Below are 72,089 nucleotides of genomic sequence, written 5' to 3' on the forward strand. Positions count from 1 at the left end.
AAATTGGGGCAATGAAATTATATGAATAAGTGAAAGAGCAAAATAAGTTAAGCGATATTGACCTAAACTATATTATTAATTAGTGGTATAAGAATATGATATAAAATATGCAATAAAAATCTATGTGTTAAATGATAAATATGAACTTATTAGAACAAAAGATAAGATATGTGACTATGAGTATTGAATACATATCTATGTGATATGACCAACGAGATCATATGAAATATTATATGACTATTATATGAAAAAGAATACAATTATATATGATAAGCTCTGTCATATGTGAATCATATGAAAATGTTCTACGCGTAAGTGAACCATGTGTCTATATGTATATGTGATTTATATGACAATGAGCTATGTGAAGGAACTATGAGACTATGTGTATATGTGAATGTATGATAACATAAATATTAATGCCCAGTTATGTGACATGAGAGCTAGAGGTATAGTTGGCATGCCAAGAGTCGAGGGTCTACGCGGACCTTCGGGGCATATATGTATTCTTTGGAACATGTGTGAGGTCTTTTGAGACACATACTTGATCCTTGGCATATGTATATGATTCTTAAGGAATTTTCTACGTGGTCCTTAGGGACAATCTTATATGGCACTACGGTGCAATTCTACGTGGCACTTTGGTGTATTTATACGAGCTGTGGTGACAGCATTAGTGCACAACCTCTTTAGACTTACATATCTATAGTTCTCACATGTGTACATGGGCTAATAAAGGGATAACTTTGAATACAACGTATGTCATATATATATATATATATATATATATATATGATGTGTAATATGAATTGTATGATATGATATATGTGTGTTATGGGTGATTGCATCTGTTACATGATATACATGAATGTATGTTAATGTATATGTGAATGAATATAAATGACTTATAGGACGATATAAGAATCTGTTATGAGATATATAATATGAATGTAAGAGACTATATGAGTAAAGAGATAAGAGATATAAAAGATAATAATATAAGAGTATGATAAATACGTAAATGATGACATGTGTATATAAGTAAATGTTTTATAAAAGAATGTATGAGATGATATGAAGTGTATATATATATATGTGTGTGTGTGTGTGTGTGTGCGTGTATTATGCTTGTATATAATATTTTAGTAGAAATTGTTCATGCATGATCACGCATTAGAGTTATATTATATGTTTTATGCCTCACTAAGTCATCGACTTAGCGTGTGAGTTTTCACACGCAGATTACAGAAAGTGAATATAGAAGCTGAGAGGAGCAAGACAGGTCATCATCTTCCTTACAAAGTTCAGATCAGAAAAGAAATGTTTGATATGCATTTTATTCTTTTAGATGTAGTTGGCATGTAATATAAACGATTTGAATTGTATTTGCTCTGATAAGTGTGAAAACTTTTATTTTGAAATAATATTAAGTTTTCTTTAACGAGGATTTTTCATTATTTTGAACAAGTAAATGTTTAAAAGTTGATGTGACACCTCAGACTCAGATCCAAGTCGGATACAGGTTGGGGGTGTTACATGACAAATCTTATATCATCATATCTTGCTTGATTTCTAGGTGAGAATTGAGTTAATTTTTTCGTTTTCACTTGCATTAAATAGTAAGGATTATACGAACTCAAAACACCTCAACCTAAATACTCAAATAATTTAACCAAAATTTGTCCAAAAATCTCCATGGGTATCGATACTGGACCAGCAGTAATTTGCTTCGATGTTTTGAAAAATACTTGGGCATCGATACCCCGATAGGGAGTATCGATACTCTACCCTGGGTATCGATACCAAAATCAGCTTCGATATTTTCAAAAATCTCTCAGTATCGATATTGACCACCTGAGTATCGATGTTGACCACCTGAGTATCGATAATAGACCCCGAGTATCGATACTCCTTGAAGGGGCATTGATATTGCCCTTATAAATCACTTGGTTTTTTCCTTTCACGAAGAACAAATATCGGTATTGTTCTTCCAGTACCAATACTGATAGACCTGGGTGCTCTGTTTTTAGCACAAAAAATACCCAATCACTCCCGAATTAATTCCACTTGTTGGGCTCACCACAAGCCTAAATTAATTCCACTTGGGTCCAAGGTTCATACAGTAAGGTAAATTCACTCATAAGCCCAAATGAATAAACCCGAAACTCCTAACCCATATTTTGGGGCGTTACATTATCTTTTGCATATTTGTTAATTATTAGTTTGATTCACTTGTTACTGTTATTAGCCCAGGTATTAATTTTACTATAATGCTATAGACATTTTGTATCTCTGATCCTTACTCGCCACATTGTAGTTGTATCTTAGTTTGCTTAATGTTTAGCATACCTTTAATGAATGAACTGTCACCAGCTAGTTTACAATTTGTGTGATATGCAGTTTATTTGGTGTATTATTTTTACATTAAAATTAATTGAATATATGACTTTAAATACTCATGTATTTGTCTTTAATATAAAACTTCCATTTGTCTATGTAGTGTGGTTTTCGTTTTGTAAGTAAGGTGGTTCGAATATAGTTGTGGTGGTTGGGGGTTAAAAAACTAGTATAAATTAGAAAGTTGTTGGGATAAATTAGATATAAAATATTGTTTAAGGACTTATTTGATGTTTTAGCAATAGTTTAGAGGTAAAACTAAATATTAACCTTTTTTCTTAACGTTACCACATCATTAATTTAACAAAGGTAACGATAGAGTGACTATTTTGTTATAAATTGATAACATTAGTGATCATTTTTATATAAATTGATAACGTTAGTGACCATTTTGTTACAATCGATAACGTTAGTAACAAATTTTTTACTTTTAAAACTTTAGTGGGGAAAACAAAAACTTACTCAAATATTAGTGACCATTGGATGTAGTTTACTCCATTTTAAAGTATTACTCCTTCTGTCCTATTAAATATGTCAACTGTTGACTTCTCTTTGGCCATTTTTTAACTTTGACTCATCATTATTTAAAATTTATTATTGATAAAAAAATATGAAAAAATATATTTTTAAAACCTTAAATCAAGTAGTTTTTAAATATATATTTTATAAAATTTATTTTTTAAAAAATATTTAAAATAATCATGGTCAAAGTTTAAAATTTTTAACTTTTTAAGAGTTAATAATGGACATATTTAGTGGGACAGAGTGAGTATATATAACACCCTAGACCAGTACGACACACAATCGACTAATTAGGGTGCTACACGAAACCACTAGAGTGTTTGACCAACTTTTTCTTTCTTTATTTTACTTTAAAATAACTATTTTAAGAACCATTTTATTAAAAAAATCCATAAAAATAATATATAATAAACTTTACAATGGGGAGCTCCCAAAATAAACATTTACATTCCAAAAATATAGAGACCAACTCCTGATTTACTTTACAACTCAACTTTACAACAAAGTTTACAAATATGCATGTTCAATAAAAACGCTAAGACATACTCTGGTTTGCTCTGGGTCTGGACCTCAGTCTCTCTAAGTCTCATCAACTACTCCACCGAATATATGTATGGAAACAAATTCCAAACACTGAGCTAACTAGCTCAGTGTCACACTAACAACTAAATCATACTAACTCTATATCACTGAAAGGCTTAAGCTATCAAGTTTACCGCTTTACTTTAGTGAGTATACTTGTATACTAACTCTTTACTCTATGTAAACATCATGGTGAGGTTGAGGGTTCTGCATCTTGGAGCTCACACACTCCTCTAGTCTACTGAGGATGATCCCCTGAAATCTCTGTTTCGGACACTACACCCTCGACTAACCTACCTCTTGCAAGTGTCAGACATAGGCCTTAGTTAGTCAGCTTAAAATTCCTTACGCATTCTTTAAGGATATATCCGGACTGAATCTATACTTTTGACTTTGTTAGCATTTCTAAAGGAACTTGGGTGTCCTGGTCGTTTCCCGAGCATTCAAGCAAGGTTAGTCTCATTTCATCCTAATTATTATCTTTGCTACTTTGAGTTAAACATTATTATTGTTTTAACTTGTAATCTTATTTGTGAGTATTTAAACATTATTTAAAGCCCTTTAAAAATTCTTGCCCAAACATAACCCTTGGTATCGATACTGCCCTTTGAGTATCGATATTCTCACTAGTGTATCGATACTCTATTGCTAACTTGAAATAAAGGGAAAAATGGAAGTAATATCTATACTCTTATGGAGATTATCAATACTCTACCCTGTGTATCGATATTCTCTTGAGTATTGATACAAAAATGGTATATTAAAATCTAAAATGTGATATCGGTATCAATACCAACCCTTGAGTATCGATACCAACCCTGTAGTATCAATACTCTTTGTATGAGTATCGATAATGCCTTTTACTTAAGCATGTTCTTGTTCTTCTAAATAACAATATCAGTATTGACTCATATAGTATCGATACCCCATCTCAAAAAATACCCTATTTGGGCCTGAAAATCCCTCTCAAACTCTCTATTTTGACTTCTTTGATGTTTCCAATTGTGATTAATGTCTTATGTGATATGAATGGGCATAAATAAGGCTTTTAAAACATGCTAAAATACTTTATTAAAGAATCTATCATGAAATTCTACTCAACATGCTTAAATCTTAACTTTCCATCTAAAACTCATTTCTAATGATCTACAACTGGTATAATGAAGTTGTGAGTGTGTTACCTAACTTTATTGGCTACTAGTAATCCTCTCGAATCAACTAGGATTCACTTTCTCTTTACCTCTAGCCTTGAACTTTCTGCCACCTCTTAGTTAATCAAAGATAAGAAAAGGGTTTACTAACTTTTCTTAAGCTTAAAACAAGTGTAAGAACACTCCAAACAATTTAAATTTACTAGAATAAACTTGAATCCTTTGAATTCCTTAATTTTCCTAAAAACCCATTTTTTAAAACCATGTTCAAACTAAAGAGGTAGGCCTTAGATTAAAGCTTAAGGAGTGATGATTAGGATTATTACCTTGGTTGCTTCAAACTAGACTTGGAATTCTTAAAGCTTCTATCTTTGCTTACTAAAGAAGAGAGAAGCGAATAAGAAAATAGAAGTGATATTTTGGGTTTAACGTGAAATCCCTTTAAATAAGAGATTTATATCCCTTTAAAACCAACTATGGTTAAACTACTCTTTTGGTCATTCTGATTTAAAACCCTTTCTAAAATCACCACTAAACTTTAGCTCTTGAGCTAAACTTAGGCCAAATACCCTCTTGCATAGATCCAAATTGACTTGAGAGATCTAAAAGGCTCAACTTACGGGTCTCGAGTAGACCCGAACTACTGACTCGAAATTCAAGGAATTACAGTATAAATTATAAAATAATAATTATAAATATGGAAAATTAAAATTTAAATATAGAAAAAGTGGACAAAGGTTGAAGCCTTATATCATTAAACACTTAAAATTTTGAGTTAATATATAAATATTATGAATGAATTTTAGTTTTAATTTAATTTAATTCTAATATATGTAATTTTTTTAACATAATATATGTGATTTTCAATTAAAATTATTTTAATTTAGATCTAAATATATTTTAATTATCAATTTATTTGATTGTATAATATAACAATCAGGGATAGACACAAGATCTTAAACTATGAGGGTGAACTTGAACTTATAAATTTTAGAAGAGATAAATATAAATTTATAATAGAAAATGCATAAAAAATTTAAAATATATGATAATTTTAGATCCATCCCTGATAACAAACTAATTTGTTATAAGTATAATAACGGTAATACCATTTTTTCATATCCACTTATTACTTATGAATATAGTGAGATGTATAATTTAGAATTGCAATTATAAATTTATTTTTTTATTTGAATAAAAAAGCCAAACCACGCGTTTCCCACGTGATTCTGATTTAGTCTGCTATTGCACATTATAAGTGGCTCCCTCGTAATTCTAAGTACAGTTCATGCCCAAATTACCCTCCTGCCTTATATTTAATTTTAGTTCGCACTTGTTTTTCCTCCATTTAATATCTCACTCCCATCTCTTCGTTTTTTGTTTTCTCGAGAAAACACAGTCCCACAATTTCGTGATCATCAACGTTGTTTCGAGGAAGGAAATATCGAAAAAAAGCATGACATCAGGGACGAGAATGCCGACGTGGAAGGAACGGGAGAACAACAAGCGGAGAGAAAGGAGGCGGCGAGCGATCGCCGCCAAGATCTTCGCCGGTCTAAGAATGTACGGCAACTACAGGCTCCCCAAGCACTGCGACAACAACGAGGTCTTGAAAGCTCTATGCAACGAAGCTGGTTGGACCGTCGAAGAAGACGGAACAACTTACAGAAAGGTAAAGCTCTATCCAGTTTTCTTAGGGACCAAAAATGAAAACTTATTATTTAATCATGGGTGGTTTCCCTGCCGGTACCGGCGAAGTCCCCCTGAATATGCGCATGTTAGTAGAAAGGTAGAGAATAGTGATAAATTACGCCCCGCGTAAGCAAGTGGTGTTTTTGAACAGTGATGGTGTCGTTTAAGAAAAAGGGAAAGCAAAGCACAAAGCACGAGGTTGTCAAAGATTCGATTTTTCTGTTTTATGTTTTTACTGCGTTTGGCTTCGGTGAGAGTGGCAAAAGGACGAACAAGATTTGTCCGGGCAGCTTTTTAACCAGAACTTGTTTGTTATTAAGACGATAATGCCCTTCCTCGGTCACCCAAAAAAAGCATTGGTTTGCTCTTTGCTGTATGCTGTAGCTTTTCAGGCAGGGGCAATCCCGTTATTTACATGACACTGTTCATCTCCTAGATTGAAGCTTAGCAGTGCAGTTTTGCTTTAACGTAAAGCTAATAATATGAGGAAAAAAGAAGCCTATTTTCAGGTTTCCCTCGCCTTTTTCTTCTCAAAGATAAGGTCACTTTGGTCATTTCAGTTTAAGCTTCTTATCATTATTTTGAACATTCCCCGGAATTATTGGCTTTCTAAATTGCTTTTTTAATCAGTTTTAATGGCGGAAAATGGAGAAAAAGGAGATATCTTTGGATTCCTCTTTTATGATGAGATTGAAAAAAAAGCTCTAAAGGAAGAAAAAGCTTGTAGGTTTTGATTAATCAAAGCTTAGAAGAGAACATGTTAGTAGAGTTAGCGTGTTTACATGGTGTATCATGCTTATGGTTATGCTTATGTAACACCAATGTCTTTGTCTCTTTGATATTAGTTTCCTCTTTAAATCAAAGCTTTTTGTCTGGTTGTAGTGACTATGGTGCCCTGTCATGTTTGCTTTTTGTTTTGGTCTAGAGGGTAGAGACATAGATGTTTCATGCAATGTTTTTGATAGGAGGTATAGGTTGCCCAAGTTTTGAATCCCGAACTAGATGTCCATAGACGATTCGATAAGGACACAAGTTCTTTCCATGATCATTAGGGATGAGAAAGTACGGAGAAATGGGTTTTTTGTCATTGTTGCTTCAGCATGTTGATCTGTTTCAGTCATTTTGTGTTTCTGCAGGGATGTAAACCGGTGGATCGAATGGACATAATGGGAGGTTCAGCATCCGCTAGTCCATGCTCGTCATATCACCCGAGCCCTGGTTCATCTTCGTTCCCAAGTCCGGCCTCGTCCCAATACACGGCCAATGCCAATGGCAACGCTGATGCCAATTCCCTAATCCCCTGGCTCAAGAACCTTTCTTCTGGCTCATCTTCAGCTTCGGCCAAGCTTGCTCACCATCTCTTTTTTGCGGGTGGTTCCATAAGTGCTCCCGTCACTCCACCATTGAGCTCTCCGACTTCTCGAACCCCTCGAACTAGAAATGACTGGGACGAAAGGAACGCTGGCTCGGGTTGGGCGGGGCAGCGCTTTTCTTACCTCCCTGCTTCCACTCCACCAAGTCCCAGCCGTCAGGTTTTTCCTGATTCAGGATGGCTTTCTGGACTTGAAAGTGGGCCGACATCGCCTACGTTTAGCCTTGTATCCCGAAATCCGTTTGGATTTAAAGAAGAGGCCCTATCAGGCAGAGGTTCACGAATGTGGACTCCCGGGCAGAGTGGCACGTGCTCACCAGCGATCCCTGCAGGTGTTGATCAATCATCAGATATTCCAATGTCTGATGCCATTGCTGCTGAGTTTGCCTTTGGCAGTAATATAACAGGGTTAGTGAAGCCTTGGGAAGGAGAAAAGATCCACGAGGAATGTGTAGCCGATGATCTCGAACTTACACTTGGAAATTCGAAAACCAGGTAACACACAAAACCATTTTGCATAATTCTTCAAATTCCGCTCTTGTTATCTAGTAAAATGTTTCCCTGATGCAGATAGAGCTTCATGGAAGAGAATGAGCATCAAGCAGCAACCGCGGAAAGAGAGCAAAAACATTCTCCTCCGTCATCCGGAGTTGAATTCCAGTTGACAATCGAGTTAGTACAGTGACCAGAAGCCTCTACATCCAATCTCTACCCCATTATTAATTTATAAATAGCTCATTCCTATGAATTTGCCTTTTTAAGTTGAAGTTCATTAGTCTATTTTTTATTTCTTTTCTTTCTAAGCTGAAACTTTAGCAGCGGCATTCGACAATGGCTCTGGCTGTTTTGTATGATTGTGGTTTTCTGATTGAAGAAATGGCTTTGAATGTCTGATTTATTTGTAGTTGCTTTTCATGTTCTTAAAATGATACAAATTAATGCTTATGAATTGGCCTTTTCTTGTTACGAAAGGTGCTTGAACAGATCCATATCAACGATGATGATAGCAAGGCAAAGCAATAATTTTTCTTTATCCCTTTGACAGGTAAAGAGCCAGATATTTCAGAAGAAAAAGAGTGAAAAGAACAGTAAAAATATTGGCGTTTTGATTTGAATGATTACAAACTCAGATACTTGCATGTTTACACACTAAGCATGATGATTTAATCCCATGGGGTCAATCAAACCGATCATATGATGATGTTCCAGAAAACAACAAAAGAAATGGTGCGTTGACATGGTCCACGGACGGAAAGCCCTCGTTTGATGTCGGGTGTAATGGTGAGAGACAGAGGGAGAAAAGGTTTGGTTGTGGTAATGAAATTATGGTGCTTCCTTGTGAATTATTGCTCGGCAGCCGCACAGAATAATCAACCTTTCCTTTTTTTTTTCTTCCTAAGGCCAAGGACAGATGAGAAACACTTGGATCCCTTACTGGCTGTTCTGCGGTGCGGCGTCTCAGTATACGGCTAAAATAAGATACTACCGGTTTTGTTATTATTTTAAATAAAAAAATGTAAAAAATAATCGAAAACATCATTATTTTGACTGTTTCCAATTACCTATATAGGTAAACGCAGTAAAAAAATCCGGTCAAAAATTAATGTTTTCGGTAAAACTATTTTTTCTACCGCGTTTACCTATATAAGTAATTATAATCGGTCAAAATAATGATGTTTTCGGTCATTTTTATACCGATTTTGTTATTTAAAATAATAACAAAACCGGTAACGCCTTATTTTAAGCGTATACTAAGGCGCCGCTCGTGAGCTTTCCCATCCCTTACGGTTAAGCTACTTTTGCTCTTTAGGTTGGAATTCCCACTTCATGACCGACGGTTTTGGAACAAAAGCAGTGGCCGTCAGGTCTCCGTGGGTTCAGCATTGAAAAGAATGATGGTATAAAAGATTATAAATCATCCACGTACATATGATTCATGTTCAGTTGGATTTGGACGTTCAGGCAGCGGCAGGTGGACGAGGCGTTGACCCTGGTTGTACACGATAAGAATGCAAAGAGGACATAAACATATGATCCCGATTGTAATCGGGAGCAGCAGCTGCCGCTTGCTGGGAATAACAACGGATACCTTTGCTGCAGCTATATGTATAACCACCATCAATGGCTCGTAAATCAACTTCTGCAGTCCGTCCTACAATGGCAACCACCACTCCCAGACCATCATAGAAAGAAAGATGTGCATTTCTAGTAAAATTCTTGACAGCATCATTCCTGGCAGACACAACCCTTACTAGTGAAGAAAAAATGTGGAAAACAACTTAATTTAGCAATCACATCAGTTTCATGTTACATGGACTCTTCCAGGGAAAATCAATCCAAAATCTCAAAGTACTCAAGTCTGTCATGTCATGAGCCGGCAGCTAAGCAGCATCGGTAGCTTGGTCCATCATGTATGGCTGGACAGACTCGAGTCGCACATGGCACACATCGCAGAGATCAGCAAAAAGTATCTTTCCCGGCATTAAACTCTGCCCTTTAGAACAGCCAGCACAAAACATGCAATGGTGTCTAGAACATATGATCGGGTGAAACCTCAAACCGCCGGTTCTGCTTCAAGGATTTCTTTCACATTACCCAAATTTGATTGGGCTAGTGTCTGAGCCATCTCTTGCTAACCTTGCTCCACCAACTTTATACACGTTACATATAATTTGCGGTATATACACTGAGAACCATTATAACATGAGCTTTATGTTAAGTTGCCGCTACCATTTAATACTATACAGTACTACCTATTTATATCTTATTTTCCGAAATTCGTTTAACTTGAAGCCAAAGTCTTTTGCTTTAACTCCAAAGATTTGTGCTTTGAAAGATTGAAACTGGTTATGGATCATTACTTCATAACTAAATTATCTGGAAACAAAAATCTTGAAGAACATAGCATTGAAGAAGTGGGATTTGATCTTAAAATACACTGTAAACTTTGGTTCTTTCATAATGAACAAAATCTAATGTTCAATCGGAAAGAAAATTACAACTCTTGCAAGAAAAGAGCGACGCGTCATAGTTCTAACTGCACAAACTCGCAATCATCAGCATCGCCACCGCCGACGGTGCCTCCACCGTTGTAGTACTGCATGACCGCTACTCTCATGTCCTCAAACCGTTCACTCCACTCAAAGAACCGCAACAATTTCTCTAGCTCCCTATCTTCACTATCATCTACAAACGGCCGTATAGGGACAGCATTCTCCGGTTGCAGAGAATAAGCATTCGGGTTGTCGTCAACGATGACGACTCTCCCCAAATTTCTCCCCATTTCCGACAAATCCTTGACGAATTTCCCGTTTACTTCCTTGCACGAATCCCGATAAATCCGGTGCGATATAAACCGGCCTTTGGGGTCGAGCTTATCAAGAACCTGGGAAGCGTACTGCTTCAGCCCCGCCGTGAAAATCACCACCTCGTGTTTCTTGCTAATTTCTTCCAAGAAAAAATCGACCCTGGGCCGTTTCAATACGTAAAAGTTCATGATTTGGCCGTCCATGCTCGGCTTCACTGTAAAATCGTACGTTTTAGGTGGTGGGTCGGTGCTGGAATGCACTAAGGTCTCATCCAGATCAAGAAAGACAGTCTTTTTTGTCGTGGAAATCAACGGCGGAAGCAAGCATCTGTCGAATACGAGAGCCTTGGGAACGATGAAATTGCTTTTGGATTCATCCAACTCTTCTTCTTGGTGAAAGATCTTGAAGCCTTTCCGGGAGCGCTTTCCGGCGGCTGAAGGTGTTGTCGCTATGTGGGATAACTTGGAGAAAAGCCTGAACATCCGGCGGCGGCAAGTCTTGATGGACTTGTTGAGGGAGGCGATGACGGAGAAAGAACAAACATTCTTCTTCTTCGGAGAAGTCTTTCTTCTATGATGGCGCTTGATGGAACGCGGCGGAGATCGCTTCTTGATGATCTTGGAAACCATTTCGGGGCTGTGAATTATGAAAGGGCGATGGAGATTTAACATTTCTTCGTTGAGATTTAAAAAATGGAAGCAAAAGTGGAGGTTTTCTCTTCGGTTCGGATCATAACGGGAATCAGTAAGGGTCCCATTATGCTTTAAAAATTTTGGTTCGGTGTAACGGTCATGGAATTGAGAGGTTCGGGGTGGGAGAGCTTGGTTAGAAACTAGTGTACACTGGAAGCCGTTACTTTTTATGTATCTTATTTTATTAATGACGGGTTGATAATTTAAAAAGGAGTTTGTTTGTGAACAGATTATATTATTTTTCGTGAAAAAAGTGTGAAAATCTAAAAATATGACTTATAAATAATGAAACAAAAATTAGAATAATTTATAAAATAATAATTCAAGTTTTAGGGATTGAGTTGGGCCTTCACAAACCTATACAAAAGGTTTTTTTAGCCCAATACCAGACGGGTAAAAAATTTAGGGTATTGGGCCTACCCGAATTTTATTTACCAAACTATGACATTTGCTACAGTCTGCCGAGGTGATGCGTAATGGGCCCAATGTGGGCCATTGTACAACAGGCAACAACGGGTAGTAACAGTTAAAGGAACTTGTCACCTTGAGGTGACGAGTTCAGCCGGAGATAATTTTAAAAAATAATTAAAAGAAAATTTAATTTATTTAAATTTTAAAAATACAAAGTAAATAAATAAATGTCAAAAATAATTTTTTACATGAAAATTACAAAGTAAAAATCAATTTATTATGTCTTCTAAGTTCTTGACAATGTCGCGAGTGGTTGAATGATAATGCCGCGGGGCTCGTCGAGTACGCCGGTCGTAGGCCTTGATCATCGTCATCGCCGTTGTCTTTCCAAGGATGTGTACCCAACACACTCTGCGATCCACCTTCAAAATATGGTGATGGGTTTATGACATTTGACGTTATCATTGTTGTAACTGCTTCGACTTGCCTTTTGTGACCATATAGGATATGGTCCCACTCACCCGCAACCACGTCTTCTGTCGAATATGCTTGAGTGTACTGCAGTGCATCCTATGAACCTTCAACCCAATTCGGTCAAGTCTCGACTGAAGTATGAAATGGAAGATTGAAACCGAAACTAACATGGGATGCATAATAATACTATTCCGCCGCATATGCTAAAGCGGAAAACGATGACGACGATGCTTTCTTCTTTGACTTGGACTTGGCACGTGTGGCCTAATGATGTTGTCATTCTGCCCTCTCTTCCGGTGTCGAGTGATATAATTTACCATTTTGTTCGTAAATCTGGAGATAGTGGGAATGGTCAAAATCTAAGTCTAGAGGTGTAATGTCATGATGATGGGGGAGCGATAGTTCACGCTAATTCCATAGGTCGATGTAGTAAGCGTGTCGCACTGACCAATTTTCATCATGTTTCCTACGTATATCGATTGTATGGAGCGCGTCCATATCAACCGTAATTTTCATAGGAATTGATTGGTGTAATAGTACTCTTTCGCTACAGATGCTGAAGCGGAAAACGATGACAACGATGATGGCGATGCTTTCTTCTTCGACTTGGACTTGGCACGTGTGGACTAATGATGTTTCCATTCTGCCCTCTCTTCTGGTGTCGAGTGATATGATTTACCATTTTGTTCGTAAATCTGGAGATAGTGGGAATGGTCGAAATCTAAGTCTAGCGGTGTAATGTCATGACGATGGGGGAGTGATAGTTCACGCTAATTCCATAGGTCAATGTAGTAAGCGTGTCGCACTGGCCAATTTTCATCATGTTTCCTACGCATATCGATTGTATGGAGCGCGTCCATATCAACCGCGAATTCCATAGGAATTAACTGGTGCGCTGCAAACTGACGCATCACTCTATCAGTCTTGTGCCACTCAACAATCGCTTGGTCTAATAACGGCGTCACGACACAACATAAGTGGGAACCCTCTAAAAATTACGCAGGCAATACGATGTTGATATCCTCGTCAACATACGGAAGCCACGAGAACTGTAAATATTAAATATCAAAGTTAGTATTTATAAAGTTAAAAAGATTAAAAAATAGCGTATGTCATACTGTGAATCAATCGACAATATCGATCCTCATCCTTATGTTTCGTGCATCGACACCCGCCAACTTCGTCTCTGATATTTTATGACGCCATATAAAATATTTAAAAAAATGTTATAAACAAATAAGAATAAATAAATAAAATTTTGAGATTAAAATAAGGTTAAATAAATGAAGCTAAACAATTACCTTGCAGCCAGCGGAAACTCAACAGGAGCGTCTGTAATCGGTGTCAAAACTGGCAAGTGATACCATGCCTAGGACTATAGCAGTAACATACTGCCTGTCACATCAACTTTTCAACCACGTTGGACAGTTGCAGCCTTGCAAAGCTACCGGTAAAGAAAGGCCAAAATCACAGAGCCCCAACTGGTATTCCGACACACAACGAAGTTGTCCAAATATCGTAGATAATGGGTGTGTGCCAAATTATCGGATTTTTCACGTAATAATGTCCTTCTGATCACTTGGAGAAGAAATGCTCGGGACGTAGAAAAAATCTCCGCCTTGGTGGACTCTTCTGTGACTTGGAATTTGGACTCCAACCACATTTTTATTACCCGATAGCCCCTCATGAAGTCGGATGGTGGCCATTTTCCCAAGACTTGATAAACAAACGTCGCGGGGGTCGTAAATGTTTTGCCTCACCATGAGGGCTTTATTCATTGGAACAACGAGTTGGTAAGCCAACACTTGATGAGAGACTCGATCAACGTCGGGTACACATTGAAGCCACGTAAAAATATGGTTGAAAATAGACTGAATTGATGTAGATATACCATCATCCGCTGATGCATTTCTCTGGTTGTCATCCCCCGACTACGAATACTCCATTCGTCGTCTGGTCCACGTTGGATCGACGAAACATGGACGTTATCCAGGCACAACATATATACTTGGGTTGCCATTTTTCGAGATTTTTGCACAACATATGTTTTTTTTCAAAAAAAAAATTGATTTAAGGTTTGGTGAAATACCAAAACCCCAAACCCATATTATACTTAAACCCCAACGACTATAAACGGCTAGTGTTTCAAAATGTCCGGCCGAAATTGATCATTAGTGCCCGTCTGCCTATTGAACAACGACTACTTTTTTAGTTCAAAGGAACTCGTTACCTCGACGTAACGAGTTCTATCGAATTTTTTATTTTATAAATTTTATTTTTAAATTTTTTTAATATATATATATATTTAATGGACTCATCACATCGGCGTGATGAGTCCTTATCATTAAAAAATAATATCCAAAAGAACTCATCACTTCGAGGTGACGAGTTTCAGACAAACTGTAACAAATGTCGTAATTTGTTAAATAAAAATTGAATAGACCCAATACCTTAAATTTTTTATCCGCATAAGATATTGGGCCAAAAAAACCTATAAAAATAAACAAAGCCCAAAGTCTTATAAAGTTAAAAGCATGGTATGTAATAGATATGAAATTGGAAAAAATATTATTATTTTCCATTAAAGAAAATATATATTGAATGTATTGGGTAGTTTATGACGATCTAGTCTTTCACTGATTTAAACAATATAATTTATAAGAACCTAATGTGAAACGGATAATCGAAGGACAACACGTGTTAATGGTAGGGCCTAGGGGTTGGGATTTTTGCATGCGCATTGAACAAAGTTTCGTTAATATTGCATTCACATGGTTTTTTTTATGAGGGTTACGGATCGACTTTAAAAAGGTATTTCTATTAAATAAAGAGATATTAGTAAATTCATTTTTTTTAATTAATTACTAATATCCTATCTATTAACCGATTAATCTAGATCGGATATTACAGAAGTGAGGTCGACCTCCCAATCCAGTTTGCTCAATTCGCAAACGTCAAGATTCGAACTCCTGACCTTACTTAAGGGACCTAGTACCTCATCCCATAAAATTAACTGGTTGTTGGTTTAAATTCGTGCTTTTGAAAATATGATTTTATATTATATTGGTTTGATATCGTTAATACTTACCAATTAACATAATTTGATTCTGAACTATCAACATTTGAAATACATAGTGGGATTGGATTAATTCAATGAAAAAGAAAATTTTTACGACAAACAAACTTCGCATATCGAAACATATTGTTAATGTGACACACTAAACCATATTATTAACTAAAATTGTTCTTATTAGTAAATATTAAAAGTGTAAATTACATATTTAGTATATAAATTATAATTTTTATTTCATTTTAATACCTAAATTTTATTTTTTAAAATCATATATAGCATTTAGTTTAAGTTTCAATTTGGTAACATTCATGTTAAAAACTTAATATGATGTGGCATGACATGTCAAATATTTTTATTATTATTTTTAATTTTTGCATCACTTTTTTCTTTCTTCGTTACTATTTTTAATTAATTTTATTAAATTAATTAGGTGATGACACGTGTCTCACTTATGAGGACAAAATAAAAGAAATAACTGAATCAGACCTATTGCATGAAATGCAAGGTAGGGGTGTACAAAAAAATTGATTTGACTGATCCGATCCGTTGATCCATTGATCCGATCTGAAAATTCGGATATCCGATCCGTTTTTCAATTTTTGGATAGTTCGAATCGGGTATCCGAATTTTTTTTCGAATTTTCGGATCAAATACGAATCAATCAAAATCTAATTTTAAATTATCCAAAAACCCGCGATTCAAGGATTATGCACATGCGGATTTCATAATGGGTATAAATGCCAAGGATATTGTGTACAATCAACTCCTTCAGTTCTTTAAATATCAGCAATGATCCCTCAACTCAGGCCTCGGTTTATGTAATATCAGAAATCTTGAGATAGCACTATAATAAATTGGATAAGATGATTAATGAACAATACTCGCACAATTTGATGAAGAGGATTAACAAAAATATTATCCGAGATGAGATGTACTAATTAATCAAAGAGTTGACCAAATAAGATATTCACTTATAGAGATACATGTAAAAATAAATATGGTAAATAAAAAATAATTAAAATAAGAAGAAGAAATTGTTATTGCGTCGTGATAGTTTATTATTTAGAAGTGAATTAGGTTTAATCGATGTAATTATAAAATGAAGGATACAACATTCCCTGATTTATACGCTATAATAGAGTGTTAAAACTCAACTAATTATTTTCATGTTGAATGCCGGAAAATTATAGAAAATATCGAAAAATTATCAAACATAGATCAAGTAACAAAGGTTTAAGAGAAGAGAACTGCTTAACAAAGGAAGAGGAGATGAAGAAGCTTTTCATGTTAGATTTGATACTCTTGTGTGGTATTTTTAACATGAACATCTTGTGAAGATCGGTCCTATTATTTTTCTGTTTTTACTATGTTTTTTAGAAAGACCCGTTATATGTATTTTAATTTATGTTGATTTTTATGGCATTAATCAAATAAATATGTTGATTTTTTTGTAAAAAAAAATCGGATTCGGATACGGATATTCGAATATCCGAATTTTCGGATATCCCATTTTTTCGGATCGGATACAGATCATTACTTTAGGTATCCGAAATTTTTGGATATCTGAAAATTCGGATCGGATAATATCCGATATCCGATAATGCACACCCCTAATGCAAGGCTCTCAGTCATATATTTAAGTGATGGAATACACTTTAAAGTAAATTTCAGTAAACAAATTCATTATATTCATACTTTGCAGTGAGGGCTTAACGCTATTTATAGTTTGTTTACAGCCAACCATAACAGATTTGTAACAACTTCATAACAAACTATTAACTTTCACACTCACACTCACACACACACTCAACAACCTCACACCATGCATACAGCTCAGCTGCTCAACTAACTGATATCACTACTAAACTGACTTCACTCACACTCAATCTCAATATGCTAATATTCTCCCGTCTTTCTTCTTCTCCTTTTCTAAACTAAGCATTGTTGGACATGGACCTTGTCTCGAAAAACCTGAAACGACGCCTTAGCTAAAGGCTTGGTAAATCCATCAGCAAGTTGAAAATCAGCAGGTACATAACTCACTTTCAGTTTGCCAGCAGCAACCTTCTCTCGAACAAAATGAATGTCAAGGTCAACATTTTTTGATTTCGCATGATACACTGGATTGGCAGTCATTGCCACTGCACTTGTGTTATCACACCAAACAATAGGACTATCTAGTGAATGCAACCCTAGATCACTCAATAAGGCATCAACCCAAGTTACTTCAGCAGTAGCTTCTGCAATACTTCGATATTCAGCCTCCATCATTGAGCGTGACACCGATTTTTGCTTCTTAGATGCCCATGTAACCAAGTTGTTGACAACAAACACTCCATAGCCAGTCATCGAGCGCCTATCTCCAGTATCACCTGCCCAATCAGCATCAGAAAACGCTCTCACACACAACTTAGTATGCTCAGACGAGAAAACTAAGCCATAATCCAATGTACCAGCTAGATAGCGTAGGATGCGCTTAACAGCAACCAGATGTTCTTCACAAGGTGCTTGCATGAACTATGCCACCTTGTTGACAGCAAATACTATATCAGGCCTAGTATGGCACACATATAACAAAGCACCAACAATGCTTCGATAATCACGTGCATTGTCTAATAGAACACTTCATTTCCCAGAATTTTTCATAGAAACTACCATATGTGCAGGTTGAAGAGTCTTGAAGCATATACGTTTTCTGTAATAAATCGAGTATGTATTTCTTTTGATTGAGGACTAAACCAGCACCATTCCTCTTCACCTCAATACCAAGAAAGAACGAAAGTGCTCCAAGATCCTTTAGAGAGAACTTCTTATGCATACTAATAACAGTATCAATATCAGCATTCGAACTACCAGTGATGATTATATCATCAACGTATACTAAAATATACGTCCACGAATCATTCACAACTCGTACAAATAGGGACGTATCAGCCCTTGACACCACAAAGCCCAACTCAAGTAGAATGTTCTTAAGTTTATCGTTCCAGTTTCGAGGAGCCTGGTGAAGTCCATATAAAGCTCTCTGTAACTTGCAAACTAAAGGAACTCCATTGGACCCAAGCTGTTCAAAACCAGGGGGCTGTTGCATATAAACATCTTCAGCTAGATCTCCATTCAAAAACGCATTATTGATATCTATTTGTCGTAGAGACCACCCTTTAACCACTGCTATTGCTAGCACCACATAGACAGTTGCAAACTTAACAACTGGGCTGAATGTGGCCACAAAATCATGACCAGGAACTTGTGAAAAACCCTTGGCAACTAGGCGAGCTTTATATTGATGAATAGAACCATCTGGGTTCTTTTTAGTTTGAATAGCCATTTGTAGCCAACAACACTTCTATCATGAGGTAGCTCAACTAAACTCCAAGTTCGGTTTTGAATTAAAGCCGAGTACTCCGCATGGACAGCAGCCGCCCACTTAGGTGACATTAATGCATCATGAATATTAGATGGAACATCGTCATCAAGAACAGTGGTGTATACCTTGGGCTTATAGATACCACATTTGCTGCGAGTCAACATGGGATGATGATTAATATGAGGTGCAACAGTCTCATCATGATCCACAGCCTCAAATGATTCCTCAATCTTATTCGAGGAACCAGCAGAACCAGCAATTGAGCTCTCAGGCTCATGCACAAGAGTAGATTGATTTCATGATACTCCTGCATTGTCAGCAAGTAACCGATTCATATCTACTACAACATCAATGGGTTGACTGATTTGTTCAGAGGAGCTGCACGAACTATGACCAGACTTAGTTGCAGATGGAAAATGCCATTCATCGAATTTTACATGCCTAGACACATACACTCGCCCATTCTTTTCGAGACACAAGAAACCTTTGTGCTGGGGACTAATGCCAAGAAATGTACACGGCTGTGAACGAAATTCCAGTTTATGATGGTTAAACGGTCTAAGGTGTGGAAAGCATCGGCAGCCAAAAACCTTCAACAAACTATAGTCAGGCTTCTTATGGAACAGTGACTCAAATGGAGAGAGCCCATGCAACACATTTGTAGGCAACCTGTTGATGAGATGAACAACCGTTGTTGCAACATAGGTCCAAAACGTGATAGGCATAGAAGCCTGAGCAAGCAAAACTAACGCAAGCTCAATGATGTACATGTGTTTTCGCTCAACAACTCCATTCTAGTCGGAGGTGTGTGGACAAGTTACACGGTGCACAACCCCAGTTGTTTGAAGAACACGAGAGAGGCTTCGAAATTCACCTCCCCAATCACTCTGCACAGCTAAAATCTTCGAGTTAAACTGCGTGATTACAAGCTGTTGAAACAATTGAAAAGCATACTGCTTGGGATTTATCACGCAATAGATATAGCCAAGTATGTCGTGTACACGCATCGACAAAGCTCACATAATACCTAAACCCGTTAGAAGCAACTGGTGAAGGTCCCCATAAATCAGTATAAACCAATTGAAATGGGATATGATAAATCGAATCTGATGAATGAAAGGGGAGTTTGTGACTTTTGCCCATATGACAAGCAACACAACATTCATTCACATTCTTTTCAACGAGTACATTTAAGAATTTGCAAACTTGATCTAGGGTCCCATATACAGGATGCCCTAGGCGCCTATGCCAAAGTTCATACAGCTTATTTGGAGACAATGCAATATAAGTTTGTGCCTGACCACTACTCGTAGTATCCATATTCGACTGAAAGAAATACAAACCACCTCGTTCTTCACCACGCAACAAAATTTCTCCAGACCTCTCATCTCGAACACAGTAACTTGAAGCTCGAAATTCAAAGTAAACATCGTTGTCTTTAGCAAGCTTTGACACCGAGAGCAGATTTTTCGTTATCGTAGGCACATGAACCACTAGAGGTGGAAGCTCTATGAGCCTCAGCAAGTCCTTTAGTACAGCAGGAACATGTTGCATTCTCTACAGCTTCAAGACTAGAGTAATGAGCATTACTAGAATTATCTCTTGATGAAGGACGAGCATAACCTTTACCAGAGAAATTTTGATCAAACTGATGCCACCAATCAGCCACTAGGTGACCATTTTTTCCACATAGCTGGCACTGAACCCGTGGTCTCCACGACCACGTCCACGAGTAGAATAACCAGACTCATTACGGTAGACAGATCAATTGTAAGAATTTGTGTTGCTCGATTTGGAACCAGCGCTCAGATTAGCAACATGAGCACTCATTGGAAACTGATCATCTCGAGTATCAAATCCAGCCATTTGAGTCTCAGCATCAATCAACAAAGAACATACCTTATCAAGCGAGAGAGAATCTTTCATTATTGTAATAAAAGCAACATAAGGTTGATAATCTCTGGATGAGCCTTTTAAGATGCTGGCTACTTGCTCGGCAGGGGAGATCGCACTATCACATGATGCCAATGCATCACAGACCTCCTTAATCCGAGTGAGATAGGTCCTCATGCTGTCATCTCCCTTTTTAAGAGATTGAAGCTTGTAATGCAGACTAATGACTGCTGTTGTAGAGCGACTCGCGAAGAACTGCTGCACTTTGTTCCAAACCATTGTTGTCTCCGCACCAACGAATTGAGAAAGTAGATGAGAGCTAATGGTTGACAATAGCCACGACGCCAGTGCACTATCTTGTGCTACAAAATCGTCATACACCTCGTTCGTCATAGATTCACCATTCGCACCTACTATAAATTCAGGCGGAGGCTGCAGCGAACCAGTTAATAACCGCTCGAGGCGATGGCTACGAACCGTTAGCAGAACTTGCTGCTTCCAGAGTAAGAAATTCGACTCATCAAGAACAACATTCACCTTCTTGTGAGTGAACGTTTTAGCAGACCCAGCATCCATGGCTACTAGCAGATGAAGCAGCGAAGCAAAAAACACCTCAGGAACAGAAAGCGAATGATACCATGATGGAATACACTTGAAAGTAAATTTCAGTAAACAAATTCATTATATTCATACTTTGCAGTGAGGGCTTAACGCCTATTTATAGTTTGTTTACAGCCAACCATAACAGATTTGTAACAACCTCATAACAAACTATTGACTTTCACACACACATACACTCAACAACCTCACACCATGCATACAGCTCAGCTGCTCAACTAACTGATATCACTGCTAAACTGACTTCACTCACACTCAATCTCAATATGCTAATATTAAGCTACTCATTTGAGTTAATTTTACCATATTTTCTTATTGAACTTACATAACGAATAACGATATCACCACAACATAAATATTTACTGATGATTATAAGATTTGAATATTAGACACTTTAAATTAATGATAGAAAGCTTAGCCACTCAACTATAGATTGAATCTTTTTTTATTATATTGAACTTAAAATTTACTTATATCGTTATTAAATTAAAGAATAATTTTCCACTTTCTTTGAAAATAAAAAAAAAATAATTATTTATATTTTTTATAAAATTTATATTAAATAATTTAAAAAAGTATATTTATAATATATAAACATATGTTAAAATATTTATTTTATTTTTAAAATTATATTATTTATTTATTTCACCATCTCTTACCCTAAGCTAGCATGTGGAGCTATTATGGTGTAAGCGATTTTCGCTTAGGCTTATGTGGGTAGAGGTGTATGGGCATTGAGACAAGTGGATGTTATAACATCTATCTAGGATTAGTACTTAGGGATAGTTTGGGGTTTATGTCTTCCATATCATGCTCTTGGTTGAGGAATGGATGCCCAGTGAATCTCCCTTACAAAAATACTTGTAATTTTGAGATTATATTGTGGTTTGTAAACTAATACATGGTTTGTCTATTTTGATAGGTTGTTATACAATTAACTAATGAGGTGAGGGAACAACTCTTGCCAAGTATGGCATGACTTATGATGGATTGGCTAATGAAATGAGGGAATGACTCTTGTCATCTATGGAATGCCGATTCGTATGGGAATTGTCCCATTTAAGTACCGCACGACGTAACAACAAGACCGGATGTTATGTCTGTAAAACTTTAATAAATAAATAATATGATTTTAGAAAGGCTTAATACCAAACTAAGCACAAACTATATCGCTTTCCCAAATAGGTGCCTAAACTATTTTTTGACTTATCCAGGTGTTTAACGTTACAAATGTTACCAATTTAGGTGCTTGGGCTATTAACGGTGTTAATTTTCACACCGTTAAGTGACATGTGTCATAATCTGATGATTTTGAAACTTATTTTTTAAAAATATTAAAAATATTATTATATTTATAAAAAAATTAATTTCTCTTAAATTATAAAATAACCCCAAATCCCTAAAATCCTCAAATCCTAACCTTAACCCACTGTCACCATCCTTTTCAACCACAACAACCACCACCGACATAGCTCATGTCATCCTCCTAGTCATATCTCGTCGTAGTTGCCGTCGATTAGTCATCGAGATTGCGTGGATCGTGATAACTATAAAAAAAAGATAAAATAACTTTATAATTCTTTATGTTTAATCTTCCTTTTTCTCAATTTGATACTTAAATAAAATTAAGAGATTAACAAATATTTTTAAATAAAAAATAATACAAATAAGAATTTAATGTTGAAAAAATTAGAGTATAAAGACGTAATTGTAAAAATTAAAATTATACTGGACTCTATATATGATATATGTGGGGGTTGAGTACCTATCGAAAATTCCCCGTTGACTGCAAATATATCATATTTGGTGTGTTGATATAGAAGGAATACGAAAGGCGGTAGAGATTGATGATCTACCATGGGAATGAAAGGGACAAATACATATATATTTTTAGAATATTGTTGAGGTGTTAATTACTTGTTTACCCATAACTAGCTAGGCTGTGATTACGCAAATTGCATCCAGTCCCACGCAACATCCCCTATAAGATACCCTTTGCATACCATGCGATTCAAATTTTACTAATATTTTCACGAATAAAGGTTATTATTATTATTATATTTAACTTAACTTGATTTATTATTATTATATTTAACTTAACTTGAATTCGTGTCTTGTTATTCAAATTTTCTATTATCCTATTCAATAATGAAATGCGTGATTTACTCTCTTTTTTTTTCTTTAGAAAACTTAATTTAAGATAGACTTTATCTTAAATATTTGGATAAATTACACTAAATATCACAAAGTTTCATAATAATTTTATTACTAAATTTTAGATAGATTAGTTTATCTCATTAAACTTTTACTATGATTTTAATTATAACATTAAATCATTAATCCATTAATAATATGACATGACAACATTGATGCGGACATGAAAATTAACTTTTTTTTTATATATTATCTCATCTTCTTTTTCATCAAAGTTGTGTTTTTCTATCTATTTTAATAGTCATCAAAATTGTTATTCTTTAATATTTTTTTTGAGATCATCCTAGACACTATTTAACTCATTCATCGTTCTCCACTATCGTTGGTTTATATTTTTTTAAAATCTCTTTAAACTCACAAAAATAATAAAAAAAATTCATCATTTTCAAGGTTTGGACAGTTTATTCGAATATCTAAACAGTGATAAGTATTATTTTGAAAATACAAACAATATACCTCAAAATAAATCTCATTGGATGATTATCGGAGGAGATCGAAATATTAGTACATCGAACCTTTAAAGAATTTTCATTTTTTTGAGACGGTTTCGTGAAAAACCAATCTAAGAAGAAGAAAGATGAATGAAGTACTAATATTTTGGTATTGGTCTTGCCACAAAGGACAGTCGATGACATAAGGTTAATTGCCAACAACAAAAAAATTCAATACCTAAAATTGAAGTATTTTAAAATTTAATAACAAAATCAATATATAAATTAGATCAACAAGAAAGAAAACGACTACATTATCACGGTTTAATGTTGTACATGAAACCAAAATAGAAGTTCATCTACACAATTTAATCAATTTAAAATTAAGTTATAAGATCGATACAAATCTTAAAATTAAGTTGTATTTAGAATAATTTTCTCTCTCGCTATATATATATATAAATAATTCAATGTCGATTAGACATAATTTCCCCCCAAACATATATATACACGGACATGACACAAATATATGATAAAATCATTATACTCTAAAGATAAACATCAAATATATATATGGACATAAATGGCGCAAATAATTACATAAAACTTTTCCCAAAACTGGATCAAACCCTAAAATTTACGCTGTTGAATGGAAACCTTTACCATCTACATGTTGGCATTCACGACTTTCTGTATAACCGGTGAGTAGTTGAACTTAGAATCATGAATTCTCAATGCTTTGCTCTCTCTGTTCATACAGTCCCATTTTTCAACGTTATCTCCAAAGTCCATAATATATATATATATATATATAGCATAAAATAAATATGTTCAAAGTCAAATCTCTCTTTTCTCTATTGAAAAATCCATTTTTTTTCTTCTTTTTTTAATTATCCAAGCTGACCCTTATATTGCCTTAATTTGATAGGTTATTGCAGAACTCTTGTTCCCTTGGTTGTTGAGAAGACAAAAGCGTAACACAAGAAGCGATCTTTCTGTCTTTTTGTTCTACTTTGTTTTGGGTTTATTTCTTTGGTACTGATTTTCTTGTCATGGCTGAGAACAATTGCACTAATGGAAACCAAGAAGTGGTTTTGAATGTAAATGGTGAAACCAATGCTCATCTTCCTCCTCCATCGGCTCCTAAAAGAAAAGACTCGATCTCCGACATCGGTTTATCTGTATCTTTCATACAAAAGGCATCTACCCATCTATTTATCTATCCATCTTTTTATATATTATGTTATTGATATGATGATGATGAATTTGTAGCTGATGGCCGAGTTGTTGGGCACATATTTCTTGATATTCGCCGGTTGTGCATCCGTGGTAGTGAACGTAAACAATGAGAAAGTGGTTTCGCTTCCGGGGATTTCGATAGTGTGGGGATTGGCCGTGATGGTCTTGGTTTACTCGGTCGGTCACATCTCCGGTGCTCATTTCAACCCGGCTGTCACCATTGCTTTTGCTACTTGCAGACGATTTCCTCTCAGACAGGTGAAATTCTTGATTAAGCAATTTGTGTATTTCAATGCCATGCTGTGCGGAGTTCCCAATGGTTTTTTGTTTAGGTGCCGGCTTATATATTGGCTCAAGTTACGGGATCAACTCTGGCTGCTGGTACTCTAAGGTTGTTGTTTAGTGGACCACACGACGTGTTTGCCGGAACGTCACCGCAGGGGTCGGATTTGCAGGCTTTCGTAATCGAGTTCATCATCACTTTCTATCTCATGTTCATTATCTCCGGTGTTGCAACTGATAACAGAGCAGTAAGTAGCCAACCCCATATGCCTTCAATGCCCATCAATACATCTTTTTACAAAGAGGACCACCCAATTCACAGGGTAAAGGTCTAAAAGGTTAAATTCAAATTTTAAGTAGATTAAAATTCGTATTTATTTATTATAACATTGATTAATTAGGCTAAAATACCTATTAAAAGGCGTATTTATTTATTATAACATTTATTAAAAACAGTAATTATTTATTTACAGATTGGAGAACTTGCTGGACTTGCCGTTGGCGCCACTGTGCTGCTTAATGTAATGTTTGCTGGGTACTTAACTTTTCCCTTAACCTACTTAGGCTATATCTAATACTTCCTTGACGGAAGGATTTGATTGATATAATACTTGTACTCTGAAGACTTGATTAGAAGGAACTAATTTTAGAATCTATTCAATAGTTTGAGGATTTATGATGTAATTAACCCTTTTTAATCACTTCAACTTTATACCTGATGCATGGGCAGGCCAATTACAGGAGCATCAATGAACCCAGCAAGGAGCTTGGGACCTGCAATTGTGTCGAACCATTACAGAGGGATATGGATATATCTGACCGCGCCAACATTCGGGGCTGTGTCGGGTGCTTGGGTTTATAACATGGTGAGGTACACTGACAAGCCATTGAGGGAGATAACCAAGAGTGCTTCTTCCCTCAAGAGTTCACGTAACTGTGGTTAAAATGTTACTTAAAACCCTATAAAACTAAGGGTTTTTTTTTTGCTTTATTTGTGTAAATCAAAACTCTATATAGTTGAGATCACATGTTTCATGTTCCATGCTCCATGTCCCATATGCATCTCATAGTATGCACCGCCTTCGAAAGGTTGTTCAAACTGAGGAGTAGGGATGGCAAACGGGCGGGTCGGGTGCGGATACCCCCTCCCTCATCCCCATCCCCACCTAATATTTTTCAATCCACCACCCGCCCACCACCCATGATGGGTACAAATTTTCAAATCCACACCCGCCCACGCGGGTACATTTTCAAATTCATCCCCACACCCACTACCCACTAGCGATATACCCATCTAGACCCGCCTGACAACAAACTAATGGGATGTTGGAGTTGGTTCCCAGACAGTTCGTGATGGGGTAGCAACGCATGCTTCAATTTGTCAGAGGAGTGGCTCTATGAATGTTATGGAGACAGATTGTAGGGAGCATGTAGTCGCAGAGCTGGATTGTTGAGTTGCTTTCGATGTTAATGCTCATAGTGCGCCTAATATGGGTTTTGAGGGGCTAAAGAACATGGAAACTGCTGTTTTTGATGTTAATGCTTATAGTACGGCTAATTTGTATTTGTATGGGTAGCATGGGCTAAAGAACATGGAAAGTGGCGTGGTTAGTGAGATTATGGGTTTAATCAAAGAGCCGAACATTTCCCTAATTAAAGACCATATTAAAGACTAAATATCCTTAATATTTTGGTTAAATTATATGTTATATATTATACAATATTAAAATTTATAAATTAGTCTATAAAATTACACCTAAATTCATTATGGTCCAAAATTTAATAGATATTTAGTTGGGCGGGCGGATGTGGAGCGGGCGGATGCGGGCGGGTAATGTCTCAAACTCATTACCCGCCCACCACCCACGACGGGTACCACTTTATAAATCTACACCCGCCCACTACCCGCTAAAATTATACCCATCCCCGCTCCAATTGGAGCGGATGCGGTGCGGAATCCACAAAACTGTACCCGTTTGCCATCCCTACTGAGGAGCCTTCATGTTCAACAAGCACATGATTCCTACATTGCATGGAAATCTACTATTGATTAATCAAATAAAGTCACATATGCGTCTATATTGAAAAAACTAATTTTGATTTTTCGATATCGACATTAGTCATCATTATTAGAATTACGAGACAGACGTTGTAAACATGAAACACAAGTGAGATCTTGTTCATGATAAACCTAGGTAACAACATGGTAACTAAAGCTAGGCAAAAAAGTTGCTTTCCTTCATCTAGGCAACCACTAATCAGCCAAAAAATCAGTTACTCATCAACTACATAGGAAGTAGTTGAGTTTTCATGCACAAAAGGGTTGAAAAAAATAAAGTGCTCTGCAGTGCTTTATTAACTTCAGCTCTGCAGTGCTTGCTGACTATTCCGAGTAGACGCGCTCCTAGAAGAACCATCTCTGGTCCGTTTCCTTGGAATGAGTAAATGTCTACAATTAACTAATGTAAACAGTACCTGTGTCATAAACAATGCCATGCTGACCCATACGAAAATAGTTCTCCTCCAATACCATAAGATTCTTTTGATAAAAGGAAGTTCTTAGTCAAGGATAAGGGACGCATCGTATAATTCAGGAATACCAGCACCCGGTCTGAACTCCACTCGTTGTTCAAGTATTACCCTTAGGCAAGCAGTAGGTACGGTTCCTTCCTTTAAACCTCTAATCTTCAGATTCAAAGTCTGCTTCTGAAGTGTAGCCGGTGATTAGAGGAGCAACCTTGAAGAATGTCGGTAAAAGGCAGATAGGCTCACTTCTAAATTTCAACATGCATGGATGGCTTGAGCTGGCAAGAGTTTCACCTTTAATAGAATGGAAATCTACCCTCACCTTCAAAAAGAAAAACGATATAAGTCATCATATACCGATTTGTTAACTACAAAAAATCATGGGTTAATTTACTGATAAAGCTAAATGAAATCCACTACTCACGAAGAAGACTCAGTTTTCAGCCAAATTAACATCAAACTCAATCATTGTATTACGTTATTTAATACATATGAGATAGAAATGTTCATGAGAATGTAATACACAGAAAAAGAATGCAAGTAATGGAGAGAAGAGACGAGTGGTCCAAGACTAAGGTCATGTGGCTAATACGCAATTGATTAATCTCCGGAAAATCATCCTACTTATTCTAGAACATTCTTATGGTATTAGGTTGCCACTAACCTATCAACATTCTAACATAAGAAGCAGAATACTACAATATTCCCTGAAGTAGGTTAGCAATACTATAATTTCCTGCAAACATACTGGCTGCACAGTTTCCACCTGCTCAAGAGGTAAATAACCTGGGGGGGGGGGAAATTGCCAGATTCTTGACACTCCGAGTGCCACAACAAGACAATTTACTAACTTCCTATGTCAAGTTACTTCTTAACATGTTATATGATAAGTAGATTAAAAGGTACAGAATGTAACCAAACATTAACTACAATCAGAGCTATAAATTCGGTTTCTAGATATAAAATGTAAACCATAAATGAAGAAGTAAAATAACATGAAAATAATATCAACCTCTGCATTCCGTAATCAAACAAATACCTGGAACATCCCAAGATTTTTGCTGTACTCTGACTCTGGCAATGTCAAAGAAACTGTAACCCTCAATTTGTGATCCATCGGTATTACTCGGGGACCCACATTCTTCCAAACAACTATCTTCTCCATACAGTTCGAATCACAACCGACAGCAGCACAAGATACAATCGGAACCAATGCAACCGGACTACTCTTAGTATAACTGATGTTCAACATTTCCTCTATCTCCAATGGTTCCTCCACCAAATACCTCATCAGAACCCCACTAGTAGCAAGTGAAGTTAACATTAATCCAAACAAAACGCAGCCAACATATGTAGCAAAGAACATTCCCAAGCCGAATCGAAACAGGAGGTTCCATTTTAATTTATGATAATTCATGCATTCATTCATCATAGGACCAAAATACCCACAAATCGAATCCCATAAATTTAACAACTTTGTGATTATATAAGCTCTACCATGGCTGAAAGCTTGAAAAGGATCAATAATAAACATGCAACCGTGACTCAAAACTGATATAGGTAACGTAACGGAGCGTGAGACGTGGAAGGCTCTGATTGGTCACATGTAAGGCAATCGTAAAAGAGGAAGTCGTCAAGTGCGTCGAATAACTGATCCTCTTCGTCGGAGCTTTGAGATTCCATCGGGAAATATGTCGATTATACGACGGTTTGATCTCTCTCTCTCTCTCTCTCTCTCTCTCTCTCTCTCTCTCTCTGACAAATTTCCAATTCTCTCCCCTTCCCCCAACAAAATTACGGTTTAGTATACTTTAGTGTGTAAATTAAAAATATTTAACTCTAAAAGATATGGATATTCAAAATTACCCGACTAAGTTGACACATCCGGTTGATCCGATGACCCGAATTAAAAAAATCGGATAATTATTTAAAAAAGATTATTTGATTGGGCTAGGTATCTGACCTGATATTTTTCGGATCGAATTCACAAAATTATATTTATTCGTGTACTCGATTACAATTATTTTTATTTAATAATTAATATAATATTTTATTTAATAAAATAAGTTGTAGGTTCTTTTTAAATTAATAATTTGAAAATAATAAAAAAGTGAATACTCGAATACTCGAATTACTGGTACCACAACATCCGGGTCGACACACGAGTCGACCAATCAACTACTAGAGCTGAGTATATGGGTTAAGGCCAGCGGGCTACCCGTATAACCCGCGGCCAGTACGGGCTTCGAGCTTCAAAATATAAAGCTCGTTTAAATTGCAGGCTTATTAGCCCGGACCATTAAACCCGTGGTTTAATGGGTATTACCCGTGGGTAGCCGCTTAATTTAATTATTTTTTAATTTATTTTATGTTTTACGGAAGACAATTCACGTTTAGCCCAATTTGCGTTTTATGTGCATTTTAGCCATAGCCTAATTCACATTTTATGTGCACTGAAATCTGAAACCCAATTCACGTTTTAATTTGATGATATTCAATTTTGAAGTTCGAACGTATTAATTATACCTATAGTAACGTAATATGATAACATAAGCAAAAGTATTTTCATCTTTTTATATACATATTTACCATTTATAATTAATACCATCAATATATATATAAATAAGTCATAAAACGTTTATTATACTCCAATAAATAATCATAAGAAAAACTATAAACATATACGTTAAAAAAATCAAAGTATTAAACCATATATAAATATAATAATTAAATTAAAAAGAAAAAGTAAAATAATATGCAAATATGCAAATAATATATAAAACTTGAGACAGTGATAAAAAATATACATAAAATTGGAGTGCAAAATTAAAATAATAAATTATATTTGAGGATTATATTGCATTAATTCAAAAGTGGGTAGAGCCTTACACGATTAGCACATTAAAACTTGTCATGATTGCCCTAAATCCCTAAAATACGTTGTTTTGTGTGACTTATATTATATATACGCCGTTATAAAATTTTAGGAACTATGGCCTCATTTTTTTGTTTTCCTTCTCCGTCGTTTCTCTCTATCTCCCCAACTTTTCTCTTTTTTCACATAAACAGTAACGGTAAACGGGTAAGTCCGTTTAGCCCGCGGGTTAAATGGACGGGTCGCGAACCTTAGAATTCAAGACCGTTTATGATTGCGGGCTTTTTAAAACGCTCCGTTTAAGCTCGCACCGTCAAAACTCGCGGGCTAAACAAGCGGGTAGCCCGTATACCCAGCTCTATCAACTACCCGAAGACCCGGGTACCTAGATTTGGACACCCCTACTAAAAGATATATTATGTTTATTGAGTTTTTAATAAATTTAAAATATTTAATAATTTATTTAATGTAAATAATTAAATATATATTAATCATGATATTTTACTTATTTGTAATTAGATAAATTATAAAAAATATACATATATAAATTGAGTAAATCATTATATTTTATTTGTTATAAAATTTAAAACTATATTATGGGTACATTATAGTTTAAACTATATTAACATATTAAAAATATATAATAATTTTTTATCACATGTATATTATTTTATTAAGTATAGAAGTATTTAGATTTTTGAAATAAATGTGGGTTCAGATTCACACAATATAAGAAAACATAAACGTCTTTAATAATTCGACCAATTAATGAATCTCTCATCACACACATATTAATTAATAACATGTGATGAATTTTTTATAATATCTATGAAATTTTAAAAAACAATATTTAGTATTAAATAATTATCATAATAATAATAGTATTTGTTATTATTGTTATTATATTATTATTATTGATGGTTGAAATGAGAATGTTTGATGAAAGTAATGGTTCATGAAATCAAATTCACTTGAAACTTGAAATTAAACTCTAACGTAAGTGCATCCCATCGTTATCATATTGATGTTTTCATTTAGCAACAAGGAGTGGTGTTATATACATAATAATAATAATTTCGTATTAATATCAATATATACCTGACCTAACACATTATATGCCAACTCAATTCTTCGAAAATTATCATTTTCTAATAAATTTTCAAAAATTTAATATTTCTTCATTGCAATTTTATTTAAAAAAATATATAAAACTTAATATGATAGAATCAAAGTGTTCCACACAATAATAATAATAATAATATCGTAGGAAAAAGAATTATTAAGATTCAACATTTAAAATTGCTCGAAGGTTTCATTAATTCAACTTTTTTTTTTGTTAAAAGAATTTAATTGGTTTAATTTATAGATTTGAAAATTTAATTGAATACAACAAAATTTAAAAATTTAATTATTTTTTTCTCATAAGTTTTAGAGTTACATACATCCTTGAGCCAAATAAAGAGATGTTCGCTGGTTTTTTCCTTCAAAAAAAAAAAAAGATCTTTAACTAATTCTATAATCGAATTAAGTCGGACCTTATTTTAGAATGTGAATTTTTGGTTTATTTTATCATAAGATTCGAACTTAAAATCTTATTTAAAGGATGATAAGTTACAACAATATTATGATCATTTTCATGTTCATACAATATTATGACTGTGGGGGTAGCTTCCTGAATGGCTGAATGAAGTTGCATTTTTTTACTGTTAAAGTTGAACTGAAACCCCAGCCAGACATTGTTCTTTGCTGATTCACTGACATTGAATTCTAGTATATAATAATTGAAATAAAAAAATAGTAAGCCTAACATGCCTTTCATATTATTGAATACCTTCTGGGACTTATCCAAGACAATTTTATAAAGCTTGGAAGCACAGTTTCTACATTGGGAATTGTCCTCTAACAGGCCCTCGGAGGCCACATCTGAGGACCCTGACCCTACCATGTGGGATCTTTACACTACATAATTGGTTAGTGCCAATTGGCAAATTGCCAATGCCATCGCTGTCATATGTATGGACTTGCTTTGCAAACTGGTAATGATAATACAAAAACAAATTCAAATTGATTGCTTTTACATGTTACTTCCATACAGGAATAAAGGGTTTTTTTATATTTAAATATATCATTTTATTGAACTCATTAAACGAATTCAGTGATAAAAAATAATAATATTTTCTCAAAAAGATGTCAGTTTGAGTAGCCGTGTTTGTAAAATATGTGTTATTAATTAGTTAAAATTTTCTTGAATGGATATTACATTATAATAATCACATACCATTAAAAATACTATTTTATTTTTATTTATGATTATAACACTTTATAGATTATTTATAAAAATGATATATTTTTATGTTACGTAGAGTGAAGGTGTCTTGTCAAAAAGTATATTTTACGTGACACTCATTTTCCTTAGGTGCGATAACCGATCAAAATGAGAAAGATACATTTTATGCAACACACATTTTTTGAATTTTATCGTTTCAACTTATGTCTATTGTTATTTATTGAATATGGTTTTAATAGAGTCGACCTTATATTAAAATAACAATGATCTAAATTATACCCATTTTCCCATCTTAATATATAATTTTGTTGGCACACTTTGACACATGAGTTATCATTTGTCTCATTTTACCCACAATTTTTTTCAACTTCAAAAGAAAGTTCAGGAATTATAATGAGTAAACAAGTATAATTCAAGAGTTAATTTATAAATTAAATCTTTATTCGAATACCATTATTTTACAATCAAGGGTTCGATCATTTGAATAAAAAAGTTCACCATCTCAACAGAGAATAATATATATATATATATATATATATATATATATATGCGCGCGCGTGCGCGTATGTGTATATAGACACACGCACAAAAATTACCATCATCTTCTCTAAGGACCATCATGATATTTTTTTTAAACTTTTTCCTTGACATATTTTTCAACTTAATAGTTTTATGGTGATTATAAGGTAGTATATGTTCATAATATTTCTTAATCATTTACAATGCTTACATACTCATAGATACATATGTTCGAACCCATAATTTCTAGAAAGAACAATACTTCATTTAATCATCGAAACCACTTGATGAGTTCTTTCTTGGACATATTTATTAAACGGTGTCATCAAATTGTAATATAATGTTGATTACTTAATATTATGATCCATAATAATAGCTTCAAAGAACACTACATCAAAAATGGTTTTTTGTGGTATTTTTTTACTATAGCGGCGTTTTTAAGCGCCATTAAAAACATCTACGGCGATACTACAAACGTCACAAAAAAACGCCGTTGAAAATAATAAGAAAGATGGTGAGATGGTGACTTGCCTAGAAATAGAGTTGCATTAATGGGAATTAGGTATTTGCATTGACAGAATTCACTTTCTCGGGAATTTTTTCTCTCAAAATCATTCAATTCCAAATGTAGCATAATTTGTGGTCCTCGCAATAATATTGCACACGGAATATTTAGTTTATATTGGCAACAATTTAATTTTGCCCTACCTTCTTTCTCTTTTCTTGTGTTTTCTTTGATTTTACCGTAAATTCAAAAAAAAAAAAAAAGTGAAGTACGTAAAATTTATTAATTAAATGATTAAAATTTATAATTATTTTGTTGTTTTTATTCGACTGTGGCTTTTTTGGGTTAAAATAGTTTATTAAAAACCAACCTTTGCATACGTACTCTATTAATTCTTATAATTAAAATTAAAAGAGAGATAAGATTTGAATCCTAAATAAGAAGATGCTAATGTCACTTAATCATTTGAACAATAAGATTATCAATCTCTAATAAGGATTTTTGTAAGGGAACTGATAATAAAGATCATTATCTAAGTAAGTTCGAATCGGTCTCTTCCTGAAATATTTAGTCTTTAATTAACTATCAAAGGTTTAAATCTAAGTTGAACATTTAATTACTTTTAGATACATAAATCGTGAAGAATAGTCTAAAGATATTTTGGATCATTTTGTTCGATGTCGATTTTATTTATTTATGACAAATGAAGCATGGTCTATACGTTTTGAACAAGAGGACTATGTATATCCCTTTTTACCCAATTTTCATCAAACATCAAGGATGGTACATTAATCAACTAACACATAAATTGTTCTCTTTGTTGCACCAGCCGTGGATTAATGAAAGTTAAATTAGTTTTTACCTCATTTGTTTTCCATCCTCATTTAAAGAATTTCATAATCGATTTTATCAACTTAACTAAACCGTAACACCCCCAATTGACCCCCAAATCTTAAAACTCTAGAATTTGGGAAATTTTGACAAAAATTCTAAACTGAGAATAGTGGTCAAATTGTAAATTTTCAAAGTTTGGATCCATTCTTCCAAAACCATAGAAAGTCGAATGGCCTTATTTGTAATTAAACCATTTGTCTAAAAAAACAAAACCCTTGGGTCTAATCCTTGTAGCAGCGCCGCTCCTCGCCCTTATCGCTGATTCGTCGTTCGGTCTCGTAGGTAGGGTCGTCAATCGTTGTTCATGTACCTCGACATCTCCCATCGCCGCCGTCGTCGTCATTGAACGATACTGGTTTGTAAAACCCGTGAGCCTTGGCTCGCTCTCGTCGCCGTGGGGGCCTCGCGTCGGTCGTGTATAACCGTGGTAGGGTCGAGTTTTTTATTATTCGTAGTGTGAGATTTTTACTCGGATCTTTTATTCAAAATTGTTATTTATTTAATTTTTGGGATTATTTTGTTTGTAAATTTTAAGACATTAAACATTATAATATTTCAAACCGTTTTTGCATGATTTGAAATAACTATTATTCATATTGAATTTTTCTTTAGATATTTTATTTTAAATAATTATGAATTATTGAATTTGAGAAATGTCACCTTATTATATATTATTTTGAACTTATAATCGAATTGATCAACTTAACTAAACTTTAATGTAAAACTCAATTAAACAACTTAACCGACCAAACCGGTCGATGTTAAGTCGATCCGATTAGATCAATTAAATTGGTTACCAATAATAATGGTGAAGCCAAGTGAGAAAGGGGTCATATATAGATGGCAGCCATGGATGGTTGAGCTGTGGTCCTCACTTTATGGAGACTCTGAAGAGGGTAAAGGTTTGCTTGCTGTGACCCACAAAGAGATAACCGGCCAATGGGAACCAACCGATGATTACTGCTTTCTGTTTTGGAAAACAGAAGGTTGAGTCTCCAAGCCATGAATAGAAACTGCACTCAAACTTGTGGAAAAGCTTCTCACATGCATCCAGCTTGATGTGCATAATCCAGTCATACTGAAATTTCGGTGGACTATTAATGTGCGTTGCTTAGAGTTTTATGGTATCGTATCAGAAGAATAATTAATGTGCTTTGCTCGATTTCAAACAGTTGCGTAGTAAGACGTACGCACATTGTTTGCGTTGTGCTCGGTTTGAAAATGCATTACAATGGCTGTTTTTTTTTCTTTACATGATCATCAACATACTTTGATTCCGAAAACTGAGAGAGAAGAATGGAGAATACAGAAAGAAGGAAAGCATGAACGGATGGTGCATAAAGTCAACAGTGGAGAGAAGAGCCAAATGTGGGCAAGAAAACAAACGGGAGGCCCATAATTTAGTGTCCCCAGACATGAAGTGAAACACAGTTCCAAGGTGAATGCTTTGGTTTGTAATTTATAAATGGGTAGCTAAGCTATAACGCTTCTAGGTGGGTAAGGCAGAGTGACTACTCCAATGATTGTCTCCATTGCCATTTCCCATTAATACATGATTTTATATTAGCAATTGCAAACTTCAGAAATAATATTAAAGATTTAAGAAAAATTCACAAATCTCCGAAACGTGTTGAGATATAAAAATGTAAATTTTAAGGAGGATACCGTTAAAAGGAAAAATCACGAATCTCGAATATGTTTCGAAACTAATGTGTGCCCATGGAAGAAATTTCTCTTGAGGAAAAGAATTTCAAGTAAACAAACGGAGCCTTAACCTAACGTCTCTTTCACCACCATTAATAGTCTCCCTTTCAAACTGTCCTCTCTCTCTTTCTCTCTCTCTCTCTCTCCATTCACAATCACATGAAAAAGTAAAATGAAAAAAAAGGTTTAATGGTTAATGATGTCCGAGCCATACAAGTGATGATTCCCAACTTTAACTTTTCTTTATTATTCCTTCACGCTTAATATAATTTCCCATACCAAGAAACTTCACATACTTTTCGAATAAGATCTGAGTTGAAGTCTTGTCGATAGAAGAAATAATGTTGAGAGAGGCTCTCGGTTGAAGTATTTGACCCGAATCGACTCATATAATTATCGAATACAGTTGAAATCCAAACACCACTGAAAATGGGGAATATAATAGAACTAAAAAAGAGTGGAGGATTAATTAGCTGGTTATACAAAATGAAGATAAAGAGAAGGTTTTCTGGTTGTTTGCATTTATAAATAGACACCTCTCAACCCCTTCTTGCTTCCATTTTCTGCACTCTTCTGGTCAGAGATTTGCAGCTAAAAGAAACAAAAAACACATCAAGAAACTCTTTTCTTCTTTTCTTGTTTCTCTCTTTAATTATCATACTTGCTTGCCTTTTCTTTTTCCTCTCTTTTCTTATCATTTTCTTTCCTTTCAAGGTTAGTCACCCGCTATAAACTGAAACACAATCCTTTTAATCAGTTTTCATTGCTTCACTCACTTGGGGTTTCAATCCAGATTCACTGTTTCTTCACTAGCTCTCTTTAATCACACACACACACATATATGTCTTCAATTCTATATGTACTTTTTCAAAGAATAATTATACTTTTTCCCCTGTGAAACTTAACAGTGTTTCTAAGATGATGATGATACTATTACCAGTTTGTATTATTTTATGTTTATACAGTTTGGAATCATGGTGTACCCCAATGAATCTCGCGAGGACTCTCCCCAGAAGAAAACGGGGAGGGGAAAGATCGAGATCAAGCGAATCGAAAACACGACGAACCGTCAAGTTACCTTCTGCAAGCGCCGCAACGGGTTGCTGAAGAAGGCCTACGAGCTCTCGGTTCTCTGCGACGCAGAGGTCGCTTTGATCGTCTTCTCGAGCCGTGGCCGCCTCTACGAGTATGCTAATAACAGGTATCACAATTATTTACACATTTCCCCCCACTTTGTTCTCAATTTCACAAAGATTTATCATATATATACACATAGTTACATACATATATGTTGGTGTCAGCTTAGTGAAGATTTGGGGTTTGGAACAGATCTTTGATGAGCAGATTTACGTAGTTTTTATATATTCTGGTGTAAAGCTTTTGATGGAGTTCTCTTAAACTAAGATTCAGTTGTCTTTCTTGCTTCTATTTTGTCCTTTTTACTTGTATAAGCTTTAGGGCTTTATATATATATGGCTTTTTATGATCTTTTCTTGAGTTCCCACTTTGGTGGATACATAGATCTGGTGCAATATATAAGTATTAGATATACATATACATATATGTATATAACAGTCCATTGTTGTTAAATCTTATGCTTGCTTTCCCTTCTTCTGTCATAGCCATTGGGCTAAGGGCCTATATAGCATAAATTTGATCCGTCATGTTTCGATCAGCTCGGATTTTCAAAACAATGAAACATAGTTAATGGGACAGCAAATTAGGGTTTTCAAAAACAAAACCTCCTTTTTCCGACCAATCACAAACAAATCAAGCCGCAATTCAATCACATCAAGATTAGGGTTTTTCCCTTCTAAATCCCAACTTGGGTACCCCGTGAATTCTCCTTGTTCACAATCAAACATGCCCAAATTAGGGTTTTTGTTCATTAACCACATTAGGGTAACAACCCCCCGTTGAATGCTTTTAACTGGTAAGTGGTAACCCTTAAATGAAGTAAAATAATCATTTTCACCACATTAGGGTTTTGAGCACCCCATAACAGTAAACATTAGGTTGGTAGTTTGTCTTAGTTACAGAATATTTTGTTCACGTCACCACCCGATTCTCTCAGTTCCTTGATTACTGGCAAATGGGGTTTATATATATATATATATATATTCTTCGTCATTGCAGAACACATTGGGATATATATGAAAAATTTTCTTTCCTTCTTCGTGGATCTCATTTTCATGCTTTTGTTTGGGAAAGTGAGTTGATTGAGCCAATAAAAATTTAGCTGAACGAGTCATCATTACAATGTCAACTCTGTTGGCATTAGCTTCTCGGTTTTGCATTTGTGAAAGATCTTTGCTTAGATTTATTCGTGCAAGTTTTGAGACTTAAAAAAAGGTTTAACCTTTCCCCAGTCCTTGTACTCTTTAAACTTGTCTGGTTTAAAAAAACATGAACTTTTTTTAAATTTGAATACTCCGTTTTAAGAAAAGGTTTAATTAATAGGGACTAAATTTAAAAGGTTTGAAGAGACAGGGACTGGGATAACAATTAAACCAAGAAAACAGAGGGAAAAAGTGAGTCAGCAGAGTTGTCTTCTCTGAGACAACGTACGGCAACTGCGAGCCAATGGGAGAGTTCTGAGGTTTTGGCTTGTTTCCGTGAAAACTTGTAACTGTGGCTGCTGCTTCACAGTTTCAGACACTGACAGGATCTGACAAAATTCACTGTTTTATTTATAGTTTTTTTATCAAATAAATAAATGAATTCTTCTTTTAGGTTTTGCTTTCACTTTCCTATATTTCAATTATTTATATCCAAACCATATTTAGATCTATTTACTTAAAACAAGGTGGTTAATAACTAAAATAACGTACGACATAGGGTGTTAACCTCAGTGTAATGGGTGTCTGACACCCGGCACCAGTTTTGACCATAGGAGAGGTCTGAGCCAATCATGGTGCTTAAAACAGCGCCAGCATGGCAGGCTTAGCCAATCACTGGCTCGACGAAATTAAGGTATAATCGTGGCTTCTAAGGTTTCGTATTGGGTTCAGTTAACTGATAAAGTTGGTTGATTTGACCGTTGGATGAAAACTTTTTTTTAACATTATAGTATTTTCTTAATTTAACTTAGAACTTATATTAATCGAAAATAACTACCTAGTTACACGTAGGAAAGAGGTAATATTTATCTTGGGAAAAAATGAGATGTAAAAATATTATTGGTTAAGAACAGATGACATGACTTTTTAATAAGTTTTCGATGAGTACGGAAAAAACGAGGTTAAATTTCAAGATCAGATAAGGTGTCTAACTTTGAGGTTAAAATCGTAAAGGCCAAAAATTCATTTCTAAAGAAAATGCATGACATTTTACCTCTCCTCGACAAGCAAGTTTTGAAAATTTAACATTATTTGAAGTAACAGTAATATATTTCCTTGGTACGTGGATACTGCCTTTGAAAACTACATACAATATTAGAATTCCGAATAGTATGTTGCATATTTAATTCGGCTTGTTTGCAAATTTAATTTATTTGATGTAATTAACACAAATGTTTGCAGTGTTAAAGAAACAATTGATAGGTACAAGAAGGCTTGTGATCCCTCCAATACTGGGTCAGTTGCAGAAGTTAATGCTCAGGTATGATAAACTCGACCCTCATTCTTTCTATTTTATTGAATAAGATCCCTAAACTTCTTTTATATTCGAATAAACCCTTAATATTTATATTTTACCCAAATAAGCTCTTGACCCTTTTAATTGGCATACCCAAATACAGTATTACCAGCAAGAAGCTGAAAAACTCCGAAACCTAATTCGGAATCTGCAGAATACAAACAGGTTGTTTCCCATAATTTTCAATTTCTCATTCACCTTCCACCATTTATGATCTTCTCTATGAATCTTCTTCTCTAGCAATGATATATGTATAATTCCAGGAACATGCTGGGTGAGTCACTGGTGGGATTGCCTATGAAGGATCTTAAGAGCTTGGAGGGTCGTTTAGAAAGAGGAATCAGCAGAATCCGTTCCAAGAAGGTATGTCTTTTGTGATTGATAATTCATGTAATTTACAAGTGTAATTCGTTTGAAAGAAGATTTGATTTTTTTCCCTTTAAATTCTACCAGAATGAGCTGCTGTTTGCAGACGTTGAGTATATGCAGAAAAGGGTAAGAATATTTGTGAATATCCCATTTGTTTTCTTGCTGAGTCGGATAATATTCGAGTTTTCTAGCTACTATATGCAATGGATTAAGATTCGAATTCAAATTTTCATTGTCCGAATCCGTTTTATTTCGATCTGTATGAGTGATTATAGACATGTTCATTGCAGGAGATTGACTTGCATAACAGTAACCAGCTTCTCCGAGCCAAGGTCTGATCTCTTTTCTTTCTTTTATGTGTTCGAAATCTCACATTACACGGTATATGTCTCAGATAATTAACTGAACTCGAATCTCGAATCGACAATCCGTTGCTCCACTGTTGCAGATAGCTGAGAACGAAAGGAAGCAACAGAACATGAACTCGATGCCCGGAGGATCGAATGCCTTCGAGGCGATTCAACTGCAACAATTCGACTCTCGGAACTATTTTCAAGTCGATGCTTTACAACCTGCAAATTATTACCCTCAGCAACAAGACCAGATAGCCCTTCAATTAGTGTAAGAATCTTTGCAAGAAAAAATAACAACTTTGTCTACGTCTTGGCTGATGTTTCATGATCCACGGTTGGTCTATAACAAGTTTCTACCGCTGTGTGCAGCTAATGTCGAGGCGGTGCACGTGGTGATAATCGCGGTGGCGCAGCTGAGATATTGAGATGAGAAAGCTACTATATAAGGCAGGATTAATTAACTTTCCTTAAATGGAGGACTGTAGAACTCTTCTGCCATGTCTTAAGATATGTAGAATGTGTGTGTAAGACTGATAAGTTTGTTTTCAGACAAGGAGTCTCGTTCCATGTGTTTAGAAACATGCATTAAGATTCTACGAATCCCATCTCTCATGAATCATTAGCATTTCTCATTCTATATATAATCCACGTGTACCGTATGGACACAACTACTTGAACCCATATCTTATATATATATTCAATAGTATGTAATGATTATAGGAGATAAAGCCAGAGGCGGAAGAGTAGTTCGAGCTTTGTTTTCGGTTAAGTGTGCGGCTGTTGGACCTGAATTGGCTGAAGTGATAATGGCCATCAAAATTGTATTGGAGGTGTTTCTCGAGATAGGATGGTTCGTCGATGTTCCCATCATTATTGAATCCGAATCTAGTATGGCATTGTTATGGACGATGGAAAGAAATTATAGACTGGCCTATCTAAAACATCTCGTTACTTGATTCGAATCGTCATCGATTGTTTCAACATAATATGATTAAATACCTATAAATCTGGTATGCATATAACCGATTACGCAGAGAATGATAAAACAGTCTCGTCATACCTAAATTTATTATCTTTCTCATAAAACATATTGTCTCAAATTTTAAATAAATGAAGCATAAAAATAGTGTTAATAAATAATTGTACTTGTTTTTGTTTAAGGATTTTAGAAATTATAGATGTTACAATAATTGGGGGGGGGGGGAACTACCTATAAAATAAACACGAAAACGAGACTAGGATGAGCATGGGTTGGGTCGGATTTTCAGTCAACTTAGCCTGATCCGAAAAATATGTACCCAACTCAAACCAAATCCGTTCTGTTGAGATAAAACCCAAACTCAACCTGATCGGATGAAATAAATAAATTTATAAAAAATATTAATTTTATTCAATAAAAGAAGGATCTAATTAAAAATAAACAATATAAAGAAGTGCATTATTGTAATTATCCCTAAATATATAAGTTGGAATTACATAGTTTTCGGATCAAGTTGGGTTATATATTTTCACCATAAACTCAAACTGACCCAAACACATTTTGTAGAAAGCCTGTTCTGACACATAGTTTTTTCTTAAAGAAACTCAACCCAATAAAATTGTGTTAGATCGAAACATGTCGAGTTCGAGTCTCGTGCTCATCCCTAAACGAGACTTATACTTAAGTGGAAACCTTAAAAGAAAAAAAAAGTCATGGACAAAGAAGAAAATATTTGGGACTATAATGCTTCACACGGAACTCGAAGAATGCTATTTAATGAATTTCATCTTTCAATAAAAAATTAACATAAGAAATATAGTTTTATACAGAGACAATGTGCGGCTTGTAGACATAATTTAATATATCCACCATAAATCCTTATTTTCCTTCCAATTTATTTCTTCCACCAAATAATCAAGCCACTTTCCTTATTTATCTATAGTCGTCACTTTCCTTGGAACAATATGAAACTTATTATTCAGAACAACACAAAAATATAATGAACCACATGAAATTTTGAATTAAATATCTATAGTTGCCACTTCAGAGCTGTGAAAGGCGGCGAATATCGACGGGGTAAGCATCAGCGGGAGACTGAGCCCTGTAGGATCGTCTACCGAAGATCACATTGGCAGCCTCACTTGGATAAAAGGGATCCCAAAACATGTACTCATCCCTGTTCTCGCATGGAGTTTGGAAAGGCAAGCATGTAAGTTGCCCATTGTTCCTCCTCACTCCACAACACCGTGAAATAATCCATAATACCAAATCATTAGTGCATTATCATTCTCACTTTTATGTTACTACTAGGGATGGCACTAGGACGGAATGGACAATGACCAATTTTTATGTTTTTGGAATTAATTTGATCGAATCAAAACTCGATATGTCTACCGTATGATGTGAGGTTGCTTGTGATGCCTTGGAAAATTCCATAAGCGACAATGTAGATGAATTTAGCATCAGAAATAGTGTTATTGAATTGATCAACCAGGCTCCTTAGCTTTTTATTGAACATCCTGTTGGCAGCATTGATTCTCTCCGCACAAGTTCGACCATCTCTACTGCTGTAAACCAACTCATTGGGAATGCAACCGATCTGACCTAATCCGATCAACACTAACTTCCTGGCTCCATAGTTGTACAATGCCTGAAAACCGTTCATCCCCACCATTTTATGCAACTCATCAAAGGACATTAATGGATAAAAACATGGGAAATATATGTATATTTAAGGGTTAATCACACCTACAACGTCAAACTATGACCCACATTTTAGTTCACCCTTAAATTTTAAATGATTTAAGTTCAATCTTTAAACTATTAATACAATTTATTAGGATAAGGTATTAGATCTTTTAAGTAATATAAGAGTTCAAATCTAGACATTACAAATTCAATAAATTGAATTGAGAGAATCACACTCCTATTGAGCCGTTGCGGCATCTAATTCAGTGATTAAGAAAAAAACTATCATTATGGTATTAATCACGTCAATGGAGAAAGAGTGCCCAAAAGAATGATGGAAAATGGAAATGTGTGTGTTTGTGAAAGCATCCTTAGTGAATAAACGCCATTGGATGAGGATTTATATAGAGAAAAGGGGGATAAGATCTCATTCAATCATCAAAACTCAAATGCAAAGTGATATTATTTATGAGATTCGTTAATTGTTAGAGTGATTAAGAATGATCATATTGTCTTATCTTAAGTGGTTTCAATCTCTGATAAAAAAGTAATATTGTTTCTTGGGTAAATTACATGTTTGATATCTAAAATATTACTTTTATTTCGTTTTCGTACCCAATTTTTTTTCAAAGTCATACCTAATGTTTAGTTTAAATTTCAATTTGGTATCTCACCATTAATAAATTAACAGAACTATTGTTGTGACATTTTTTCAATGATGACATGACATTACCTTGTGGTGACACGTTAACATTACTTCTAAGTTTTTAAAAATGGGTGTATCAAAATGAAACCTAAACTATACGATAGGTATGTTTTGAAAAAAATAAAGTTCAGGTATCAAAATGAAAAACAATAATAGTACCTATACTAAATATGTAGTTTACCTTATTTCTTTTAGCTGCAACGGTTGAAGTAGTACGTTGCATGCATTAATTTCAGGCGGTGGTTGTGTGAGGAATCTATATTTGGATCCACAAATTTAAATTATAATGCTAAATTTTTATTTTATCGAGATGAATTATGATAAATATTTTTTTATAAGAGAAAAAATGTAAAATATCAACAATAATGTTGCATTGACCGACATGCTTCAATTACCATTTAAAATTATAAAGTATATTGATGGCAATAAATAATTTATAAAATATTGTAATCGAGTGACCAAATTGAATAAAATGTAAAGTTGAGAGATTAAATTAAAAAATAAATTTATTGTTAAAAATAGGAATTGAAGTTAGTAGGTATTATATAGTGGTAGTGGAGCATGCAATTCAAATTTGATCAAAGGAGTTAAAGGGAAGAAGAAATTGAATAATGACGAAATCATACAAAATTAAGGACTAGAATATAAAAAGAGAAAAATTGTTTTCATAAAAGAAATTGAAGTTAAATATATATTCTACATTAATATAGGGCATGTGATTCAAATTTAGTCAAAATGAACTTAAAATGAAAGATGAACTGGAGAAAAGAAAATCAATGACTAAATCACAAAATAGTAAAATTTGATTTTTAATTTTTTGAATTGATGAAATTTCGAACTCAAATCAAAATTGAAAACTAATTCAATAATTTTAACTGACTCCAATAATTCAAAATTTTAAAAATAATCAATTTATTCGAGTCGAATTGAATTTTGTTCACTCCTACTTACTTGTTCATGATTACAGATACAATAAACATCAAGCTTTGACGAGAGTTATATATATATATATATAATATTTTTTATAACCATTATCGCAAATTTAAATGAAGTTAAAATAAAATTGAGAATCTTAAATTTATCCAAAACATTGAAAAGCATAAATTCTTCAAAAAGAGTGGAATATATATACAAATATAACATATTAGCACATAGGTTAGAGGTTTAACCGTTTAGGACTTGAAGGAAAAAAAATGAGATTTATAGATAGTTTAGAGTTTATTTAACTTTTAGATGCTGTAGCAATAGCAAACAATCTTTCACAGGTTAAAGTTTTTGTATCTGATAAATTATATATTTCATCATTCAACCTTTTTCTTATTTTTTATTTGGTTATTAATCTTTAAGAAAATTCAATTCAATCATTCAGTTTTGGCATTTTTTTTTGGTCACTTGAGTTTTAAATCACAAATGATTAACGGCATGACAAAAAAATCTGATGACATTTTATTCTTTTTCTTTTTTCTCCTCTCATTTTGTAAGAATTTAAAATGACATCGTTTAGAAATCAAATTTCTAACTCTTCATTCTTAACAAATCTATCAAGTAATATGCGTGCGCGTACGTGTGTGTGCTGGTGGGGTGCATGCGCGCGTGCACGTGTGTGTTCGTGTGTAGGAATGACAATTTGACATCTTACGAATTCTGACCTAACTCGATTTGGTCTATATTTTCAAAAATAAATAAATCAAGGTCGAGTTGAGTTTTGTACATGGTGAGGTTGGATTTGGTTTAGAGTGATAAATCTTTTATCTAGCTTGGGATTATAGTATAATTTTCATCTATATATTTAGCGACAATTACTATAATATCGCTCTCTAAATTTTTTAATTAGATCCTTATTTTGATGAATAAAAAATGTATATCTGTGTCGAATTGAGTGTATATTTTTATCTTAAAATTCAAATTAGATTTTAGATAGGATGGAACCTCTCTAAACTTAAATCAAATCAAATTTGAATAAAAAAAATACTTATTGAGTCATGCTTACTGAAAATTCAACTCATCTCAACTCGTTATCATCTATATATATATGACATCCAATTTAACTCATTCAACGATCCATTTTTATAGATATCTTTAGGAGTATTTGTCCATAAAAACATGATGCGGGACATAATAAATGGTTTTTTTGGCCCAATACAACATGCGTCGAAATTATTTGGCCCAATAGGCCACACAAGACTTTATTTTGCAATCTACAACAAATTATAAAGTAATAGGAAAACTCATCATGTCAAGGTGATGAGTTTCTTGGAAATAATTTTTTAATTGTCTCAGATTAGTAGGCTTGTCCGGTTTGAAATTAATTTTTTTAGTTCAGTAAATAATTTAAAATGAAAAAAGCAAAAAAAAAAATCATCACGTCGAGGTGACGAGTTTCCATTGGATTAAAAAAAACTAATCGTTGGACAACAAGCATCTTTTGAATTTTAGAAAAAATGAACAGTTAAAACTTGTCACATCGACGTGAATAGTTTTGTCAAATGTAAAATTAAAAAAATATTTTAAAAAAATATTAAAAATAATTTTATTTCAAAATAAATAAAAGGTATTACAAACTAATACAATGCATAATAATATCTATTTGTATTTGTGTAATTCATGATGATGCCAAGGAGTGGTCAAATGATAATGGCGCGAGGCTTGTCGAGTACGTCATAGTCGTCTGCCTTGATTGTCTTCGTCTTTGTTTGGTACTTTAACAGGAGGTGTTTCGAACATCACTCCAATTTGAAATCCATCTTCGAAATACAATGATGGAGAACTTAAGGTATTTGACGTCATCATTATCGTCTTTGACACGAATTGGCTAACTGATTGACCTTACATAATATGATCACATTCACCCTCACCCGCATATTCTGTCGAAGATGCTTGAGTGCTTTGCATTGCATCCCATGAACCTCCAACCCAATTCGGCTAAGTCTCCTTTGAAGCATGATATGAAGGATAAAAACCATAACTGGTATGAGATACAAAATATTCGACAAAAGAAGAAGCAGAAGATGAATATATATATGATTATTTCTTGGACTTTACAAATTTGGCCTTGAGTTGTTCTCATTTTTACTTCTCTTCCAGTGTCGTTAAATATAATTTTCCATTTGCTTCACAATTTTGATGGTAGGGGGAAATGTCGAAAGCAAGGTCAACATGCGTAATCTCATAATGCACAGGGACCAATAAATGGTGCTAATACTATTGCTCAATGTAGACAACATGTTTCGTAGGCCAATTATCTTTATGCTTCCTATGTATACCAATTCTGTGGAGTGCGTGCATATCAAATATTTGCGTAGGAATTGGTTGATGAGATGCAAACTGTCACAACACTTTATCTATGGCATGCATCTCAACAATCAAAAAGTGTATCAAAGGCGTAACGGCATATAAAAACTTTGACCCTTCAAAAATTTTTGATGGCAGTAACCGGTAGATTTCATCGTCAGAATATAAAATCCAAGAAAACTGTAAACATTAATTATAAAAGATAGTATAAATAAAGTTAAAAAATTTAAAAAATATATAAAATATAATAAACAAAACTAGCAATTGAATATTTACCGCATGTCGACTACGATATCAACCTCATTCATATATCTTTTTTAACTACACCCCGTAACATGGTCTCGGTTATTTTATGTCACCATCTAAATTATATAAAAATTAAAATTAAAAAAAGATAAAAATAAATTTAAAAATTTTAAAAAAAAGTTAAAAAATTACCTTATAGCCAGATGAAACTCAACTGTGTCTGGTGTTATTGGCATAAAAATGGGAAATGATCAGGCCCAAGACTGTAGCAAGACTACATCACCCGCTACATCAAATTTTTTACCCCTTTCGATGATTATAGCCTTGTAAAGTTCCCGATATAAAAATGTCAAAATGTCCGACCCCCAAATAGTGTTACGACACTCAGTAAAATTATTCAATATCGAAAGATACTAAATGTGCGCCAAATTACCAGATTTATCCAGTAATAATATCCCTCCAATCAATTGGAGAGATATGCTCGAGATGAAAATATGACATCCTCTTCGGTAGAGCCGTTAGTCACATTAAATTCGAACTCTAACCAAGTTATTCATATTTGGTGTCCGTCTTGTAACACCCCAATTTAGGGGCTAAATTTTAAGAAATTATAAAGTATTGGATTTAATTGGTATTTTGGAAGAAAATTGAGGATTAAATTATAAGATTTCAAAGTTGGCAGACCGTTTTAAGAAGTGCAGGAAATTCAGTGGCTAGATTCATGATTTGACCATTTTTCTTTTGGGATGAATTATAACACCTATTTCCCGTGTATTATGCAGAAACAAATGCTCCATTTTCCAGTTTTTCCCACTCCTCCTTTCAACTCCGATCTACTCGTCGTCGACATCCGATCGATGAGTCGAAACCACCATCGTGTTCGTTGTCAACCGAGGAACAAAACCCCTCGAACCTTTTGTCGTGAATCATCGCCGTTCGTCATTAATTTCAGTCGGAAGTATTGTCGGTAATAACTCAGTTTTAGTTGGTTTTTCATCGATTCACGACGATCCGATGATCCGTTTACGACACCTCCCGCACCATCGTGTTCCTTGCATCATTTCGAGTCACCGGTGTCATCCTTGGTCTCCGTCGACGGCGACGCGTGAGGAGGTTAAGCAGTCAAAGTTTTCGATTCGTTGAAATCGAGCTCTCCGCCATTCAAAAATTTGAACCGAGTTTTGTAAGTATCTCGAAATCGCTTAAAATAATTTTTAAGATTTTTTTCTGGAATTTTCCGATATCAGGGCATTGTTCACGCGCCGCCACTACGAAATGTTAGTTTTACTTGGAAATTATGGATAACCGGTTTTAAACCCCAAGAGGGTTTATGCAAGATACTAGAAGTCTGTTAAGGAATCACTTCAAGATCAGAGAAGGTTCAGGAAAGCAATTAATCATAGATCTCTAAAGTATATTATTTTCGTTAAGAGCTAATATCGAAATTACCTGGTTAAAAATTACGAAAATGCCCTTGAGAGATAAAATAGTCTGAGTTGACCCTGAATGAGAAAGTATTTTGAGGATTTGTACTTAACTTGATTAAGTACGAATTTGATTGTTAAGATCCTGACTTAGAACAGAAAAATTCTTGATATTCCGTTGGTAAAAATCTGAGAAGGCACTCGACCCGAAAATATCGAGTAATGAGTAAATACTTGAAGAATAATTTATCCGGGTATTCTGTTGTCAGAATTGTTCGAAATGACTGAAATAAATAATAAGATTGAATTTAATAGTAAGATCAGACAGAAGAAAAGGATTAAAATACACTGAATTTATAAAATGACCAAAATACCCCTGTAATATAAATGACCCAAGAATACCACCAAGCTCAGGAATGATTGGATATCCTCGAGCTCTGAAATGAATGGAATAAAACGGAACACCAAAATTACCAAAAATAACCTTATGGCCTATACCAAGTAAATGTCTTGGATTAATTAAGGAATCCAAATAAGAATGGGTGTTGGACTACCTTTAAAAGTAATGGAATATAATTTAAGTGAGTAGATTAACCCTAAAGTTATGTCAATATTTGAATGGTATAGATATTACTGGAATACGTGTTTATCTTTTCAAGTTTGACTCGATGATAGCTTAGCTCAACTCTAGATCGCATTCAGTACTAAGAATTTGACGTTTGTTCGACAAATCAACCACGAAGACCAAATCGAATAAAACAGAAGTATTACATGTGTCTGAAATTCAGGAACATTTGAATTAATCTGGAAAATTCCGAAGTAACTGGAATGGACATGACTGTTAAATGAACTAGGTAACCTCAATGACTGAGGATTAAGTAAGTGAATTGGATAAGTCTGGAAATTCTGACGAGTTTATAAGATGTATTGTCCTTATGGAACATGAACTACAAATCAAGCATGTCCGTATTTCATGATATCGTGGAAGCTTGGAAATGAAATAAAGACCATTGTAAGATCTATTCAGCGATGATTCTGAAGATGATCTATGGACAAGAATTTGTGGTATTAAAGAGTAAATACCCTGGAAGGAAAATGAATTGACCAATCGACATAGATTATTAAGATTCTGAATCTTCGTTCTCAAGTTATTTGATTATCCGATTAATTGACATGTATGTAAAGGATTCTAAATACCCTTCTGATTACGTACAACTTCTGAAAACTGTCCGAATAAGATATGATCCTGATAATTCACATTCTGAGTAACTGATGATTTAGTCAATTAATGAACTTTTCCAATAGTATTTCTAACTTCCTGTATTTTATCGGTATACTAAAGATCTGTATTTCTCTTCTTGATAAGATTATCTTGTACCTCTAAATAATATCTGTAAACTCTGGTGTGTTTTCTAATCATATAAATATTTTATCTGATTTTCGACTTGAATTCTGTTCTGATACATGACCTGAATTCTGTTCTGATTTCTGATATGGATTCTGTTCTGATATCTGTTCTGAATTCTGTTTTGATTTCTGATATCTCCATTTACTAACGAAGAAATGTTTTATCTAGGGGGTTTATTGTTGGAGGAAGATTATTTGTAGGCTTCTCAGCTGTGTGCTCAGGGCCTCACTGGTTGTGCGGGGTGTATGGTTCCGGGGAACCTACACAAACAGATTGTGAAAGGATGGGGGTGTATATATATATGTTTTAAAATAAAAATCTGTATCTTTTTACTGGTTTTACGGGAACACACTAGACAACCTATTCTGATCTCCTGAACTCAATCATCTGAAATATCTATGCTCAGCATAAAAATCTATAAATGTTCGGAAACAATAAGGAAATATATATTTATCTGTATCTGCACGTTCATCAACATCATCTGGTAGTTCTGTATTACTGAGCTTTCCGAAGCTCACTCTATTACTCAACATTGTAGGTTAAAAGAATTATACCAGTGCAGTTATCGACTTCAGTAAGGGAGTTCTTCCGGTGCTGTTGCAGAGTACGGTACATGTGATTAGGGGGCATGTAATTGTATTTTGTTTTATATACGAGTATGAAAATCTGTTTTATTTTTGCATCCTGATAAATCATTTTATAAGTTATATGTTTTAATAAAAGTTTTAAATTTTCCGCCATTTTTACAGTGGGTCGCTCCAGTGGCCCTAATGTGACTTCTCAGATCGGATCGGGTTACTCGCATCAGTCTGGGGGTTACACGTCTAATACCTCTAGTGGTGGCATCTTTCTCAAAACTTGGTGAACAACATCGAATTGGTTGAAATCGTTGTGCCTCACTAGTGTCTCATCATTAATCGGAACACTGAGTTGGTAAGTGTCATCTTCCAATGTTTTCGTTGCCTCACCACTCGAAAAATAGAAAATATGTGTTTCGGGCCCCCAACGTTCAATCAGTGTCGAAATTAGTGCCGAGTTCACCTTAAAACATGAAAAATGTCGTTGGATATAGTCTGGACTGTTGTAGATAGAAAATAATATGCTGATGCGGATCTCCTAGTGTCATTCCTCGTTGAAGAATACCTCATTCTTCTTCCGGATCGAGTTCTAGCGAAGTAATATGGATAGCATCAAGGCATAACATTTCTTCTCCGATAACATTTTTTGGGAACTTTTAATGTAACATCCTGAAATCCGGGTCAGTGACTAAAATGAGATTTTTTTTAAATTTGGGGATCAATTTAGGAACTTGAAAAGTTTAAGGATTTTTATAAGAATATTTCAATATTGGATAAAGGGTAAATATGAAAGGATTATACGGTTATTATGGTAATTTGGTTTGGAGGATATTTTTTTATCTCCCATATTTAGGAAAATAACACGTGGGAAGAGAGATATCTGTAAGCTTTCTTTCTTCTTCTTGCTTTCTCTTCTTCACGTGGAGTTTAGCTACAAAAGGTAAGTTGGTTTTTATGGTTGTTTACTTGAATATTAAGTAGGTTTTGATTATTTGGGTGTTATATAAGCTTAAGTAAAGCTTATGTAAGCTTAAAACACCAAGAAGAGAGAAATCGAAAGGAATTTCTATTAAGAGTTCATAAATGAACTTTTGTTACAGAAAGGTTTTTGAAGTTCTAAGGATGGATTTGACTTGTCAAATGGTTAATTAAGAAGTTAGAGGTGATAGAATTGAACTAAGAACACATGGAAAATTTGATAAAATTCTTTAATTCAAGAATTATGGTGAATTATGAGGATAGTGAAGTGTTATAGTGTTATAAGAAGGTTTACATATGTATAATAAGTTTTATGGTATAAGGAGGGGTTAATAAGTAGAATTTGAGGACAAAGTAAGAATTTTCAGGCTCAAAATGTAATTTTTGGGTTGTGTGCATCAATGCATCTTCAATGTGTATCGATGCACTCTTAAATAAATGAACATCGAATGCAATTAGTGCATCGATGCATAAGGAGTGCATCGATGCACCCCCTTAAGATTAGAACATCGAAGGTGAATTGTGTACCGGTGCATAGATAATGCATCGATGCACATGTTAAAGAATGCATCGATTCACTGTAGAATGTACCGAGGCACTTCAATGGGAAATGGAATAAATCTTTCTTTCAGTCTAAGAAATTATAGATTATAGTATATCAATGGGATACTGATAGTATAAATATATGATTGTGTAGACATCGATCGAAAGCAAAGTTCGGATAGGTCGGCAGAGTAAGGTACACAAAGAAAACAAGAGCTTAAGAGTCTTAATTGAGACCAGGTGAGTACATGATAGTAAGTGTACGTTATGTTAAGAAATTAAGACTTGTGATGAGTTTAATTATGATATTATATGATATAAATACTAAAACATAAACATGTAGTGATATTGTTTTATATGTATGATATATGAGTAAATGCATATGTCTAATTGTTGAATGCATCTTTATGTGTGAACTATGTAAATGCATGTATTTATGATAATAGATCATGTGATCATGAGATATATGATAAAATATATGTGAAAGTAATATGACTCATATGTGTTTCTAATAGAATGTTATATGATATTTATGTATGTAAAATGAATGATATGAATACACGTTAGTATAATAAGATAGATTAGATGTTCTAATTGAATGAAGGGAGTGTATGGGAACATGCATATGCGAACATGTGTTATGAGATAAGAATCATGACTATGAACTATGTGAAAAGGAATACAAGTAAAAGTGAAAAGCTATGTGATAAGTGAACGTGAATTACATGGAAATATGCTATGTGAAAGTGAACTATGTGCCTACGTGAATATGTGAAAAGATATAAAAAGTAATGCCCATGTCATGTGTTATGAGAGCTATAGGTATAGTTGGCATGCCAAGAGTCGAGGGTTCTATGTGGTCCTTCGGGACATATATGTAATTCTGTGGAACGTATATGTGGTACTTCGGTACACTTATTTAGTTCATTGTATTATGTATATGGTTCTTAAGGAGTGGTCCTTCAGGAAATAGTGGTCTTTCGGGAAATAGTGGTCCTTTGGGACATAGTGGTCATACGGGACAAATTCTACGCGCCCCTAGTGGGATTTATACGATCTGTGGTGACAGCATTGTGCACAACCTCTATGTACTCACATACTTTAAGTTCTCAATAGTGTGCATGGGCTTTGAAGAGAAAACATAATTTGATATAATAATATGTGTGTTTCTCGTGAAGTGGTATATGTGATATGTGATATGTATAAGTGATAAGTTAGGATCATATGATAATAATGGTAACAAGTGCATATGTGTAATGGTGATATGAGATGTTATATGGTTATGTATGATATGATCATAGTAATTATTCATGTATTGTTGTGTTTTGAAATTATATTATATGTTTATGTTCAATATATGCTCATATGATGGAATTGAATTAATGACAAGGAAATAAGTAAGGATAAACATGTTAGTGATTAGTTCAATAGGTATATAAGTATAATGTGTATTACATAAGATGTTCATGCATTTGTTAGTTTACTTTATATATTTACATGTCTCACTAAGTCTATGACTTAGCGTGTAAGTGTCTTACACGTAGGTGTGGATAAGTCAGAAGATCAAGCTTCGGATCCGTAGAGCAGCATATCTCCGCGCAAAGTTCAAATCAGAAATATTTTGTAAAGTATGTCTTGTCATATAATTTAGTATGTTGACATGTAACTAAGTCATTATATATGTACGCTCTAATGGAGTCTGTTAAGGTTTTAAACATGTTTATGTAAAAGAATTACTTTATAGAATAAAAGTTTTAAGTTTTCTATGGTTTTTATAAAATTATATGCTTTGACTGGTCAATGTGACACCTCGGACTCGTATCCGGGTCGGGTACGGTTGGGGTGTTACATTTAATTTTTTCTTAACAAAACACAATAAAAACCCTAAATCCCTATTTATAACCCAAACCTAACGAATAGTTTTTTTATATCCCACTGAACTCGTCACGTTAAGTTGACGACTTCCATGTTAATCATTAGAATCTGACCGTTGCATATGCCAGTTGTCCAACTGCTCTAAACGTCTAGTTTTTTTTAAACTCAAAGGAAACTCGTCACCTCAACATGAAGAGTTATCCTGATTTATTTCTCTTTTTTTCATTTTTAAATTATTTACTGAATTTAAAAATAATAATATCTGACCTGACTCATCATGTCGACGTGATGAGTTCCTGTTGATATATTAAAATATTGACCCACATAGAACTCATTTAACTTGGACTATTAAAAAAATATTTCTAAGGGAACTTGTCACATCAACATGACGAGTTTCCCTATTACTATAACATTTACAATAAATGACCAAATAAAGTTTGAAGCCATTTAGGCAAAATAATTTCGGTGCCTGCTGTATTTGGCCAAAGAAACTGATAATAAACACCAATGAATTGCTCAGGAAACAAATCAGAAGTTGAGCCTCTAAAAGTCCAAATTTCTTTTCAAGGTTCCTTTCAAAATGAAGCTACAAAATAGGAATGAATACAAATTTTTAAAAATATATTCAATTCTGTATATTAAATAATCTAAATAAAAAGTATCCCATCATTTTAGAAAAAAACCTACCTTATTTAATCTTAAGATGATAAGATTCTAACTCAAATAATTTTAAATCTAAAATGTATAGTATAATGTTTTAAATTTAATTAGATAATTTTTAAATTGATAATTGTGTTCTAAATTTATAATGTACTGTTTTAAATCTAAAAGTATTTATTTAAACAATAAGATTAAATAAATCATTTTAACTTTAAAATTTATAATATTAAATATTTTTTTTAAATATTAGATAATTCTAGATTGATAATATAGTGTTCTAAATTTAAAATATATATATTTTAACTCTTAAATTGAAAAGTAGTTTAGATATTTAATATTTAATAAATTATTTTTAGATTTAAAAGTTCGATAATATTAGATAAATTTTGAGTAGATAAACTAGTGTATTAGGGTTTATTGAAAAGCTATATATATGGCTAAAACTAGTTTACAAAATTTACCTAAATATTTATTTTATTTCTAAGAAAAATTGTGGAATTTCTAAATATGAAGATATCAATTTCCTATTTTTTTCTTACTTTGTTTTTCATTATCCATTGGTTTTATTAGTGGAGAAAGAGTATATTATTTTATTAAAATATTATATAATTAGTTTTTTATTTTATCTATGTTGGCTTATATAGTATATTTTGGCGAACATAATGGGATGAAAACATTAATGAAATTAAAAAATTCCTCTCCTCTTTCTTATATGCAATACGTAAAATAGCCCGAGGAAGAAGCTAAAACTTCACTTTTATATAATTACAGTACAACATCAATGGTTTTGTTGCTAAGCTTACTTTGAATGAAGCATCTAAGCTCTTTTGTAATTAATTTACTCTTGATATTTCTTGAATAAGTCTAAAGTTGAATCAAAATTTGAATTTCATTTTAGAATTTATGATTGAAATGTTAATATATATATATATATATATATATATATATATATATATATATATATATATATTTTTTATATAAATGGAAGACATAATATTGGCAATTCCTTCTCATGAAAAATATTAAACATAGACAACATGATCACGAAATTTCGAGAAATTAAATGATCATTTATCGAGTGGAGCTCAATGGGAGGGAATTTGTTGACAAATGTTCAATATGGTCAAAAATAAATTCTTTGTTTATGTTACTCAAGAATGGAATGATTCAAATGAGATGAAAATGACCTTTATTTATATTTGATTTATCTTTTATCTAAAGGTCAAAAGTAAATTATACCAATAGTTAGAATTAAATTTTACCTGCCACAAATAGTATAATTAAAAATTTAATCATATAATTCACATGAAATGTTCACATTATTCCAAGTGTGTGTTTTGTAAAATATTTCAGAAACTGAATTAATTGTATTATATCTGTCTAGTTAAACCTAATATGCTACAAAGAACTTCTTAGAGGATCATATACATATTGATGCGTGTTATTGTGCATGACTCATGACACAAGACACTAGTCTTGAAAATGTAGCTTTTTATTGTAAGAGTTCGATATTTTTAATTAAAAGTTGGAATTTAATTGTTTTGGATTGGGGAAAGTAGTAAAAAAAATGGCCTCCTATTTAGGAGTTTAATTTAATTTGATTCCAAATATAGTCTAGATCTAATATTATTATCGAACATTATAAAGTAAAATGAAAATATATAAACAAACAAGCAAATGTATCAATGTAAGTAATTATGATAGATACGAATCAAATTATCTCAGTTGTCAAATGAATGGTAGTTATTATTATAATTCTCGAGTTCGAGTACTAGTGGTTGCAACATGGATGATTAAACATTAATTTTTAAATGATTGAGAGTATTTAAAACAGATATTACTTCGTAATCACCATAGCTTAATAAAAAGAGTAATCAATGATGAAAATAGCCCAATTTCAGCGTATATATTTTAAATTCAATTTGAATTATCAATTTTCTATCTCTCCATTTTTAACAAATCCATCAAATAATATATATATATATATGAATGCTAATTTGACATGAATTCTATGGATTTTAATATGCAGTTTTTTTTATAAAAAATACAGCTCGAATTGAGTTTTGTAAAGGTGAGGTCAGTGTTAGGTTTAGGTTTGATAAATCTCTTATTTAATTTGGGATTATAGTATAAATTTCTTCTATATACTTCTTCTAATTTTTTTGATGAAAAAAGTATATTTTTATCGAATCAAATCAAGTAAAATGCATATTTTTATCTCAAAATTCGTGTTAAATTTTAGATAAAATAAAACCTCCTTAAACTCAAATCAAATTAAATTCGAATGAAAAATATACTTATGGATTTAAATTGACTCAAACACCAACCCATCTCAACCCATTATCATTCTATGAATATGTGGCAGCAAATTTAATGAACCGAATTCAGATGCTTGATATGATAGGATTCCAATTCAAACGAAAAAATATCTCATCAAATTAAAAAATAAATAATTAAGATTAAATAAATTATTTAAATTTAAAATATATAATATTAGATCATTTCTAAATTGATAATGTAGTGCTTTAAATTTACTTATCGTAATTTTTTAGATTCATAAGTGTTCTAAATTGACAATGTAGTTTTTAAATCTAAAAAAATTATTTAAATAATTAAGATTAGATAAATCATTTTAAGTTTAAAAATTATAATATTAGATAATTATTTTTTGCAAAAAACAAATAGACAATTTTAAATTTAAAAAGTATATAACTATTAAATTGGAAAGTGGTTAAAATATTCAATACTCAATAAATCATTTTTAAATTTAAATTAAAAGATAGATAACATTAGATAAAGTTTGAGTAAACACTCTAGTGTAATAGGGTTTATTAAAAAGCTATATATATATATGACTGAAATTAGTTATAGAACTTACCTAACTATTTCAAATTTTTTTTTTTTGAGAAAAATTGCATACTTTATAAACATCAATGGCTTTGCGGCTAAGCTTACTCCGAATGAAGCCTCAAATCTCTCTAGTAATTATTTTACTCTTAATATTTGTTGAATAAGTCTCAAGTAGTTGGATCGAAATGTAAATTTTATTTTAGAATTTATGATTGAAATACTAATAATGATTTTTTAATTTTTTTTAATAGAAACGGAAGAGATAATATCAGTTATTCCTTCACATGGAAAATACCAAACTCAGACTACAAGATCGGGATTTCGTGGGATTAAATGATTATTCATGGAGCGGAACTCAAATGAGATGAAATTTAATTTTTTTAGAATCAAAATCTAAATTTCATTTTAGAATTTGTGATTGAAATGTTAATGATTTTTTTTAATTTTATAGAAAGATAATATTAAGATTCCTTCTCATGAAAAATATTAAACACATGCAACAAGATCATGAGATTTCGTAGAATTAAATGATCATTCATAAAGTGGAGCTCAAATGGGAGGGAATTTGTTAACAAATGCTCAATATGGTAAAAGTAAATTCTTTGTTTATGTTACTCAAGAATGGAATGATTCAAATGAGATGTAAATGACCTTTATTTATATTTGATTTATCTTTTATCTAACGGTCAAAAATAAATTATACCAATGGCTAGAATTAAATTTCACCTACCACAAATAATATAACTAGAAATTTAATCATATAATTCACATGAAATGTTCACATTATTCCAAGTGTGTGTTTTGTAAAATATTTCATAAACTGAATTAATTATATTATATATCTCTACTTAAAACTAATATGCTACAAAGAACTTCTTAGAGGATCATATAATCATATAATTCACATGAAATGTTCACATCATTCCAAGTGTGTGTTTTGTAAAATATTTCAGAAACTAAATTAATTATATTTTATATGTATACTTAAACCTACTATGCTACAAAGAACTTCTTAGAGGATCATATACATATTGATGCGTGTTATTGTGCATGACTCATGACACAAGACACTAGTCTTGAAAATATAGCTTTTTATTGTAATAGTTTGATATTTTTAATTAAAATTTGGAATTTAACTGTTTTGGATTTGGAAAATTAGTGCAAAAAAGAAATTGGCCTCCTATTTTGTGTTTAATTTAAGTTGATTCCAAATATTGTCTAGATCCAATATTATTAACAAACATCATAAAGTAAAATGAAAATATATAAACGAACAAGCAAATGTATCAATGTAAGTAATTATGATGGATACAAATCAAATTATCTTAGTGGTCAAATGAATGGTAGTTATTCTTATAAGTCTCTAGTTCGAGTACAAGTGGCTGCAACATGAGTGATTGAACGTTCATTATAAAATGATTGAGAGTATTTAAAACAAATATTACTTTGTAATCACTATAGCTTAATAAAAAGAGTAATCAATGATGAAAATAGCCTAATTTTAGCGTATATATTTCAAATTCAATTTGAATTATCTAGATTTAAAATGTTCTTTTAAATTATAGTAATTTTTAACGTCGTTAAATCTTTATAACTAATATGGATAAAACAATATTTTACATGTTAATTTTTTATTTTTGGATAAATTATAAATTTTATAACTCATTTTTTATTTTTTGTCATTAATGTTAAAAAAGTTCAATTTAATCATTCAATTTTGACATATTCTTATTTTTTGGACACGTAATTGTAAATCACAAATGATACGATGACATGATAGACAATCTAATAACATACTTAAATGACATTATTTGGATCTTAAAAAAATTAAAATGACTCATTTTGGATTATTTCTCTCTTTTTTTCCTCTCATTTCTATAAAAATCCAAAATGATATCATCTCTCCATTTTTAACGAATCCATCAAATAATATATATATATATGAATGCTAATTTGACATGAATTCTATGGATTTTGGTATGCAGTTTTTTTAAAATACAGCTCGAATTGAGTTTTGTAAAGGGTGAGGTCGGTGTTAGGTTTAGGTTGATAAATCTCCTATTTAATTTGGGATTATAGTATAAATTTCTTCTATATACTTCTTCTAATTTTTTGATGAAAAAAGTATATTTTTATCGAATCATATCAAGTAAAATGCAGATTTTTATCTCAAAATCGTGTTAAATTTTAGATAAAATAAAACCTCCTTAAACTCAAATCAAATTAAATTCGAATGAAAAATATACTTATCAATTTAAATTGACTCAAACACCAACCCATCTCTACCCATTGTCATTCTATTTTTATGTGGCAGCAAATTTAATGAACATAATTCAGAAGCTGGACCTCTACAGGCCCAAATTGCTTTCCATGAGGCCTTTCAAAATGAAGCTACAAAATATAAATGGATAAAAATTTAAAAATACTCATTCAATTTTGCTTATTAAATAATCGAAATAAAACATTATCCTATCATTTTTTAAAAATAAAAACGTTATTTAAGCTTGATATGATAGGATTCCAATTCAAGCAAAAAAATATCTCATCAAATTAAAAAATAAATAATTAAGATTAAATAAATTATTTAAATTTTAAAATATATAATATTAGATAATTTCTAAATTGATAATGTAGTGTTTTAAGTTTACTTATCGTAATTTTTTAAATTCATAACTGTTCTAAATTGACATTGTAGTTTTTAAATCTAAAAAAATTATTTAAACAATTAAGATTAGATAAATCATTTTAAGTTTAAAAATTATAATATTAGATAATTATTTTTTGCAAAAAACAAATAGACAATTTTAAATTTAAAAAGTATATAACTATTAAATTGGAAAGTGGTTTAGATATTCAAAACTCAATAAATCATTTTTAAATTTAAAAATAAAAGGTACATAACATTAGATAAAATTTGAGTAAACACTCTAGTGTAATAGGGTTTATTGAAAAGCTATATATATGACTGAAATTAGTTACATAACTTACCTAAGTATTTCAATTTTTTTTGAGGAAAATTTGCATACTTTATAAATATGAAGATGTCATCCTATTATTTATTTCTTGCTTTGATTTTTATTCCACCATTAGTCTTATCAGTGGAGAATAAGATATATATAGTATATTTTGGCAAACATGACGGAACAAAAACACTTCACGAAATTGAAGAATTTCATCTTTCATATCTGCATTTCGTGAAAGAGTCTGAGAATGATGCTAAAAGTTCACTTCTCTATACCTACAAAAACAACATCAATGGTTTTGCGGCTAAGCTTACTTGAAATGAAGCCTCAAAGCTCTCTAGTAATTATTTTACTCTTAATATTTGTTGAATAAGTCTCAAGTAGTTGGATCGAAATGTAAATCTTAGTTTAGAATTTATGATTGAAGTACTAATAATGATTCTTTATTTTTTCATAGAAACGGAGGAGATAATATCAGTTATTCCTTCACATGGAAAATACCAAACTCAGACTACAAGATCTTGGGATTTCGTGGATTAAATGATTATTCATGGAGTGGAACTCAAATGGGAGGAAATTTAAGGTTAATGCTCAATATGGTCAAAATCAAATTATTGGTTTTATTGATAGTGGTAATCCGTCTAACTCTAAACTTTGATTTATACAATTTCCTAATTATTTATATATGATTTATTATTTGACATTGTTATATGTTTAATGTTTTGGGATATTTTTTATTTTGGTGTGGCCAGAATCACCAAGTTGTTGTGGAAGACGACTATCGGATAGAGCAAAATCGCAACTGATAATTTGAGAAAATAAAAATGAAGATAAAAGAGACACAAATTTTACGTGGAAAACCCCTAAATAATGTAGGGTAAAAACCACGGGCAACGATAGAAGAATTTCGCTATGAGAAAATAGGAATTACAACTTCTCTCGATCTACCAAGGAGAAAACAATGATAATTATCTCTTGATAAAAAAGAGAAAATAACTCTCAAGAAACTCTCTAAATTCTCTAGTATTGGAAGAAAGCTAGAATGCTTTGGGATGGTTTTGAAGCTAAATGAGCTAGGGTATTTATAGTTGAAGCTTTAAGGACTAATTTGTAAATATCCTAAATTATAATGACTAATTGCATAGTTTTACCATCCAAAATTTTCAACAATTTGGTGGCCAAATTTGACCAATTTTGCCGCCCCATTAATGCCACCAAATTGCCACCCATAATGTTGACTAATGATGTAATTTGGTGTGCCAATTTTCAACAATCTCCCACTTGAAGATTTGATTGGAACACTCATATCTTCACACCATTCTTTCTACCTTGTACCTTTCATGTTGCTTACGTCTCTGACAGGCCACAGGAGGATCGACACCAGGTAAATTTATCAGCGTTGATTGCCTTCGTCATAAAATCTGCTATGTTGTCTTTGGTATGGATCTCTGTATATCTACTGTCCCTTCTTCCACCTTTTCACGAATGAAATGGTACTGAACTCGTATGTGCTTTGTCCTTGAATGAAATGTTGGATTCCTTGCTAGATGCAAGGCGCTTTGACTATCACAAAATAGAGAGACATTCTCTTGATTGTGCCCAAGATCCTCCAATAACATCTTCAACCATATTGCTTCTTTACTGGCTTGTGTAACTGCTACATATTCTGCTTATGTTGTGGATGTAGCCACAACTGACTACAATTTTGAAACCCAGCTTACAGCTCCACCAGCAACTTTAAACACATATCATGTAGTAGATTTGCTTTTATCCAAGTCCCCTGCATAGTCAGAATCTACATACCCATTGATTAGTAAGTTTGATCCTCCGTAATATAATGCAATATTTGAGGTCCCTTTGATGTATCTCAGGATCCTCTTTACTGTATTCCAATGCTCTTTTCCTAGATTCTTCATGTACCGACTAACCACTCCACTGCTTGTGCAATGTCTGATCTTGTGCATATCATAGCGAACATTAAACTTCCCACTGCTGATGCATACGGTACTCGAGACATCTCCATCATCTCTTCTTCACTGCTAGAACTTATACTGGAGGATAATTTGAAGTTAATAGGAAGAGGGGTAGAAATTGACTTACAATCTTGCATGTTGAATCGTGACAAGATTTTCTTCAAGTAATTCTTTTGTGAAAGCCAAATCTTCCTATTACTTCTGTTTCGGTGAATTTGCATCCGTAGAATCTTGTTTGTTGATCCCAAGTCCTTCATTTCAAATTCCCTATCCAGTTATGCCTTCAATTCTTCAATATGATCTTTGTTGGGTCCTGCAACCAACATGTCATCCACATACATTAGCAAAATAACAAAATCGTTATCACCAGACCTCTTGAAATAAGCACAAGGGTCTGCATTAAGTCTTTTATATCTAAGGCACATAATGAAAAAATCAAATCTCTTATACCAACACCTCGGCGCCTGCTTTAGACCGTAAAGAGATTTGTTCAACCTGAAAACCAAGTTCTTCTTTTCTTTTTCTTCAAAACCTTTAGGCTGGAGCATATAAATTTCTTTTTCAAGATTTCCATGAAGAAAAGCTATTTTAACATCTAGCTGCTCCAGATGTAAGTCCAATGTAGCACACATTGCCAAAACTACTCGAACTGTTGTTAGTCGAACCACAGGAGAAAATATTTCATTAAAATCAATACCTTCTTTTTGAGCACATCCTTTGACCACCAGTCTTGTAAGATACCTCTCAACTTGATCGTCACCATTTTGCTTGATTTTGAAGACCCATTTGTTACCAATTGGCTTCCTTCCTTGTGGTAGTGGCACAAGGTCCCATGTATTATTTTTATGAAGGGCTTCAATTTATTCTTGCATCGCCATCATCCACAGTGAAACATCTGAGTTGTTTATTGCCTCCTGGTATGTTGATGGCTCATCGTCATCTGTTAAAAGGCAATATGCAATATTACCTTCTATAACATAATCTGAGTGCCAATTGGGATGTCTTCTCACACGTCTGATTGACGAGTTGTTGGAGCTTCAGAACTCTCTGCTTCAGAAGAATCTCCTTGTTCAAACTCTTTTTCCACATGTATCTGAGTAGTCTCTGACTTTTCAGCGCTTTCATCGTCTTTTTTTCTTTGTAGTTTATCTTCTACAAAGATAACATCTCTACTGATGATCACTTTGCGGGTAGTAGGATCCCATAAGCGATACCCCTTTACTCTATCAGTATACCCCAAGAATTTGCATTTCCTGGATTTGGATCCAACTTTAAAATTTCTTGGGAGTTGTACATCACATACACTATACTTCTAAATACATGGAGGTTTGAATAATCAGCTGGTTTTCCAGTCCACATCTCTATTGGTATTTTCAGCTCTACTGCAGTTGATGGAGCTCAATTCACCAAATAACAAGCGGTATTGTCTGCTTCTGCCCAGAATGATTTTTCTAGGCCTGCATCCCTCAACATTGCTCTTGTTCTTTCTAACAAGGTTCTGTTCATCCGCTCTGCCACTCCATTTTGTTGAGGAGTGTTCGCCACTATGAACTATCTTTTGATGCCTTCTTTCCTGCAAAAGTCATCAAATTCTTCGCTTGTGTATTCTCCTCCATTATCTGTTCTGAAACACTTGATCTTATTTCCAGAATCAAGTTCCACCCGCGCTTTGAAGTTTTTGAAAGTTGAAAACACGCATGACTTCTTCTTAATAGGGTGCACCCAACATCTCCTAGAGTAATCATCAATAAATGAGACAAAATATTTTGCTCCACCTAGGGATGTTACTGGTGCTTGCCATACGTCAGAGTGAACCAATTCTAGAACACTTTTGCCTCTAGAATTTGATGTGTTGAATTTCAACCGGTGCTGCATACTTGTTATGCAATGCTCACACAAAGTAAGTGATACCTTTATTAAGCCTGGAAGTAACTTTTGCTCCACAAGGACTTTCATTCCTTATTATGACATGTGTCCAAGTTTCTTATGCCATAGCATTGCAGAATTTGAACTACATGAGGCAACATATGCTTCTGCTTCTAGCAATGTCTCTCCCTTTAGCATGTACAAGTTTGCAGTTATCTTTTCACCTTTCAGCACCACAAGCGCTCCACGGAACACCTTCATGATTCCTTTCCGTTTTTCAATCTTGCTAGCATTATTATCCAACAATCCGTAGGATAATAAATTTTTCTTCAGGCCTTTCACGTGCCGCACATCTCGAACAACTTTAATTGTTCCATCATACATCTTTAATTTGATGGCTCCCACACCAACGATCTCTAAGGCATGATCATTGCAACTATACACAGATCCTCCTAGACAGGTTCATAATGATGAAACCATTCTCTTCTTGAGGTCATGTGATATGTCGCTCCTGAATCAATGAGCCATATATCTGTAAATCTTTTTCTGCATTCCACGGTGGTTGACGCTTCACAGCATAGAGCATCTCCATCATCTGAAGTGTTTGCGGTATTGCCTTATGGATTGGAGTTTTTATTTAGACTCCAACAATCCTTCTTCAAGTGACCCTTCTTTCCACAGTTGTAGCACTTTAAATTCTTCTTGCTCCTCGACTTCGATCTACCATGTTTGTGACTGCTGCTTTGGCCACGTTATGTTGATCTCCATCTCGTCGTTGTCAACGCTTCTACTTGTTACAGATTTACTTGTCTGTCTTCCTTGTTCTTGCACCGATTTTCTTCTTGTAGAACAAAAACTGCAACGTCATCGAAGACTAGACTGGTGACATTACTGTTTGTCAAGTTGATGATGAGTTGATCGTACGAATCTGGTAGACTTTGAAGTAGAAGTTCAGCACGTTCTTGTTCTCCTATTTTACAGCTTAAGGATGTAAGCTGAGAAAATAAAGTGTTCAGCGTATTTAAGTGCTCTGTCACTAAAGTAGATTCTGGTATACGGAGAGTGTACAATTTTCTCTTAAGGAAAATTTTATTGTGCAACGATGTGGCCTCGTACAATTTGGTGAGATGAACCCATATCTCCTTAGCTGTCTTCTTCTCCTCGATGCTTGACAATACTTCATCTGCTAATGCTAGATGAAAGTTTTCCATAGCATTCCCGTCCATTTCGATCCATTTGTTGTCATCTGTGAAATCTACCGGCCTTTCACTGATAGCTGCTAGACACCCGTCTTTCCTCAGGATGGCCTTCATCTTCAATTTCCACAATGAGAAATTTCTCCCATTGAATTTTTCAATATCAAATTTCGTTGCCATAGCTTCTTTTACGGATAGCTCCCACTATTTCACTATCGTGAATAGTTCTCTGGAACCTTCAAAGAATGGGTAATACATTCTTGCTTTCTTATGTTGGAGGATCCACCTTTTGGTGGCAGCCACAAAGACAATAAGCAGATATTACACACTCTAATCTAGCTCTGATACCAATTGTTGCGGAAGACGGCTATCGGATAGAGCAAAATCGCAACTGATAATTTGAGAAAATAAAAATGAAGATAAAAGAGACACAAATTTTACGTGAAAACCCCTAAATAATGTAGGGTAAAAACTACGGGCAACATTAGAAGAATTTCACTATGAGAAAATAGGAATTACAACTTCTCTCGATCTACCAAAAGAGAAAAAAATGATAATTCTCTCTTGATAAAAAAGAGAAAATAACTCTCAAGAAACTCTCTAAATTCTCTAGTATTGGAAGAAAGCTAGAATGCTTTGGGATGGTTTTGAAGCTAAATGAGTTAGGGTATTTATAGTTGAAGCTTTAAGGACTAATTTATAAATACCCTAAATTACAATGACTAATTGCATAGTTTTACCATCCAAAATTTTCAACAATTTGGTGGCCAAATTTGACCAATTTTGCCGCCCCATTAATGCCACCAAATTGCCACCCATAATGTTGGCTAATAATGCAATTTGGTATGCCAATTTACAACACAAGCTTCATTGATGAAGGAATGGATCCTGTCCCATCAAGATTGAAAGGTATATGCACAGAAGTAGATGCTTTCAACACAATCCACTGCAATAGGTGAGTGAAGTTTGTGATAATGGTATCATTGTACAATTGATAAAATATTTGTGTCGTCGCAGAAATCATTGCACAATTAATAAAATATTTGTGTTGTCGCAGAAAATTAATCGGAGCTCAATACTTCACCAATGGTTTTACCAACTTGTACGGAAAAGTTAACTCGTCGGAAGACTATATTTCGGCATGAGATACCGACGGCCACGGATCCCACACGGCCTCCATTGTAGCGGGTCGACGAGTCCAGTATGCCGCTGGCATCGGAGGGGTTGCAAGGGGTACAGCCTCAGGAGGTGCTCCTTTGGCCCGCATTGCCGTTTACAAGGCATGTTGGGCAATCCCTGGTAAGCCAAAGTCCGACGGCAACGTATGTGTGCCCGAGGATATCCTTGCGGCCTTTGATGCGGCCATAGGTGATGGTGTCGACGTACTTAGTGTCTCCATCAGCCTCCCCCAATAAAAATCTTTCAACCAAGATGTCATGGCTATCGGATCGTTGCATGCTTTAAGTCGCAACATCATCACAGTATGCGCTGCCGGGAACAGTGGTCCTAACCCATCAACGTTGTCAAATGTAGCACCGTGGATCATAATTGTTGGTGCTAGCTCCATCGACCGACGATTTTACTCGCCCGTCTATCTCGGAAGTGGCGTAGAAATCCCCGTAAGATCCGATCTGATAATACATTATAATTATCATAAATCATAAATTCATGAACCTTTTTTTTGTTTGTAGGGATATAGCATGTCACATAACACAAGGAATGTCATGTATCCATTAGTTTACGCAAGCGATGCAGCTCTCCCTGGTGTGTCTACCGACTCTGCAGGGTAAGTATATTTTCATCTCCTCTCGCTTTTGGTTTTGTAATATTGAATAAGATCCACTATTGTTTTACTCTAGGTACTGTCTAGCTGGTTCACTTGACCCTTTCAAGGTGAATGGGAAGATTGTGGTGTGTTTCACCGGAAGTGGACTAAATATAGATAAAGGCATTGAAGTGAGCAAAGCCGGCGGCGTCGGTATGATATTAGCTAACTCCAAATCCGATGGAGATAAACTATCTTTCGACATTCATTTTGTTCCCACAACTGAAGTTATATACGACAGTGGCGTTCAAATTCTCCAATACATCTATTCCACAATGTATCCTACTGCAACTATCGTGCCGGTTCAATCACGAACTTACAAAGCGCCTTTAGTGGCACCGTTCTCTAGTCGTGGTCCAAACCATATTGATCCCTATATTCTCAAAGTAATTTGTGAATCATAGAATATATTTATATATAATCAACTTTGTATATTGTTTGACTTGATTTCTGGTATTTATTTTTGGTGACAGCCTGATATTATCGCTCCGGGATTTCAGATTCTAGCAGCATGGAGTCTGGCATCATCTCCTACAAAGCTTCCATATGATCAAAGACATGTGAAATATAATATATTTTCAGGAGCTTCCATGGCTTGTCCTCATGTTTCCGGTGTGGTTACACTTCTCAGAGCAGTACATCCCGACTGGAGCATTTCAGCTATAAAATCTGCTCTCATGACTACCGGTAATTAAAGATATTTTAGAAATTAATTTTTAAATCAAATTGTGATTGTCTTATTATTAAATTGAAATTTTATCATTTCTTATGCAGCTACATTGACAGACAATTCTAATAACACCATTAAAGATTTTAGAACCTATATTGCTGCAAATCCCTTTGATTTTGGGGCCAGTAATTTTCGACCTGTACTAGCAGCGGATCCTGGTCTTGTCTACGATGCCTCGTATGAAGATTATCTTCTATATCTATGTGCTGTTAGCCCTGGACTTCTAAGCAAAGAAACTTTGACGCCAGACAGAATAGTGATTATCCTGCAAGCGCTCCAACAGATGATTCACAAGAGAAAATTCACCCAAAAAAATCTAGAGAAAAAAGTCTCTAGGGTTTAATAAAATATTATCAAATCAAACAATGCCAAAATAAGTCCAAAAGCCGGACTGTTATTGCCAAAAATCGTCTTTATTCAAATTTTTCCAAAAATAGCAAAATCCCGAAAATCACTCTAAATTGAAATTCGAAATATTACCATAAATAGTAAAAAATATCTAATTCTAGTGATTTGGAGGGGAAAACGGCAGAATTTGAGGTTGAAAAATGGCCACATGGATATGTGGAGAGCGTGCGCATCGAAAAGAGCTTTTCGGATTGGGGTCTTATGCGCGATTCTGACACCTGTAGCCAAAGTTATGGCCAAAAGACTGAAACATACTCAAAACGACCCCAATGAGGAACATGTCACAATCAATTCCCGCCTTTGCGCTGATCTGCCAATTCATGGTATCTCAGCGCCATCAAGGTGCAATCTGACAGCTCAGCATCATCTGTCTCGGATCCCCCTGCATCAGTCACCCCGGGTTGGAAAGAACTTGTCCTCAAGTTCAGAGTAGTGTCATCGGAATCCACAAAACAATGACTCAGGTGCTTCACATTAAAGACATCATAAGTCTTCAAGTGGCTAGGAAGGCGCAACCTGTAAGCGTTATCATTGATCTTCTGCACGACCTCACAAGGTCCAATCTTCTGATCCTTAAGCTTATTATACTCACAAACAGGAAAACGATCACGAGTTAATACAGCCCAAACAAAATCACCAACATCAAAAAGTACCTGACGAAGATGATTGTCGACCCGAGTCTTGTACTTGGTATTGCTCTCATGAATGGTTTGTTTCACCTGCTCATGGATACCCCGAAGATACTTTGTCATCTCATCTGCTTTAGGACTGAAATGACCTATACGTGGAATAGGGGCTAAGTCCAGCACCCCGGATGGGTTCTGACCATAGACAATCTCAAATGGGCTTAAACCTGTGGTTCTATTTTTTGATATGTTGTAGGCAAATTCTGCCTGAGGCAATGCCAAATCCCACTGCTTCGGCTTCGTTCCTGCCAAACACCTCAAGAGGTTTCCCAAACTTCGGTTCACCACCTCGGTCTGGCCATCCGTCTGGGGGTGGTAGGCGCTACTAAAATTTAACTGCGTTCTCAATGTCCCCCACAGGCTCTTCCAGAAATGACTGATGAACTTAGTATCACGATCTGAAGTGATGGATCGAGGAACACCATGTAAACGCACAATCTCCTTGAAATAGAGATGGGCAATCCGGTCAGCATCCATAGTCTTTCTGCAAGCTACAAAATGAGCCATCTTGGAAAACCTGTTAACCACAACAAAGATAGAATCTGAGGCCCTTTGGGTGCGGGGTAAGCCTAGTACAAAATCCATGCTGACATCGAACCAAGGAGCTTCAAGAACAGGTAAGGGAGTGTACAAGCCCGCATTGGTGAGAACTCCCTTAGACCGCTGGTACACATAATAACGGTCCACATAATGGGCCACATCACTAGTCAACTTGGGCCAATAAAAGTCAGAAGAGATAAGGGCCAAGGTCTTATCTCGGCCAAAGTGTCCCTCATTATGGAGTTCACTTATAATTTACTACCTCAATGAACAATCTGGAATGCACAACTGTAATCCACGAAACAGATACCCATTATGCAAAACAAAATCATGACGGTGACCCTCAGTTACCTCCTAAAATATCCTTCCAAAGGAAGGATCAGCTGCATACATATCTGTGAACGTCTCAAAGCCTGCAACTTTTCAGCCTCCTTGGGACTGAGGTGATATACTGGTCGATTTGGCAAACTTGACCCAGGAACAAGGTCAATTTGATGCTGAATATCCCTCATAGGTGGTAGCCCAGGAGGAAGATCCTCTGGCATCAAGTTAGAGAATTCTGCTAGCAACCGCTGCACTTCTACTGGTAAATCTGCATCCACGTCTACTGCATTGTTCTCGAAAGGTAGTAAGGCATAGACCACGTCGCCATGCTCAATCTCATCTAAAAACCTGGATATAGAAAGCAGAGTAGTATTATGGGTTACTGGGGTAGGAGTGAGTCCTTCCCGCCGGTGTGCCAACACAATTTTTTTTCCCTTGATGCTAAGGGAATATGTATTCTTCCATCCATCATGAATGACACTGCGATCATACTGCCAGGGTCGACCCAACAATATATGACACGCATCCATAGACACAACATCACACCAGGCATTATAAAAATATTTTCTACCAATTGAAAAAGACACGAGGCATCGCCTATCAAATGTTACCTTACTGCCTTTATTTAGCCATGACAGCTTGTATGGCTTAGGATGACGGTCCGTCTTCAACTGCAATTTCTGGACAACCTCCTCGGACACTACATTCTCACAACTGCCGCTGTTAATGATCATTTTACAGACTTTATCTGCAACTGTGCAGGTCGTGTGGAAAATATTGGTTCTCAACCAATCGTCCCCTGAATCGCCCTTGGGAGTAAGTAGACTCTTGCGAACGACCAGAGTCTCATGACCATCTCCATACAGCACATCATCGTCATACACGGGTTCGCCAATCTCCTCAGTCTCGTCTTCCGTGTTTTCCTCAATCAACAAATTTTTGCCCTTTTGACTAGCAGGCTTCCT

The 72,089-nt window shown here is 34.2% G+C and overlaps 5 protein-coding genes and 2 pseudogenes across 6 annotated transcripts; 4 read left to right on the forward strand and 3 right to left on the reverse strand.

The window, feature by feature from the left end:
* The first annotated feature begins 5,975 nt into the window (after positions 1-5,975).
* LOC120137398 (BES1/BZR1 homolog protein 4-like) lies at positions 5,976-8,616 on the forward strand. Of its 2 annotated transcripts, XM_039153152.1 has the most exons (3): positions 5,978-6,324; positions 7,481-8,211; positions 8,287-8,616. In XM_039153152.1, the coding sequence occupies exons 1-3, from the start codon at positions 6,109-6,111 to the stop codon at positions 8,288-8,290; spliced, it is 951 nt and encodes a 316-aa protein (XP_039009083.1). In that variant the 5' UTR covers positions 5,978-6,108; the 3' UTR covers positions 8,291-8,616. The 2 variants fall into 2 exon arrangements, with proteins under 2 accessions (XP_039009084.1, XP_039009083.1); XM_039153153.1 differs by lacking the exon at positions 8,287-8,616 and having other exon boundaries at positions 5,976-6,324; positions 7,481-8,215.
* Positions 8,617-10,594: 1,978 nt separating this feature from the next.
* Positions 10,595-11,709, reverse strand: LOC120137394 (CTD small phosphatase-like protein). Its single transcript, XM_039153147.1, has one exon. It carries the CDS (start codon positions 11,693-11,695, stop codon positions 10,742-10,744), a length of 954 nt encoding a protein of 317 aa, XP_039009078.1. The 5' UTR covers positions 11,696-11,709; the 3' UTR covers positions 10,595-10,741.
* A 13,502-nt stretch (positions 11,710-25,211) lies between these two features.
* LOC120137391 (aquaporin NIP1-2-like) lies at positions 25,212-26,730 on the forward strand. Its single transcript, XM_039153145.1, has 5 exons — positions 25,212-25,396; positions 25,470-25,694; positions 25,769-25,966; positions 26,192-26,253; positions 26,449-26,730. The coding sequence occupies exons 1-5, from the start codon at positions 25,250-25,252 to the stop codon at positions 26,660-26,662; spliced, it is 846 nt and encodes a 281-aa protein (XP_039009076.1). The 5' UTR covers positions 25,212-25,249; the 3' UTR covers positions 26,663-26,730.
* Positions 26,731-28,254: 1,524 nt separating this feature from the next.
* LOC120137396 (seipin-2-like) lies at positions 28,255-29,799 on the reverse strand. The gene is made up of 2 exons (XM_039153150.1): positions 29,284-29,799; positions 28,255-28,566 (listed from the first exon to the last, which is right to left on the reverse strand). The coding sequence occupies exons 1-2, from the start codon at positions 29,776-29,778 to the stop codon at positions 28,399-28,401; spliced, it is 663 nt and encodes a 220-aa protein (XP_039009081.1). The 5' UTR covers positions 29,779-29,799; the 3' UTR covers positions 28,255-28,398.
* Positions 29,800-34,021: 4,222 nt separating this feature from the next.
* On the forward strand, positions 34,022-41,934 carry LOC120137395 (floral homeotic protein AGAMOUS-like). Its single transcript, XM_039153148.1, has 9 exons — positions 34,022-34,039; positions 37,980-38,229; positions 40,550-40,628; positions 40,768-40,829; positions 40,928-41,027; positions 41,118-41,159; positions 41,324-41,365; positions 41,482-41,654; positions 41,756-41,934. The coding sequence occupies exons 2-9, from the start codon at positions 37,982-37,984 to the stop codon at positions 41,757-41,759; spliced, it is 750 nt and encodes a 249-aa protein (XP_039009079.1). The 5' UTR covers positions 34,022-34,039; positions 37,980-37,981; the 3' UTR covers positions 41,760-41,934.
* A 1,475-nt stretch (positions 41,935-43,409) lies between these two features.
* On the reverse strand, positions 43,410-44,064 carry LOC120137407 (annotated as a pseudogene).
* A 23,380-nt stretch (positions 44,065-67,444) lies between these two features.
* On the forward strand, positions 67,445-70,471 carry LOC120137408 (annotated as a pseudogene).
* The last annotated feature ends 1,618 nt before the right edge of the window (positions 70,472-72,089 follow it).

Source organism: Hibiscus syriacus, unplaced genomic scaffold (genome assembly GCF_006381635.1).
Source record: "Hibiscus syriacus cultivar Baekdansim isolate YM2019G1 unplaced genomic scaffold, ASM638163v2 tig00110657_pilon, whole genome shotgun sequence".
NCBI classification, from domain to species: Eukaryota; Viridiplantae; Streptophyta; class Magnoliopsida; order Malvales; family Malvaceae; genus Hibiscus; species Hibiscus syriacus.

Excerpts from the sequence above, each read along its gene's own strand:
- LOC120137391 (XM_039153145.1), top strand. The coding sequence starts at position 25,250 with ATGGCTGAGAACAATTGCACTAATGGAAACCAAGAAGTGGTTTTGAAT. Across the intron at positions 25,695-25,768 it reads GACGATTTCCTCTCAGACAG|GTGCCGGCTTATATATTGGC; the intron begins GTGAAATTCTTG and ends TTTTTTGTTTAG. Across the intron at positions 25,967-26,191 it reads TTGCAACTGATAACAGAGCA|ATTGGAGAACTTGCTGGACT; the intron begins GTAAGTAGCCAA and ends ATTTATTTACAG.
- LOC120137395 (XM_039153148.1), top strand. The coding sequence starts at position 37,982 with ATGTTTATACAGTTTGGAATCATGGTGTACCCCAATGAATCTCGCGAG. Across the intron at positions 40,629-40,767 it reads TTGCAGAAGTTAATGCTCAG|TATTACCAGCAAGAAGCTGA; the intron begins GTATGATAAACT and ends ACCCAAATACAG. Across the intron at positions 41,366-41,481 it reads ACCAGCTTCTCCGAGCCAAG|ATAGCTGAGAACGAAAGGAA; the intron begins GTCTGATCTCTT and ends CCACTGTTGCAG.
- LOC120137394 (XM_039153147.1), bottom strand. The coding sequence starts at position 11,695 with ATGTTAAATCTCCATCGCCCTTTCATAATTCACAGCCCCGAAATGGTT.
- LOC120137398 (XM_039153153.1), top strand. The coding sequence starts at position 6,109 with ATGACATCAGGGACGAGAATGCCGACGTGGAAGGAACGGGAGAACAAC. Across the intron at positions 6,325-7,480 it reads ACGGAACAACTTACAGAAAG|GGATGTAAACCGGTGGATCG; the intron begins GTAAAGCTCTAT and ends GTGTTTCTGCAG.
- LOC120137396 (XM_039153150.1), bottom strand. The coding sequence starts at position 29,778 with ATGTTTATTATTGATCCTTTTCAAGCTTTCAGCCATGGTAGAGCTTAT. Across the intron at positions 28,567-29,283 it reads AAAATCTTGGGATGTTCCAG|GTGAGGGTAGATTTCCATTC; the intron begins GTATTTGTTTGA and ends TTCTTTTTGAAG.